Source organism: Dryobates pubescens, chromosome 35, assembly GCF_014839835.1.
Source record: "Dryobates pubescens isolate bDryPub1 chromosome 35, bDryPub1.pri, whole genome shotgun sequence".
Classification (NCBI taxonomy): Eukaryota; Metazoa; Chordata; class Aves; order Piciformes; family Picidae; genus Dryobates; species Dryobates pubescens.
In genome coordinates this window covers 554399-619978 of record NC_071646.1, presented here as the reverse complement: position 1 = coordinate 619978, position 65580 = coordinate 554399, and the positions used below count along the sequence as shown (strand labels likewise).

The following is a 65580-nucleotide window of genomic DNA, read 5'->3' as shown; positions in this document are numbered from 1 at the left end:
CCTGGAGCTGCTGCTTGGTGACCTCCTGGCACTGGGACTTGAAAGAGAAGAGGAAAGGCAGACAGGGAGGGATTGCTAACCAGGGCAGCCCTGCTCTGGTCAGCAGCTTGGTCAGAGAGGCAGAGCAGGGCTCAGCTCCCCAGCACCAAACCTGGCCCTGGCTACAGAGGATTCCTGGGAGGCAGCCTCCATGCCTGCCTTTAGCACCTGCCTGATACTGCCTCATAAACCTGCACTGCCCCTGGCAGCCTGGGGCAGGGCTGAGCTCTCTGCTGCTGAAGGACCAAGAGATCTTTTCAGTGGCCTCCTGCCTCGCAGAATGCCAGGGCCAGGAGCTTCAGGAGCAGCAGCAGGGCAGGGAGGGAACAAGAAGGGAAGGGAGGAAGGGAAGATGTCTTCAGAAAAGACTGGGACCCCCCCAAATACCTCCCCAGGTGCTGCTTTTCAGCTGGTGACCACCCTGAGCCCAGCCCCTCCCTCACCTTTGTACTGGGGAGTGAACTGCCTCATGGGCAGGGGCAGTGCCTCGTAGAAGCTGAGCTCCTGGGACACCAGGGGCTTGCAGACCGTGTGCTCGTCGTAGCGCAGCAGGCTCAGGTGCCCTCCCACCTGGTGCACAAAGGGCTCCAGCAGCACTGCAGCCCTGCCCTCGCTGGGCTCCAGGGGGCTCTGCCCCACCATGGTGCTGGCTGAAGGATGCAGCTGGGGTCCTCTCCCTGTGGGCAGCAGCGAAGGAGGCTCAGAGGTGGAGGGAGGCCATAGAGGGCTGAGCCCTCACCAACGATCTCTGCAAAACAGGGGATGGAGCAGTGTGAGAGGGGGGAGTCAGCCTCCACACAGCCACCATCTGCCTGGGTGTCCTGGCACAGCCTGGCCTCCTGCTGGCACAGCCGGGGGGGATGAGATCCTTAGGTGCCCAGGGGCTGGCAGGGAGCCCCAGCCTGAAAGGCAGAGTCCAGAACAGCCCCAAGTTAGACCTGTTGGGGAAAAGAAACAGCAGGAATGACGAGGGAGCGGTCGGGTTCGTGTGGTGACCTCATCAAGGCAGCTGGATCAGGGCATTCCAGGGGCTGGGAATGCCAGGGTATTAATACACTGCACTGATGATGGCCCTGCTGTGAGCAGCCCCAGCTGGAGGCACTGCTGACCACGGCCTTGGCCTCCCCCAGGCTAGGCCAACCCCCTGCACAGGAGGGCTCATGGCCCCGGGCAGCACCTTCTGAAGAACCTCCCCTTGGGGCACTCCCCACCAGGAGCCTTTCCTCCACTGTGCCAACCACAGCCAGAGAAACAGAGAGCTGTGTGGGCTGGAAGAGCCCTCTGAGATCATCCAACCAGCAGCCCAGCACCACCATGGCACCAAACCCTGGCCCCAGGTGCCATGGCCACAGGGTTCTGCAACACCTCCCCTGGCACAGCCTGAGGCCATTTCCTCTTGTCCTGCCGTTGGTTACTTGGAAGAAGAGGCCAATTTCAGCCTCACCCCAGCCTCCCTTCAGGGAGCTGCAGAGAGCAATGAGCTCTCCTCTCAGCCTCCTCTTCTCCAGCCCAAACCACCCCCAGCTCCCTCAGCTTCAGACCTGCTCTCCAAACCCCTCTCCAGCTTCGTTGCCCCAAGCCAGCGCTCACAGCACCACCCGGGAGCCTGCAGCACTGCCTGCCCCCTGCCCCCTGCCCCTCACCGCCCCCGGCCGGCTCCTCCTGCTGCCGTTAAGCGCCCAGCGAAGCCGCGCAGGAGTCCCTTTTGTCTCCCCCCGGAGGGGTGGGATGGAGCAGGTTGAAAGGAGAGGGGGAAAAACATCCCCACGTCTACCTCCACCCCCCCTGGAGCAGCTCCTTTCCCTTCCCCCGAGGAGGTTTTGTATCACAGGCCCCCTCCCATCCTCCCATCCTCCCTCACCACTCACTCTGGAGAGGGAATTCTGCTCTACAATTACCCTCCCGAGCTGCCGCCGGGGAACAAAGCCGGGAGGCCACTCCGCCGAGTGCCTCGCAGCAGCTCTTCACAGCTCTTCGGGAAGCTAACAAAAAGCATTTAGCATTCGGTTAAGTTGCAGCAGCTCCTGGAGAGGTTTTTCTCCCCTGGAAGCTTTCTCCCGGGTTGGGTTTTGCAGTTGTGTGTTGGGTTCCTTGGTTTCTTTTTCCTTTCCCCCACTCCTTAACAAATAAAACAAAGGAAGGAGAAAAGCAGCAAGCAAGAGGCTTCGTCATGACTCCTCTTCGGAGCAGGGAGCTCAACGTGACTCCAGCCCAGGATTTACTGCTTCAGAGGCAGTCCAAGGCTGAAGCTCTCCTGTAGCACACTCAGCTCTGGCAGCCTTGGTCCTGTGAAGTGAGCTGGGGATGAATAACCCAAACTCACCACCTGCTGTGGATTCTGGGGGTTCTCACAGCACCACAGCGTGGCAGGGGCTGGAAGGGACCTCTGCAGATCATCCAGGCCAAGCCCCCTCCTGCCAGGGCAGGGTCACCTAGAGAAGGTCACACAGGAGCACATCCAGGTGGGTTTGGAAGCTCTCCAGAGCTGGAGGCTCCAGCACCTCCCTGGGCAGCCTGCTCCAGGGCTCTGTCACCCTTCAGTTACTGAAGTTCCTCCTCCTGTTCAGATGAACTTCTGAGGTCCCAGTCTGTGCCCATCGCCCCTTGTCCTGTCCCTGGGCACCACTGAGCAAATCCTGGCCCCATGCTCCTGCCCCCCACCCCTGAAGTATTGATCAGATGCCCCTCAGGCTGCTCTTCTCCAGGCTAAAGCCCCAAGTCCCTCAGCCTTGCCTCAGTCCCCTCAGCATCTCTGGAGCCCTTTGCTGTGCCCTCTCCAGCAGTTCCCTGTCCCTCTTGAGCTGGGGAGCTCAGAACTGGACACAATGCTCCAGCTGTGGCCTCCCCAGGGCAGAGTTGGGGGGAGGAGAACCTCCCTTGAGCTGCTGGCCACACTCTCCTGAATGCACCCAGGGCTGCCATTGACCTTCTTGGCCATGAGGGCACATTGCTGTCCCATGCTCACCTTGTTGCCCCCCAGCACTCCCAGGCCCTTTCCCCCAGAGCTGTTTGTAAGCAAAACTCAGGGCAGGATTCTGAGACCATGGCAGCTGGGGACAAGGTTTAGTGCCCAGGGCGGTGCTGGGCTGCTGGTTGGACTCCATGACCTTGAAAGGCTCTTCCAACCCGAACAGTTCCATGATTCCATGATAAATCCCTTCCAAGCCAAGTGCTCTGCCTGCACAGAGCCACCTTCAGCCCATGGACCCTGGTCAGCACCTTCCCCTCTGCAGGCCCTGGCTCTGGGGCAGCCCAAAGCGCCCTGCTGCCAAGCTGAGCCCCTGGCAGCCCAGGGGCTGCTGGCTTTGCTTCATGAAAAGGCAGGACAGGACCTCGGTGCTGGTGGGAAGAGCTCTGTGTCTGCAGCTACCACAGCCAGCTCCTGCCCCAAGCACAGCCCAGCCTGGGACCCAGGCGTGGGCACAGCCCAGCTGCCCGATTTCCCTCCAGGCTGGCACCTCCCTGCCCACCCCCAGGGCTGGGCTGGGCAGCAGGAGGTGGTGCAGGGCTGGGGTCGCTGCTGGGACAGGCTGGTGATGGGACTGAGGCACAGTTTCCATCACCCCTCTGCCCAGCTTCTGCTTCCCACCCCAGCAGCCACCACCAGCCCCACACCTCCCGGCGCTGCCAGCAGCGTGGCACAGACCCCAGGGGCTCCAAAAGGCGCCAGGCCGCAGAGGTGCACACCGTCCCCTCCGGTGCCAGCCGTCCCCCCCGCTCCTGTCCCTTCCCCGTTGTGCTCCAAGCCTTCCCCACGCCCGGCCGCCCTCCCCGGCCGAGCTCCTGCCCTCACCTCCGCTGCCGGCCGTGCGCGGCCGCTCCGGGCTGAGCGGGGACCGGGGGCTGGGGCAGGGCAGCCGCCGGGGCCGAGGCTCTCTCTGCTTCCCGCTGCGGCCGGAGCGGCAGCAATGAAGGAGCGAGGGCAGCCCGAGGGCATTTGGGGCATCACCTGACTGCTGCCGTAGCTGCTGGCAAGCCGCTGCCGACAGCTGAGCCTGCAGCGGGGAGAGAGCCTGGGGCTGGGGGCGGCGGCGCCGGACCCGTCCTGGGCTTTCCAGAAAGCATCCTGGCTGCCTCCTGCGCTCCAGGACAGCAGCTCCGGCGCGGGGCTGCTCTGCTTGCTCGGAAGGGACCCTCCAAGGTCCAAGCCCCACCAGGGAGCAGGGACACCTCCACCCGGGGGGCAGGGACACCTCCACCGGGACAGGGACACCTCCACCCGGGGACAGGGACACCTCCACCGGGACAGGGACACCTCCACCCGGGACAGGGACACCTCCACCCGGGGACAGGGACACCTCCACCCGGGACAGGGACACCTCCACCGGGGGCAGGCTGCTCGCAGCCCCAGCAGGTTCGACCTGCAATGACTCCCTGGGGATGAGGCATGGGATGGGATGGGGCAGGGGGAGGTTGCCCAAGGCTGGGCAGCAGAGGAGTGGATCAGGGAGTGGTGCCCACAGCCACCCAGTCCCAATCCTGCCAACAGCCTCATGCAGGGAAAAATGACACCTTGGGAGCAGTGAGGGAATGGAAAAGTCCCATGGAGCTTCCTGCCAGGCCTGAATTGTCTCCTGCAGCGAGTCAAGGACAGTGTGTGCCCCAGCAAGTCCCTCTGGACTCCTCTCACCAAGTGCTGGCCACCCTCCCCAGCATGTGCTGCTGTGCTCTGGATGTGCTGTGCTCTGGCTGTGCTGTGCCAGCCTGTGCCAGCCCCATGCAGCCCAGGAAACAGGACTCATGAGATCTGGGAATCCCCCAGGACAGGCAGCAGTTGGTGCCAGCTCACATCCCCCTGTGCCAGGGGACCACAAGCAGTCTCCAGTGACTACCTGAGGACATTAGCAAAGCAGTGCCCATGGCTGGGGCCCTCAGGCTGCCCTGGGGAAGGTGCTGGGAGGGCTTTGCAGCAGGAGGCTGAGAAGCAAACCTCGAGGCTGGGCTGCTGCCTGCTGGCTGTGCTGGTTCTAACCAGGCTCAGGAAGAGCTCAGCTGAGCCAGGGCTGCCTGGCTCCCAGGTAGCCTTTTCAGGGACTAAAGCTGTGTCTGTGACAGAGGTGGAATAAAACCATGCCCAAGGGTTGCCTTGGCCAGCAGAACCTGCCTGGGGAGGCTCTGGACCCTGGCTGGGAGCAGAGCAGGAGATGTGGCCCCAGGGGAGCACAGGGATCACCCTGGGACACCTTTCTGAGCTCTTCTGCATGGAAGTGGCTCAGCTGCACCCTGTGAGCCCAGCCCTGCTCCCAGCTCCTCACCACCCCAGGATGTTTTCCTCTGCTGTTACTGTTTTGGATGCCTAAAGCTGTTCTGGAGCCAGGGTGAGAGGGGGGAATGTGGCCCTGCAGGAGGGCACATGGAGTGACACAGGGCAGGCCATCTCCTCTGTCAGAGAGGAGCTCAGCAGAGGCTCTGGTGTCCTCCTGCCGTGGGAGCACATCCCCAGGGAGCCTCTGCCCTGCCAGGAGCAGGGGAAGGAGGGTAAGAGGAGCTCAGAGCCAGGCAAGGTTCCCACAACCACTGAGGTCTCCTTGTTTGGCTCAGTCAGCTCAGAGACACCCAGGGGCTTTCCATCACCCTGCAGAGATCTGCTTACAGCAGTGATTTGCTACTCCAGGGACTGGGCAGAGGTCTGCTCCCCGTGCTGGAGTCTGCTGGCAGCTCTCTGAGCAGGGAGGTGAGGACAGGGCCTGCCCAACCCCTCCTGCAGCACCTACCTGGAGGCTGAAGTCAGGCTGAAGCCCCAGGGCAGGCCCTGGGCAGGGCTGGCTGCAGGCAGGGGCTGTGCTGTGGAGGTGCTTTAGGGCAGGACTCAGCCCTGCTGCTGCTTCCCAGCTCCCTTTGGTGCTTCCAGGACTGGTGGAGGGCTCTGAGCCCCATGAGCAGAGCAGAGCTGGCAGCCAGCAGCAGCTAACCTGGAGGGGCAGAGGAAAGGTAAAGGGACATGGGGGGGTGGCAGGAAGCACCATGGCAGCCTGGGTGGAAGCAAACATCCTCTGGCACAGGTAACCACTCCACAGTGAGGACATCTCCCAGCCTGAGAGACTTCAGCTGTAGCTTAGCAACCCAGGCTGGGTGAAAGCATCTGAGCAGGGCTGGGGGCTGAGGAGAGGCTCAGCCTTGCTCTCCCCTTTGTTCCCACAGCTCAGCACCAGAGGAGGCAGCCAGCTCCCCCCAGCTCCCACGGAGCCTCTGCTGCTGGAAACCTTCCCCTTTGCCACCCAGCTCCCTCTCCAAGCAGCCCCCAGTGAGTCAGCCACATCCACAGCAGCCCCAGCGGTGGTTCAGGGACTCCTGGAGCTGCAGGAGCAGGCTGGGAGGCTGAAACTCGTGGTGCCACATCTGAGTCACTGCCACTCAGGTGAGACTCAGCCAGCTGGAGATGTCCTTGCTCACTGCAGGGGCTTGGGCTGGAGGAGCTCTGGAGATCCCTTCCCACCCAACCCCCTCTGGGATCTGTGAACTGAACTCCAGGGAGCAGCTCCTGCTGACAGCCCAGCCCTGGAACTGGAAGAGCCTTAAGGTCCCTCCCCACCCAAACCTTTCTGGGGGTCCTGTGTGCCACAGGACTCCTCAGCCCCCTGCCCAGGAAGTGTTTCCTTCCCCAGCCCTCTCCCTCTGCTCAGGAGGCAGCAGCCAAGCTCCCTGCCCTCCACCACCCCCCTGCTTCAGGCCAGCTCTTCCCAGGGCAGGCTTCCTCTGCAGCCAGAGCCTGGAGGCTGCTGCCCAAGGAGCCAGGCTGTCCCAGCAGGCTGCCATGCAATCCCCAGGCCCTCTCCCGCCCTCTCCTTAGGAACCAGGAGCTCCTCCAGAGCAGGATGCACTTGGTCTGCCCAGCAGCAGCACTGGGGCCAGCACAGGACCTGTGACTCCCTCCAGAAGGAACCAAGGAGGGGAAAGATTCTTGGTAACAAATTTATTTCCTAGGTTGGTTTACAGAGCTAAAGTGAACATAGAAACAGCACCAAGCCAGAGAAGGTTATGCTACAAACCCAAGTTCAATACAAAAAGGAGGCCTGCAGGGCCTGGATCTCCACTCCTGGCCTTGGATGGCTCACAGCCAACCCAAACCCCACAGCTGCTCCAGGAGGGCTCAGGACTGCAGGCTCCAGGGCTGGCAACGCTTTGTGTGGCAGCAGAGACCCTGGGGCAGTGCCCAGGCTGCCTGTGCCCTGCTGCACAGTGGCAGAGGCTGGAGGTTGCTTTGGAGAGAGCTGCTGAGCCTCCTCTGCTCCCTTGGATCCACAATGGAAGTGTGGGGCAAGAGTCACCTCCCTGCAGGGCATTTCCCAGCTGAGGGCAGAGATGGCCCCAGGCCTTGCTCCAGGAGAGGTCTCCACTGGCACCAGCAGCAGGAGGTATCCAAGGAGCCTCTGCAGGCTCTGCAGCACAGGAGGAGACTCCACCAAAGCCAGCAGCAGGATGGAGATGTGCAGAGCTCAGCCTGGGCCTGGCACAAGGAGCCCACCCTGGGGGTGGCCTCAAGAGCCTGCAGGGCAGGGAGCAGAGCTCTGGCAGCCATCCTGAGCCAGCCCAGAGCCTGCAGAGGAAGCTCTCCCTGCAGCCAGCACCAGAGATGGACACCAGAACCTCCACTGCTCAGAGAGGCTCAGACCACTGCTGACCTCTCTGCAGGTCCTACCAGAAGTGGTTTTGGTCCTTGCTGGCTCTGTGGTGAGCTGGATGCTGGCTGGCACCAGCAGAAGAGCAGGGAGCAGCATCCCTGCCTGGCCTGAGCTGCCACACACTGTGGTGCTGTTCCCTGTGCAACAAACACTCAACTGCTGGACAGAACAAAGACACTTCAGGGAGTGCAGGCAGCCAGCACCAGGCCTGCAGCACCAGCAGAGGCTGCTGGCTGCTCCTGGCACCTGCTGTGAGGCTGCAGGAGCACTGCCCTGGCACTGCCTGCGTGGTGCAGCTGCCCAGGACAAAGTACATTCAGCCCCAGCAGCCCCTCCACAGCTGCTCCTCAGCAGCCCTTTGGCTGTAGCCCCAAGAAAGCTCTTTGAGAAGCTCCCCAGACCCTTTACCTCCACCCAGGTTCCCCCTCCCTCCCTCCCTCCCCTCTTCCCCACCAGAAACCAAGAAGCACACAGACTGCAAAACGTGTAACAGAGTCTCCCCCACTCCTCCAGCCCTCCCCTCCCCCTAGCCCAGCCCACCAAGGCACCTCAGGCTGCCCTCCCTCTGGGACCACCTTCACCTGACTTCCCCTCCCCCTCTGCTCCGTGCTCCAAGGGTGAAGCTGGCACACACATGCTGCTGCCAGGAGGCACCAAGTGCTTGCAAGCCTCTCTGCACTGAGAGAAACCAAACCCTGCCCCAATGCAGCTGAGCTGCTCCCTCCTCTTTCCATGGGAAATGCTCTCCCCTGATGGCCACTGCCACCAGTTGGCCTTTGCAGAATTGAGGTCAAATGTGGAGCTCCCAAGCTCTGGCAGAGAGCCTCAGGCCCTCAGCAGCAGCTGAGCTCAGCTTGGCTGTGCTTGGCTTTTGTTTTCCTTCCCTTTCCCCAAGGCTGCTCTGGGCTGGCCGGTGGGAGCCAGGCACCTGCTGGCAGGCTGGCTGCAGCTTCCCACCAGCCCAGGGCCACCCTGCCCCCAAGCCAACATTCAGTATTGCCCTGATAGCTTTTGTTGTGTCCGTGAAGGTTTCCAGGAAGGAGAGCAAACAGCTAAGCGCAAGCCCCGGCCCCAGGGGGTGGGGACCGTGCCCTGCTCCTCCCCACCGCCAGAGGGAGCTGCCCCCTCCCAGAGGGCCTCAGCAGCGGCTGCTCCACTCCTGCTCCTCTTCAGTGCTCCGAATCCGAGAGGTAGGAAGGCTGAGTCCATCTCCACACCAGCATGTCCTCCCCTCCCACCCTGTGCGACTCAGTCTGGATCCTGGACTCGTTGGAAGCCAGGAAGTCCACAGCTCGCTCCCAGACTCGCTTCATCTTCTTCCTGCGGCACAGCCAGGAGCAGAGAGCTGCAGCCTGCAGCAGCACAGCAGCCAGAGGCAGGCTGCAGCCGCGGAGCAACCACCCCCCAGCGAGCCCAGGCTGCCACCTCCCACCCAGCCACGGCCACCAGCGGGGCGGCAGAGCCTCCCCACGCCCCGAGCGGCGCCTGGCAGGCGCTGGGCTGCGTGCAGGGCGCAGCAGGGCAGGAGGAGAACCTCCTGCAGACAGGAGGGGAGGGAAGCTCAGCTGCTCCATGCCAACCAAACCCAGTCCTGCCAGACAGCACAGCCCTGGGGCTGCCACAGCCCTGGGACCGCAGCTGCTGCAGCTGCAGCCTGAGTGATGCCAAAATGCTTGAGACAGCGCCAGGCCAGAGAGAGTCCTGCAGCCCAGCTGCTCACCAGCTGCCTGCTCACAGCCTGCTGCCCCTGAGTGCACACTGAGCTGGGCTGAGGCTGCCAGCCCCACCCACAGGGCCCTGCCCCAGCCCCACTGACCTGCTCTGGGGGGGGATGAGGCTGTCCCGGACGTGGAAGATGCCGACGTAAGGGTAGCGCTCCAGGTTCCGCTCCCACTCCTTGTAGTGGTCCTGGACAACAGCTGCAGGGCAGAGGGACAGGAGGGTGAGAGAGCTGCCAGCTGCAGGGGGCCAGGGGGCTGCTGGCAGCACAGGCTGCTGGGCTCTACCTATGATGCTCTTCACCATCTCGTACATGGCCTGCTCCTCCTCCTCCCTCTTGCGCCAGCGGTAGCGCAGCAGCAGCAGGATGCCCCAGAGGGTGACCAGGCCTGGGGAAGCAGAACGTGGTTCAGTGGCTGCCAGACCTGCTCCTGCTGGCTGCCAGCAGTCCTCCTCCTGACACTGCCCCCCCCACAGGCAGCTTCTGCCCCCCAGGGCTGCCTGGCAATGCCCCCAGACAGCTCCTCCTGCTCAGCTGTGCCCTGCGGGGCCCCGGGGCTGGCACCGGCTGCGGTGCGGCGCAGGAGGCTGTGGGCAGGGCTGGCTGCAGGGCCTCACCATGGAGGCTTTGTGCCCCCACCACAAACCTCAGCAGACCCAGAGGGTTTCCATTCCCCAAGTCCCAGAGCTCTGTCTCTGCTGGAGGCCTCCCCCAGCATCATCACTCAGGAGTCTGTCAAGCCTCAGTGCTCTGCAGACAGCTGCTGGGTGAGCAAACAAAGCCTGGGGCTGCACAGCGCAGCAGATCTGTGCTGAAGGCTCAGCACTGCCAAAAGCCCCACTCCAGCAGCAGCTGCCTTGGGCACCCCTCCCCCTCCCCCCACCCTGCCTGGCTGCTTTAGGAACTCTTCTGGCCAGCACTCACCTCTGGCTCCCACCTGGCTCAGCAAGAGCCCTGCCTCAGCTGGGGCAGGGCAGGACTGCCCTGAGGCCTCTCCCCCTGCAGTGCTACAGCTCACTATTAAAGAGCCACAAGACTGCAGCTGGCTGCAAGAGACCTCAGAGCTGCATTTCAGTACCTGCAGGGCACCTACAGGAAGGCTGGGGAGGGACTGTTGAGAGGGGCCTGTGGGGGGAGGGCAGGGGGCAGTGGTTTGAACTGGAGGGCAGGGTCAGGTTGGGCATCAGGAGGAAGTTCTGCCCTGCGAGGCTGGGGAGACACCGGAGCAGGCTGCCCAGGGACGTGGCTGAGGCTCTGTCCCTGGAGGGGTTCAGAATCAGAGTGGATGTGGCCCTGCTCTAGCTGCTGCCTGCAGGGGGGGGACAAGATGAGCTGGGAGGGTGCAGGATGCAGCCTGTGGCCCTGGGCCTTACCCCAGAAGAAGAGGAAGAGGTTGGTGATGGCAGTGACCACGGCGCGGCGGAAGCGGCAGCCCAGCCCCATCTGAGGGTGAGCTGACTCCAGGCAGAACACTTCCTCCACCCTGCTCACCTCTTCCACAAGGTCTCTGCCTTTCAACCTGAGGGGGAGAGGCAGAGAGTCCTCAGTGAGGAGAGCAGACAGTGCAGCTGCAGTGCTTCATCAAGGCAGGGAGAACAAACAGCCTGCAGCTGCAGCAGCTCCTGGTGTGGAGCAGAGAGCAGCACAGAGCAGCCCCACAGCTCCCCCAGAGCATTCCAGCACTGGCTGCTGAGCCAGGCAGGGATCTGGCTTCAGAGCAGGCAGCAGGGCTGCAGCTCCCACTGGCAAACTGAAGCCTCCCCCTGCAGCCTCTGTGACAGCAGCTCTCAGTGTGCAGAAGATTCTGAGCTCCCAGCAGAGAGCAAGGGAAATGCTCCCTGAGTCGCTCAGCAGCAGCTGCAGGCAGGGCAGAGAGGCAGCCTCTGCCTGCCTGTGGAGGCTGAGCTGCTCTCAGCACAGAGGAGCACCAGCAAAGAGCCAGGCCCCCAGCTGGCCCTGCAGGGGGAGCAGGCAGCCCCTCCCCGGGCAGCCCCCAGGGCACCCTGCTGCAGGACCTCTGCTGCACCCCTGCTGGGCCACCCCTCCCCAGACAGCTGCCCTGCTGCTGCCCCTCACTGCCAGCAGGGACCAAGGGACCCAAGGAAGGGCCCCCAGGGTCAGGTGGATTGGGCTGGAGGGGATTTCCTTGCCTGAAGCTGCTGCCTCACTCTGTGCCTGCAGTGAATCAGCTGCCAGCCAAGGAGCTCTGCTGCCCTTCCCAGGGCTCAGCTCACAAACTGCTGACAGCCTGCATTTGGTCACTGAATTCCACTCCCTCTGTGTCTCTCCAGCTGTTGCCTACCTCCCCTGCTCTTATTCACAGCCCAGACTGCATGAAGAGGTTTAGAAGCTGCAGCAGCAGCTCTCAGTGCAGAGCTCATTTCCATCTCTGCCTCACAGCATCAGCAGCTCCAAGCAGCCTGCAGACACAGCCTGGCAGCAGCTCCCTTGGGCACGAAGGTAAAATGGGAGTGAGGGTGGGGAGAGCCTGGAGAGGCTGCCCAGGGAGGCTGTGGATGCCCTCCCTGGGGGTGTCCAAGGCCCTTCCAGCCCCTCACATTCTACCAGCCACAGGGCCATGGGCAGCACTCCAGGACCACCACTGCTGAAGCAAGCCCTGAGAGCAGGCTGCTGCCCCCTGTGTGGGACAGAGCCCTGGGCAGGATGTGCCCCAGCACAGGGGCTAGGAAGGAGCCTCCCAAGCAAGGAGCTCAGCTGCCAGGGGCTGCTGCAGGCAGCCTGCCCAGCAGGCACTGAGAAAGCCAGGCCCAGAGCATCTCCTGCAGCCTCAGGGCTGCCAGAGCCTCCAGGGCACACACAGGGGATGGCAACCACAGAGCAGGCAGCAGCAGGAGATGGGAGCTGGGCACTGGGCCTCCACTCACCTTATTCCCAGGTCCTTGTTGCTGTTCAGGATCCAGAGCAGGGCATCCTCAAACCTCTGTGGGGAGCTCCCAGTGATGTTCTGCTCAAAGAATGCAGAGGGTCAGTCCTCTGGGCACCCAAACACCAAACAGCAGCAGCTCCTGACAGCAGAGGCAGAGCTCACCCTCAGCTCTGCCCTCAGCTGATTCCTCTCACAGTGCTGCAGAGTGGAGGGAGCAGAGAGTGCTCTGGAGGCCTGGGCTCTGCCTGCAGCAGGTGATGCATGAAGCTCCCCTGCCTGTGAGGGCTAACCACTAACCACAACAGCACCTTGCTGACAGCTCAGCACCACAGCAATGGGATCCTGGACCAGGGCAGGCTGCCTCCTGACACTCTGGGGCAGAGGAAAACCCTCCCTGCTCCCAGCCCTCAATCCAGGGCAGCTTCTGGCTGCAGGAGACTGATGGCTGTGGGGAGCCATGAGGCAGACTGGCAGAGAGGTAGGAGATTATTCTCCAAGGAGCTGCTGAGAGCAGGACTGGCCAGAGGGGAAGCTAAAGCCATGGGGAGGAATCAAAAGGGAGTGAAGCTTCCTCCTCCCCAGCAGCCATCCCTCACCTTCAGTGTCTCTTTGATGGCCTCCAAGAGCCCCAGCACTCTGCTAGCCCACAGCTGCTCACAGCCTACTCACCATCAGGTGCTCCTTGGCTTCATGAACCCAAATGCATTTGCTTCTCAGCTTCTCAGGGTTGCCACACTCAAAATTACCTGGGGAAAAAGCACCACAACAGTGCAGCAGAGAGAGAGGTTTCCAAGAGGGGCCTCAGACAGCTCAGGAGTCCCCAGCCCTGGGCAGCCAAGGGGAGACTGAGGCTGCAGGCAGGGGAGATCAGAAGTGCTCATGAAGGGTGCAGCCACAGCACAGAGGGTGGCTAAGGGCAGCCACACCTCAGTGTGGGACCTTCTAGACACAGGATGAGAGGGAAGTGGCTGTCCCCCTGCAGGGCACACAGCCAGCCCTGCCCTGCTGCCCTGCAGAGGAGCTGCTGCCACCCAGCCCTGGATAAGCACTCAGAGAATCACTAAGGCTGGAAAAGCCCTCCCCAGGCTCATCCAGTCCAAGCTTCCAGAGCACTAAGCCATGTCCCCAAGTGCCACATCTGCCCTCTGCAGGTGCCCAGGTCTGAGCTGAGAGGATTCAGCAGCTCTGTGGGGCTGAAGCAGCTGAAAGCTGCAGCCCAGAGGCCTGAGATGCAGGCAATGGAGCTGCAGCTCTGCTGCTGAGGAGCAGTGCTCTGCATCCTGCTGGACAAGCTCCTGCTCACCCCCTGAGCTTCCAGCACCCTTCCAGCACAGCAGGCTGGGGGTGGGGTGGGCCAGGCCTGCTCATCCACAGCACAGACTGAAGCACCCAGCCAGGGTAGCTCCTCAGCTGGGGGAGCCTTGCCCTGGCCTGAGAGGGGAGAGGCACTCAGCTGCCTCCCTGCAGCACCACTGCTGACTCCTTGACTCACTTCAGCTTCATCTGCTAAGAACACAGCAGCTCTGCTCACTGCCTCTGAGTGCCTGGCAGACAGTTTCAAGATGCTGGGAGAGAAGAGCCATGAAGCTGAATGCTTCTGCCCCCAGGTTCCCAGCAGCTCAAGTGCCAGCAAGGAGCACTCCAGAGGAGCAGAGTGATTGAGTGCCTGAGCTGAGCACTGCTCCACAGCAACACAAACAGCTTTGGTCTGGTGCCTGACTTGCTCAGAGCTCTTCAGAGGGAACTGACTGTTCCCCAAGCCTCTCCTCCCAAATGCAGGTCAGAAATGCCCAGAGAGGGAGAGGCAGCCAGCTCCTGAGTGCCTGGTGAACAAGTGGAACTTACCAGCCTGTATGGACAGGTAGTTGTAGAGCTCATGCAGCATGCTCATGACTGTGTCCTTCTGCTTGCTCTGGCAGAACTGCAAGGCACAAAGAGGGAACAAAGCTGAGCAGCCTGGCAGGGACAGGCCAGTGCTCAGAGGAGCCAAAAGCACCCAGGGCCTGGCTCAGCCATGCAGGAGCCTGCTGCAGCTGAACACACAGGCAGCAAAGGTCTCCAGGCTCTGAGTCAGAGCCAAGCTGGGATGGCCCAGGCAGGAGGCACTGACTCCCACAGCCCAGCCTGCACCACCCCCTCTGACCAGCCAGAGAGATCCTTTGCCTCCAGAGGGGCTCAGGCTGGAAGGGAGCTCAGAGCTCATCTCCCCCAGCCTCCCCACCAGGGACAGCTCTCAGCTGGGCTCAGCTGCTCAGGGCCTCATCCAGCCTGGCCCTGAGCACCCCCAGGCAGGAGGCAGCCACAGCCTCCCTGGGCAGCCTGTGCCAGAGGCTCAGCAGCCTCCTGCTGAGGAACTTCTTCCTCAGCTCCAAACCCTTCCCCCTGGGCCTGCCTCAGACCCCCTCAGCAAAAGTCTCTCTGCAGCCTTCCCCTCAGGCACTGGAAGGCAGCACCAGAGGGGACTGAGCAGAGCTCTGACTGCAGGGTGGAATCTTCTCCCTCCTGACACAGGATGATTCCTGCTGGAGCTGAGGGAAGTGGCTGGCTCCAGCCTGGCCCTGTTGAAGCAGGGCACAGCTCTGCTGCAGCCACAGCACTTCTGGGGCAGTGGTGAGGAAACTGAGTGCCAACATGGGAAGTGCCAATGCTCACCCCCTGCACACTCTGCTCTCACCTGCCCTGCTCACCCCAGCTCAGCAAACCTGCTCTGCTCTTTGCTGCAGAGCTCATCCCACAGCGCAGCAGCAGCTTGGTGGAAGGCACCAGAGCAGTGTGAGTGCCCCAAAGCCCCAGGAGAGGGATGCTCACCTTATCTGTCTTCTCATCACAGTCCACAGGCAAGAGGTTAACTGCAAGAGAGAAGGGGAGCCTGAGTCAGCTGGCTGCAACAAGAGCTTTGCTCCTGGTCATTCTCTGCAAGGGAAGCTCCCCTCAAGCCTGCCTCTGCTCCTCTGACTCTCCCTCTGCAGGGCCCTGCTCTGCAGAGGCTGCATCCCAAGCACCCCTGCAAGCCACCCAAGTGGAATGGGTACAAAGGATGAGCCCTGCTCAGCTGGGAAGTCAGGAGTGGGGGCTGGAGGGTTTAATAGCTGCTTTCAGTGAGCTGTTCCCTGCTCCTCTGCCAGCTGCTGCTTTGCACTGCTCCCTTACAGCCCAATCCTGGCACTCCCTGCACACCATGGTCACTGGAGCCAGCAGGCTGAGAGGAGGGATTTGAACCAAGCCTCCTCAAGGCAAAGGCAGAGGATGTGTGGGGGTTGGAGCTGTGAGCTCTGCAGATTAGGGGCTCTGCTTTCAGAGCTCCCTCCCAGCCCAGCCCCTGCACACACAGCAGCTGCTGTGCAGCACCTCCAGCAGCCTAACTTCCTGAGAGTGCACAGCACTGGCAGCTGTGCTGCCTCAAAATAGCATCAAGTGATGGCTGCCCCAGAAAGCCAATCAGCCTCCCTCTGCCGTGGAGAGGGCAGGGAGCAGCTTCCCAGCCCAGGCAGAGCCCCAGGCAGAGTGTGCCCAGCTCCCAGGCCCCTTCTCCCTCTGGCAGGCAGGGAGCAGGGCAGGCTCTGTCCATGCCCCATGGGAGCTCTGCCACAGCACCAAGCACTGCACCTCCCAGGTGGCCAGGACAAAGGCCTGGGGGGGCTGAGCTGCAGAGGGGCCAAGGCTGAAGACACACAAGGGGCAGCTGCAGAGACAGGATGTGAGAGCAGGGACAGCCCTGGGCCCGGCAGGAATCTCTCTCTCCATAAGCCCAGGGCCGTGGAGAGCCCCAGGCCAAACTCACTGCACAGAGCAATAAGCACTGACTTGGTGCCAGGACTAACAAGGCCTGCCAGGGGCAAGGGGGGTGGAGAGGACAGCAGCAGCCAGGGTGCCAAATGGGCTGGCAATGGGAGCAGAGCAGGGAAGCAAGGGGAGGAGCAAGGGCTCAGCCCGAGCCTGGGCACCTACAGCTCTCCTCTCTCCTCTCCAGCCAGCCGGAGCCAAGCATCTTCACCACGAGGATGCCCAGGAAGATCAGCAGCAGCACAACGGTGGCGAGGAAGAGGAACTGGGAGAGGAAGTACTCAAAGCCCTTGGCCTTGCCTCCTGCCGGCTGCCTGGGCGCTGTCCGCAGCAAGTGGGGGCGGGCGGTCACCCCCTGCCCAGCCCCGTCCCACCAGCCGCCCGAGGCCTGCCCCGGCTCCCTCCCGGCCCTCCAGGGCAGCCGCCGGATCAGCCCCGCTCCCCAGCCGCCGGGGGCCGGGCTCCTGCCTGCCTCCTTCCGGACGCCGGCAGCCAACTCCTCCTTCCCTCTGCCGAAGCGGTGACTCAACCCCGCGGGTGCCGCCGAGGAGCCCCAGGGGGAGCCGGGGCTCACCTCCCCCTCCCTCCTCCACCAGCTGTTGGAGAGCCCCTTCCTCTCGCCGGCCGCCTCCCACTGCGCTCGGGAGCTCTGCCCCCCGCTTCCACCTCCGGACGTGCCCCAATGGCTCCTGGCCTTCGGGCCGCCGCTCTCCTCACTGCCGAGGGGCTTGGCGCCGAGCCCCCCGCTCCTGCCTGCAGAGGAGCCCCAGGCGGAGCTGGAGCTCAGCCCCCCAGCCCCATCCAGGGATGTCCCTGCCGCAGCCACGCCGCCAGACTGGCTCCACTGGGGTGCGTTGTTCGAGCCCCAAAACCTGTCCAGGGCCGGCCTGAAGCCGGAGCTGAGCCCCCCGCTGCTCTCTGCTGCCGTGCCCCAGGGCGCTGAGCCCCGAGCCCCCTGCGAGGCCGGCTCCAGCTCGGCGCCGAGCTCCGAGCTGCGCTCTGCGGGCAGATGCCACTGGGGCGTGCTGCCTGCCCCCCGAAACCCATCCAGGGACGCCCCCAGCCCAGCGCCGAGCCCCCTGCTTCTCTGTGCAGGCGCGTCCCACTGGGACGTGGGGTCCAGCCCGAGCCCCCCGCTTCTCTGGACGGATGTATCCCACTGGGAAGGGGAGCTCAGCCCCCCGAGCCCGCTCACGGAGGACCCCAGACCATCCCTGACACCTCCACCTCTCTCTACCGACGTCCCCCACTGCGCCGAGCCACTCAGCCCCCCAAAACTGTCTCGGGACAGGCCCCCCTCAGCCCTGGAGCCGAGTCCTGCGCTCCGGCCCGGGGGGGACCCTCGGGAGCCCCCCCAGGACAGCCCGTCACCCTCTCCAGACGTCCCCCAGCGGGACGCGGGCAGCTGCCCCCCTTCCTCCTCTTCCTCCTCATCCTCCTCCTCCTCCTCACTGTCGCGGGTGGCTCCGACGTGGCCGAGGCTGAAGCCGGAGCGCTGCCGGGAGGGCGAGGCCTGCTGCGGCCTGGCAGGGCTGCGGCCCGGGCTCGGCGGCGCGCCGCGGCCTCTGCGCTTCGCCGCCGCTACCTCGGCCCGCAGGCAGCCCAGCTTCTTGACGTAGACCTTGCGGGTGGTGGCGGTGATGGGCCCCGGCTGGTAACCGAGCTCCAACAGCTCCTTCCGGAGCTCCGCGTCTGTCAGCTCCGCCATGGCCGCGGCACTGACACCAGGCCCCACCGGAAGTGCTCGCAGAGTAGGGAAGCGCGGCCGCCATCTTGGGAGGGGCCCGCCGCACCCTTTCGGGAGGCCATCTTGGGAAGGGAAAGCGGCGCTTATGAGGCCTCTGCCGCCCGGTGGTAAGGGAGGCGGGGCATGGGCGCCATATTGAGAAGGTCGAGGGACGGACCCGCTTGGCGGCTACGGCTCCCGCGTGGTGCCGCCATGTTGGGGAGGTCAGGGGCGCTCTGCCAGGGGGATGGCGTGTGGGAGCTGCTGCGTTTCCCAGCAGAGGGGAAAGAGGGGAGAAAAGGAGGGAGCAAAAGGCAGCCTCAACATCTGGGGCTGCCCAGTGTCAGCACCCCATCATGCTGGGGAGCCCTGCCCAGGAGCAAGCAGGGCAGTTGAGCACCGCTCCCCTCCCTCTGGCCAGGCCACGCTGATGCTCTGACACTGCTGGGGACACTTAGGAGGAGAAGGCAGAGTCCTGCCCAGCCACCTGCCAGCCTCCACACACGGTTCCCTCATTGCCCTGGTGGCTGCCAAGCTCCAGCCCTCTAACCTGCAGCATCGAGGGGGCTGGGGCTGCGCCCCCGCCGCGGGCAGGAGCAGGCTCTGGGGCCTGGGGGTGCTGCCAGGGCAAGAAGCTTCCTCACACACTGCAGCCTGAGAAACCAAACCCAGGCCTCGACCTGAACACTTACCTTGGCGAGGCAGTGATGTACAGGAGCTGCTTCTCCCTGCCTCTGCCTATGGAGAAAGTAATGAAAGTGTCTGAAGTGCTGTGGTGTAATAGCAGCATTTAATTAAAGCTGATGAGAAAGCAGCGAGGGACACGGGGGAAGGCAGCGAGGGGCACGGGGGAAGGCAGCGAGGGGCACGGGGGAAGGCAGCGAGGGGCACGGGGGAAGGCAGTGAGAGATTCAAGGGAAGGCAGCGAGGGACACGGGGGAAGGCAGCGAGGGGCACGGGGGAAGGCAGTGAGAGATTCAAGGGAAGGCAGCGAGGGACACAGGGGAAGGCAGTGAGAGATTCAAGGGAAGGCAGCGAGGGGCGCAGGGGGAGGCAGTGAGAGATTCAAGGGAAGGCAGCGAGGGATGCATGGAGGCTGCCAGAGCATCGCTGCTGCAGTGATCCAGGGTGCAGGGAGCAGTGCTGCAAACTGTGGTCCTGCAGGAGTGGCACCTCCAGCGTGCTGAGGCTGGAAGGGGCTGTGGGAGAGCTCAGCCTGCACCCTCCCCACTCACTCCCTGATGCTGAACTAAGCCTCCATAAAGCCTTCTGTGAGGACAGGCTGAGAGACTTGGGGCTTGTTCAGTCTGGAGAAGAGAAGGCTCCAAGGAGACCTTCTTGTGGCCTTCCAGTATCTGAAGGGGGCTACAAGAAAGCTGGGGAGGGACTGTTTAGGGTGTCAGGGAGTGATAGGACTGGGGGGGGATGGAGCAAAACTAGAAGTGGGGAGATTGAATGTTAGGAAGAAGCTGTTCCCTATGAGGGTGGTGAGAGACTGGCACAGGTCACCCAGGGAGGTGGTGGAAGCCTCATCCCTGGAGACCATTTTGCTTCTTAACAAGACATGGAGCCCTGACAGGGAGAGTCATGCCTGGAAGGATGGTTGGGGTCCATTCATCTTCTCCTTCCAGCTTCTTTCCCACTCTTCAGGCTCCTGAGAGTGGAAGAAATTAACTTTCCAAAGCAGAAGGCACCCTGTGCTTTGGTGCACCTTTGAACATCAGAGCTGTGGCTGCAGGACAGGGCAGAGGCTTCCTGTGGCTGCTGTCCCAGGGTCACAAGCAGCAGTGCCTCTCTGAGCCCCTCTCTGGCTGGGGTCCCTGGCAGGAGCCATTGGCAGAAGCGAGGGCTGGGGTAGGGCTGCTGCAGCTTGCCTGGGCCAGGTGCTGGAGGCAGAGGGAGGCAGCCCTGCAAAGTCACCCTGCTGGATCTCCTTATGGAAATCTCTGCAGCATCAGCCCCATCACCATGGTGGGAAACAGTCCAGGAAGCAAGTCCAAGAGGCTCATCTTCACTTACTTCCTTGCTGTCACTGGGAGCTTTCCTTCCTAGGTGGCAGAGGAGAGCTGTCAGCCTGGGAAGCCTCTCGGGGGCAAGAGCTGTGCAGGGGGAACCTGCTGGGGGCACAGCCCTGCCCTCGCTTAGGAGCAGTTTGCCCTCGAGGGGAAGTTGCTGGTTTGCTGTGGCAGGGCAACATGGAACCTGGGGTGAAGGTTTGGGTCCTCCAGAAGTGCCCAGGCAAGGCCCCCCCAGGCAGAGCTGTGGCTCTGGTGTGAGCGCGGCGCAGCTCCTTCCACCCCGGATCGCCCACGGACAGACAGCGCTGCAGCCTGCTTGGCACTGGCTGAGCTCCTGCAGCCCAGCTGCTGCAGCCCAGCTGCTGCCTTCACTGTCAGCCCCTTGGAATGTGTTATTTCCTCTCCTCCCCCTGCTCAGACTCATTTCTGGTGATTTCATAGCCCCACCTGCCTCAGCAGCCATCCCCCCAGCCCCAGGCCACGCCGAGCCGGGACCGAGCCTTGGGACCCGGGGCAGAGCTGGGGTCCACCCGCTGCTGGGGGTTGCATTAAGCACTGGGAGATTTCTTCCCTCCTGAGGGCTGCTGGCAGCAGGGAGAGACCTGGGGAGTGTCCTTCCAGCACAAACAGCTCCTGAGCAGAGCCACAGCCAGCACAGAATTTGTGTTAGGCTGGGGAGGATAAAATTGGATTGAAGTTGGATGCATTCACACACAGAGCACTGAGCTCATCCCTCCTCACTTTACATATGTTGGATTTCCTGCTGCCAGTGGAGAGAGGCAGCTCTAAAATAAGCCCAGGGATGTGAGCTGGAGAGCAGCAATATGTTCAAGTGGGATTACAAACCTCCCCTCTGGGCTGGCTGCAGAGGCAGGAGCAGGGCCTGGGGCTCTGCCTCGCTCCACAGGAGCTCCTCACCGAGGGCTTGTGCAGGGGTGAGCTGGGCAGGCCAGAGGGGGTGAGGAGCACAGCAGAGGAAGTGCAGAGCAGAGCTGCTGCTCGCTCCCTGCCCCCCACCCCCAGCTCCCCCACCCCACCCTCATCCAACACCGGTGTCACCAGCTCAGCCAGGAGAGCCAGGAAACCTTTGCCTCCCTTTCCCTCGTTGCCAAAAGGGAGGCTTCAGCCTCATCAGCCTGTGAGGATTAATCACAGAGGCTCCACAGCCTGCCCTGCCCAGCCCAGGAGGGCAGCAGTGCTCTGGAGCCCTGCAGCCTCCCTCCCTGCCTCCCCACGCTCGCTGCTTGCCATCTGGCTGAGAGGCTGCAGGGGAGCAGGCACAATCCTGCAGTTAATTACACTGCACAGTTTATTATCTCACCTCAGATTCTTGTTGTTAATCTCTTTTACAGATTCCCTTTGCATCAGTGGAGCCCTCTCAGCTGTGGCTCTCTCTTCTGCAGGGATCAGTCAGCTACAAAGAGAAGAGAGGACAGGAGAAGTGTCCTGGAATGTGTCGCCGGCTCTTGCCGAGGCTTTGTAGCTGCTTCCCTCCTCCTCAGCTCCCCAGCTGGAAGGCAAAGTGAAGGCAGCTCAGTCAAAGCAGAAGAGCAGCCCCCGAGAGCTACTGGGGACCCTCTGGCTTTGAGATATTTCTTCCCTGATAAGGCAAAGATCCAGAGATAAGAACTTGTGAGCCCCACTCCCCCACCCCAGGCCGCAGGAGCTGCCCCTGGTGCCATCCCCATCGCCAGGAGCACAGCCCCGGGCTGCAGTGCTCAGCCCTCAGCACCCTGAGGAGCAGCTCCTTCTGGCTGGGGTTGTGCAAGCAGGGAGGTGTTCAGGCCTGAGCTGCCTTCCAGGTGTCCCTTGTGTTAGCAACTGGGAAACTGCACCCTGAAGACTCTGGGGGGAAGGAGGAGTGGGGAAGTGGGAAGCAGAGGCAAGGAGAGCTGCTGGGAAGTGTTGCAGTGCTGAGTGCCAGTGCCAGCTGGAGGGCACAGCCAGCCCCCAGAGAAAGACAACAGCTGCCCAGCAGAGTGGACAGGAGAGCAAGTGTGGTGTCTGAGGACTGAGTAAGGGAGCAGAGAGGACACAGAAGCCCTTCTGAGGGCTATAAATATCCTTGTGATGAGGAGCTGGTGAGAGGAGGGAGAGGCAGAACTCCCAAGGCAGAGCTCAGCCTCCTGACAGTGCTGTCTGGGGTGTCCTGGCACAGCTCTGCTGGCAGGCTCTCCAGGACACCTTGGTCTCTGTCCAGCTGCCTTGGGGTGAGCCACATCCCAGCTCAGACAGGAGCAGCTCACTGTGGGGGAAGCCAGAGGAGTCCCTCCCCAGCTCTCCTGGAGCCCCTTCAGGTACTGCAAGGCTGCTCTGAGGTCTCCCTGGAGCCTTCTCCTCCCAGGCTGAGCAGCCCCAGCTCTCTCTCCTCACAGCAGAGCTGCTGCAGCCTGGTCTCTGTGGCCTCCTTTGGGCCTGCTCCAGCAGGACCCTGTGCTGTTAGGGGGAGTGCTCAGGAGGGGCAGCTCCTGGAAGGCTGATTGCAGCTCTGCACTTCTGGAGGACCCTCAGTCAGCAGCAGAGGTGCAGCTGCCAGGGTTGTGGTGCATCAACAAGCGACCTGGGGGGGTCCCAAACATCATCCTCGGGGAGGGTGAAGGCTGCCTGTGGGTGGGGAGGGGCTGGAGGTGAGAGCTGTCTGCAGTGGCCATGGCTGGGGGGTGCAGGGGGAGCTCACTGCAGCTGCAGGCTGGGAGCCTGCCTGCCTACCACCTTTCAGCAGGATTGGTTTCACATCAAAAGCAGAAACGTTCTCCTGTCGGCACATCCCAGAGGTGACAACCATCTGGAGGGTGCTTAATTATTTGTCACAACAAAAAGAGCCATCAGCCTGGGCAGGGGAGGCTGCAGGCAGGGAAGAGAAATGAGCCCCAGCAGCTGCAGCTGAGAGCCACAGAGCTCTCCTGGCCCTGTCTGAAGGAATCCAAACTCTCCCCTTCTAGTCTCATGCCTCAAAAGTTGTCTCTGCCCTCTCCCAAAGGCACTTTGTGTGTGAGGGGCAGACAGAATCCCACAGTGCCTCAGGTTGGAAGGGAGCTCAGAGCTCAGCTGCTCCAACCTCCCCACCAGGGACAGCTCTCAGCTGGGCTCAGCTGCTCAGGGCCTCATCCAGCCTGGCCCTGAGCACCCCCAGGCAGGAGGCAGCCACAGCCTCCCTGGGCAGCCTGTGCCAGAGGCTCAGCAGCCTCCTGCTGAGGAAATTCTTCCTCAGCTCCACTCTGCCCCTGCTCTGCCTCAGCTCCAAACCCTTCCCCCTGGGCCTGGCTCAGACCCCCTCAGGAGAAGTCTCTCTGCAGCCTTCCTGCAGGATCCCTCCAGGTCCTGGCAGCAGCTCTGAGGTGCCCCTGGAGCCTTCTCCTCTGCAGGCTGCACAGCCCCAGCTCCCTCAGCCTGTGCTCAGAGCTGCTCCAGCCCTGGGAGCATCTCTGTGGCCTCCTCTGGACTGGCTCCAGCAGCTCTGAGTCCTCAGCTCCTGGTATCCAGTTTGCACAGCAGGGCCTGGCCATGGTGGGCACTGGCAGAGCTCAGGGGATGAGGGAGGAACAAAAACCTCTCCTGGCTGCTGCAGGGCTCCAGCCCCTGCAGTCCCTGGGGCTTTCCTGGAGGTCACTCTGGGTGACCAAGGAGCCAGGGTCTGCAGCCTGCTCAGACAGCAGAGGCACAGCAAGAGCAGAGTGGCCACCACCACCCTGTCTGAAACCCTTGTGAGAGGCTGAGCAGCACAGGAGAGGAGAGCAGGGTGCAGGGGGAGGGCTGTGTGACAAGAATTCCCTCTGGCTCCTGCTCAGCTGCAATCTCATTTCTCCCCCAGCTCACCAGAGGTTTATTTACTCTCCCAGTTGCTCCTGAGCTGAGAATAGAAGTGTCTTGCCTGACAATTCTCCTCTCAAACCTCTTCCTGTAAACAGATTTGTTCTTGAGCAGGATCTCCAGAGACTCCAGGCTCAGCCCTTCAGCTCCCTGTGCTCCTGGAGCCTGAGCCCTGCAGCTCAGGACCCACACAGCCCCCAGGCAGGACACTGCCAGCAAGGGAGGCAGAGAGCTGCTGGAGGGGAGAAGAGCCTGAGGCAGCTGCTCTGCTACCTTTGGGGTCCACACTCCTCACCCCTGGAAGCCTTCCTTGGAGCTGAGGGAACAAAGCCTCCCAGGGTCCAGGAGAGCTGGGAAGGGCTTTTGCCAGCCTGGCTCCAGGAGAGCCTGGACTAAAGGCCTTGAGGCAGTCACCTCCTGGGGTGGCTGAGCAGCAGCTCCCCCTCAGAGCAGGGCTCATGCAAAGAGCAGCTCTGCTCTTTAAACACTCAAACATCCTCTGCAGACCAATGTCGTGAAGCCTGGTCCCACAGCTTAGCTGCTCTGCCTGATTGGAGCCTGAGCCTAATTAGCTTCAGAAACCTCTTGCTCTGGGTGTGATTGAGGAGACATTGTTAGGGCAAACCTGAGCCCTGCATTGGGTTGCCCACAAATATCAGCTGGGATGGAACCAGAGGCTAGGGGGGGTCAGAAACATTCCCTCTGCAGAGCCCTTGCCAGTCACATCCCTCCCCTCTGCCTGCCCAGGGGAGGGCTGCTGGCAGGGGGAGGAAGGTGGCTGTGGCCCTTCTCCTCTCCTCCTCCTCAGAGTCAAGGTAGTAAATCCCCTGGCAGCACCCAGGCTGCCCAGGGAGGCTGAGAGCTGTCCCTGCCTGGGAGTGTTCCAGGCCAGGCTGGATGAGCAGCTGAGCCCAGCTGAGAGCTGTCCCTGCCCGTGGTGGGGAGGTTGGAGTTGAGCTCTGAGCTCCCTCCCAGCCTGAGCCCTGCTGGGGTTCAGTGCCCACCTGTCTGGGTGCTGATGGAAAGGACATCAACCAGCAGACTGCTTCCTCCCCTCCCCTCTGCAAAGCCTCCTGCCCCTGCTCCCACCTGAAGTGGCTCTGCAGGGCTGCTGGCTGGCAGTGCAGGCTGCAGCTGATGGAGCAGCAGATGGCCTTGGAAGTGACAAATTAATTACCAAGGAAGGTCACTTTTCCCAGCACTGAACTTTCCCATGCCTCATCCCCTCTTACCTCCAAAGATGTGGCTGGCTGGCAGGTTTCCCATCCATCTGTGGTGAGGCTCTCTGCGTTGGAAAGGACAATCTGCAATCAGCAGGGAGCTGAGCATGAGTCATGCCTGGGGGAGCTGGGTGCTGGTGGTCACCTCAGAGGTTGTCCCCCTTGCCCTTGGCACTGCTGAGAGCTGGGCTCAGTTTTGGGGCCCTCACTCCCAGAAGGACACTGAGAGGCTGGAGCAGGTCCAGAGAAGGGCAACAGAGCTGGGGAAGGGTCTGGAGAGCAGGGCTGGGGAGGGGCAGCTGAGGGAGCTGGGGAGGGAGAAGAGGAGGCTGAGGGAGACCTCCTTGCTCTAGAGAGAGCAACCAAACCACTTCTGTGGTTCTGTGCCTCACAGCAGCCACCAGGCCTGGAAGGGAAGTGCCCCCCAGCCCCAGCTGCCCTCCCCCCTGCTCCCAGGAGGATCCCTCTCACCCCTCTCCCCTGAGGGCAGCGTTGTTGGGGCTCAGATGGGCCAAGAGCCTCAGAGCAGCAGCTGCAGGCACACAGAGGAGTCCAGGGGGGCGAGGAGGTCACTTTAGGTTCCCTGCTTCGGGAGCAGGAGCAGAAAGCTTTCTCCTCTCCGAGCCCAGGCTCCCTCCAGCTGCTGGCTCTGCATGGCTGTGGCTGGGCTCCAGCAGGGGCTGTGCAGGCTGCTGAGGAACGAAGCACCAGCGGCAAATCTGAGTGCAGCTTCCCCAGCACTGCTGCTGGATAAATATTTGAAGACTCACAGGCTCCCAACACGTGTTCCTGAGCTGCATAAACATTGCAAGGGCACAGCCTTGCCCCCTGCTGCCTCCCCTCCCTTGCCTGGGGTCCTTCTCCCAGCTCCTGGCTGCAGAGCAGGGCTGGGTGAGGATCCACAGCAGGGATTTAGCCTCCTGCTGGCTGCCCAAAACGCTTCCCCCCCCCGGGCCTGGCAGCAAGAGTCCTCTTCCAGCGGGGTGGGGAGTTTGCCTTGCTCCTGCCCCTCTGCTCCTGCAGCCAGCCCAGGGAGCAGAGGTTCTGCCTGCCCAGGGAGCTGCTGGGGAGCAGCAGGCTGGCCCCGGGCAGGGAGGGGAAGGTTTGGAGCCTCCCAGCACTCACTGTCCAGGGGCAGCAACCTCAGCTTCACTGCAGGTGCAGTGCCCTGCAGGTCTTCAGCACCAACCTCCCCAGGAGAGCCCAGGCACAGCAGCACCTCTGCAGCAGCCTCATCTGCAGCTGCATCCTCAGCATCTCACTGAGCTCCTGCAGGCCTGCAGCACACCTGCAAGAGCCTCCCACAGGCAGTGCCTGGACTCCATGGTCTCCAAGGCATTTCCCAACCCAAACTATTCTGTGGTTGGGAGGAAGCCTCCAAGGGCATCTTGCCCAGCCCCCTGCACTCAGCAGGGACCCCTCCAGCTGCAGCAGGCTGCCCAGGGCCACATCCAGCCTGGTCCTGAATGTCTCCAGGGATGGGGCCTCAGCCTGGGCAGCCTGTGCCAGTGTCTCCCCAGCCTCATCCCCTCCTGTGTGAGGGCTGACAAATGAGTGCTGCACTCACCAAAGCCTCCCAGCAGCCAGGTTTGAGGTCACCTGAAGTGAACACCTGGGGACACCTGGAAATTCTCCCTGCTGCCTCTGTCTCCCCAGGGAAGCACAACAGAAGGGGGAAAACTCCTTCCTGGAGGTGGTCTGGATGGCTGCAGCCTGTGTCCCATCCCCTGTCTGCCAGCAGGGTCAGAAACACCAAAGCAAAGCAAGTTGAAAATCCCTTCTAATACAAACTCCTGTGCTGGTGAAGCCTCTCAAGCCAGGAGGGAGGGAAGGAGGGAGAGAGAAGTGTTCCCTTGCTGTGTTTTTCTTCATTTTTGGTCACTCCTCTGCCATCCTCCCCCCAGGCTGGAACAAGTGAGGAGAGAAAGGAGAGGAGGTGAGAACAGAGGCTGGGCTGCAGCTCATCTGCTCCCAGCTTGGTTTGCAAATCCAAGCCCTTGGGTTGTCACTGGGAGGCTCTGGAATATTTTTAGGAATGGCAGAGAAATGCAGCCTGAGGAGCAGGGAGAGGCTGGGGCTGGCTCATCCCTGGCAGATGGAGCTCTTCCTTCACATCCCACTGCTCTGCCTCCTGGCATGCTGCAGCCCCAGGCCTTGGCTGCTGGCGACCCAGGGGTCGTGAGGTGCCACAGGACATCCTGCCTGGGACATCCCAGTGCTGGGCTGGGGCCTGGGGACAGAGAACTGAGGGAATCACAGAACTGGACAAGCCTCCAAGAGCAGCAGGTCCAACCCTTCACCACCAGAACCACCAAACCACGTCCTGAAGTGCCCTGGCCAGAGGGTTGTTGAGCCCCCCCAGGGGTGGTGGCTCCAGCACCTCCCTACCTCACTTAGCAGTTCAGGAGAGGAGCTCCCTGCCCCCCTGCTGGGGGCTGCCCTTTACAGCCTGAAGGAGCCTGGATGCAGCCTTCACAGCCACAGGCACCCCCAGACCTTACCTCCTCCTCCTCCCCCGTGCTCAGAGGTCAGGGTGAGCCCAGGGAGGCAAAGCTCTGAGGCCACTCAGAGCAGCAGGAGGCTGTGGTGCTCACTGCTGGGGGGCAGGAGCCAGCCCCAGGGGCAGTGCTGGGGCTGGCAGGGGCAGCCCCATGGCAGGGGAAGGCTGTGGCTGCCTTGCTGAGGGGAGAGCAGTTTGCAGCTGTGGTGCCTGGAGGTTATCTGTCCCAGCAGAGGGGCAGCAGGAAGAAAGCTTTGCTGAGCTGGATGCTGCCAGCTCCCAGGAGAGGTCCTGGTCCTGGATCCTGCTGGATGCCCAGCACTTATCAGTGCTTTCAGGTGCAGAGGAGCCCTCCCCCTGCAGGAGCCCTCTGCAGCTGATAGCAGTTTATCTGCAGCAGGGGACAAGAGCTCGATGCTGCTTTATCTCCTCTCAGGCTTTCAAGGCACCAATTCATCCTGCAAGGCAGCAAGGAAACAGAGGCTGATGCCTGCAGGGGGGAAAGAGCAGGGTGGGAGCCAAGCTGCTCCCCCCTGGGTGTTGCTCATGGGAGAAGCCCAGCGGTGAGTGGAGCAGCACCAGGTGCCCCCTGGCTTGTCCTGCTCCAGCCAAGGGAAACCCAACAGCAGAGAGCTCTGCAGAGATGCTTGGAGCCATCCAGGCAGGGCTGCTCCCAGCCCAGGCCTCAGAGCTGATAAAATGCCCTTTTAATCCAGGGCTGTTGTGCTGAGGTGATGAATAGCAGCCTGGTGAGAGCTCCTCAGCCACAGAGGCTTTAGAGAGCTAAACAGGAAAGATTGAGAATTAAGGACAATAAATATTAATGAAAGGAGGGGGGAATCAATCCTTCCCCAGGCAGCCCTGCCTGGGCCCTGCTCCCTGCTGTGGGGCTGCTGCTGCCCTGCTGCAGGGCTGCGCAGAGCTGCAGCTGCTGCCGGGGGGCAGGCAGCACGCAGGGGGTGCAGAGAGCGGCAGCAGCGGAGCAGGAGCTGCCCCGGGGGTCGCTGTGCCGGTGTGGGACTCGGGGTGTGGGACTCGGGGTGTGGGACTCGGGGTGTGGGACTCGGGGTGTGCCAGCAGTGAGTGGCAGCTCCCTGCTGGTCCCAGGGGCTGCAGGTCAAGCCCTGAGCGGCAGAGCCCGGGGCCAGCAGTTATGTAAAGGGCTGGGGAGGGGCCCAGGGTGGGCTGGGTGGAAGAAGGGAATCCAATTACAGGATGAAGGGCAAAGGGAGGGAAGGAACACATCTGGCCTGGAGCAAATCCCTGGAAGACTTCAAAGCAGGGAGAGCAAGAGGAGAACAGCAAAGGAGTTGTGGTGCAGGACACTCAACCACCCAGAGGAACTGGAGCCTGAAAACAGGGCAGGGGCTGGGGACCTCTGGCTGCCTGAGAGCATGGCCAGGGCAAAGCACCACCAGGCTGTGGCTCCTGGGGCATCAGGCTGAGTGGTGATGGCTCCCACAGGGACACTGGATAGGGACCTTCAGGGCTAAGATGTTGAGGGGACCTGGAGCAGCTCTGTGAGGAGCAAAGGCTGAGAGAAGAGCCTGGAGCAGAGCAGCCCCAGAGGGGAGCTGAGCAGTGCTCAGCAAGAGCTAACAGGAAGGCTCAACTGCAGGTGAGCTTTACAACCCCACACCACGAGGGCTGGATCACTGCTAGCAGCCTGACCCTCCCCCTGCTCTCTCTCAGCCTCCCCTTCTCCAGACCAACCAGCCCCAGCTCCCTCAGCTGCTGCTCACCAGCCCTGCTCTCCAGACCCTTCCCCACCTTGGTCTCCTGCCTCTGACTGCAAGCCAAGGCCCTGCCCTGAGCTGAGCTTGGAGAGAAGAGCTGGACCCAGCCCCCTGCCTGCCAGCCCTGCCTGCACACTGCAGCCTAGCAGCTGCCTGCCTCAGAGCAGAGCGAAGCTCAGCAAGGGCTTGGCTGCAGCTTGCAAGACAGGAACCTCCCAGAGGAGCAGGCAGCATCTTCCCCTTGGCCTGGGCCATCACCTTCCTCACCTCAGCTGCTGAAGGAGAGAGGGCAGTGAGGGCTGTGGGGGCTGCCTGCCTGCGCTGCCTGGCCCCTGGTGCTGAGCGGTGCTGAGCCTGTCTTGCAGAGCTGCCCACTGCTGCAGCCTCGGTGTATCACTCAGAGCAGGGTGTTGACAGCACCACACGGCGTGGAGCAGCTCACAGCTGAGCCAGGATTGCTCAGCTCCTCGGCAGGGAAGTGCCAAAAGCCTTCTCCAAGGGAGCCCTGCGGCGCTCAGGGAGATGCTCCCTGCAGCAGCCTGGGAGGCAGCAGGGACCTGCTTGCAAATACCATGCACAGAGGAGGAGGTTGGCAGTGGGGAAGCTCTCCCCACTCCCCAGCTGCCTTCTGGCTGTGCTGCATCCACCCCTGCAAGGCTCTGCTGGGGGGAGAGCCTGGAGCAGGAGCTGGGGGGGGACCCTGCGTGGAGAGCAGGAGCTGGAGCTCCTCCTGCCCAGAGCCTGTGTGTGCAGCAGGCAGGGCAGGAGACAGCCTGCCCGGGGGGGTGGTGGAGTCCCCATCCCTGGTGGCATCCAAGGAACCTCTGGCACGGCACCTGGGGCCGTGGCTCAGTGGCCATGGTGGTGCTGGGTCCTGGCTGCACTGGGTGAGCTTGGAGGCCTCTTCCAGCCAAAGAGTTCTGTGGCTCTGTGCCTCACAGCAGCCACCAGGCCGGGAAGTGCCCCCCAGCCCCAGCTGCCCTCCCCACTGCTCCCTCTCACCCCCCTCCCGTGAGGGCAGATCTGTTGGGGCTCAGCTGGGTGAAGAGCCTGGCACAGGCTCTGCTCAGAGCAGCAGCTGCAGCCACACAGCAGCCTTGAGGGGGGTGAGGAGGTCGGTTTAGGCTCCCTGCTTTGGAAGCAGGAGCAGAAAGCTCTTTCCCGGGGGGCAGCAGCAGGGCCATGGCACAGAGAGCCTCCCCCACCCCCCGGGCGCTGCCCCGGCCGGGAGAAGCCAGCAGAGGGCAGGGCCGGCGGCCGCCAGCCCCGGCCCAGCTAATCCCTGCCTGGGGAGCGCCCCGCGGAGCCAGCTGCAAACGCATCAGCGCCCTGCTTGCGGCTGCCGCGCTCCTAAAGCTCCCTGATCCAGGCTAATGGACTGAGCCGCAGGTTTGTGCACACATCCTGCTTTGGCCGGGCGGCTGCAGCGCCGCGCCCCGCACCGCCTGTCAGCTCCACTCAGCTTCACCTGCAGCAGGGCAGGAATCCAATTAGAGGCTAAAGGGTTTGCTTCCCCTCCATCTGCTCCCTGCAGCGCTCCAGCTTTAGCTCCCTCTAACCCCTTTCCTGCCCAGGGGGCTCACAGGCCTGGCCTAAGCAGCTCAGCGCCGTGGCCCTGCCTGGCTGCTATCTGATATGGGGAGCTGAGGTCTTCCCAGGGCAGGGGGGCCAGGAGACACCACAGGGTCTGCACCTTCCTCCTCCTGCCCATCATGGAGCAGTGAGCCCCTCCAGCAGGGAGGGCAGGGGTAGGGTCCTGCAGCCAGACAGCTGCTGGGCAGCAGCTCCAGGGAGAAGGACCTGGGGGAGCTGGTGGTGCCCAGGGACAGGGCAGGAGGCAATGGGCACAAAGTGGAGCCCAGGAGGTTCCATCTGAGCAGTAAGAGAAACTTCTTTGGTGTGAGGCTGCTGGAGGCCTGGAGCAGGCTGCCCAGAGAGGCTGTGGAGTCTGCTTGCCCAGAGACTTTCAACCCCCCCTGGATGTGTTCCTGTGTGCCCTGCTGTGGGTGACCCTGCTCTGGGTGACCCTGCTGTGGGTGACCCTGCTGTGGCGGGGGCTGGACTCCATCTCTGGAGACCTCTTCCACCCTCCACCATTCTGTGATTCTTGCCAAATTCAGGGCAGCAGAGCCAGCCCAGAGCCAGCCCAGAGCCAGCCCAGAGCCAGCCCAGAGCCAGTCCAGAGCCAGCCCAGCACCATTCTGCATTCAGTGCTGGCGGTCATGGCTGTGGCCCAAGGTCCTGTGCACCACCAGCACCTGGGCACAGATATTTGCTTCATGACTGATTCCTTCTGCTCTTGCATTCCTCTGCACCCTGCCCTGCACACCCCCTGGCAGGTGGCTCCTGTGCCTCTGCCCAAGCAGCAGGAGGCACACAGAGGGCTGGGCACAGGCACCACAAAGGGCTCCCAGCTGCCACCACGCCGGGAGAGCCAGTGGCTGGCTCTGCCTGTGGCTGCAGCCCCGGGAACCAAACCATATCAGCTGAGTGCAAGGAGCTCTTGCTCTGTAATTATCAGCCCTTGCTTTACACCAGACATGAAAGCCCAGAGCAGCTCAGGGCTGTGCCACGCAGTGTGCTGACAAACAATGCAGCAGAGGCAATCTCAGAGAGCTCAGCAAGGCAGAGAGAAACCCAAACCCTCTGAGAGGGAGGGAAAGCTTCCCCTGTCTGAAGCACAAAAGGAGCAAACCGAGCCTGGCCCCTCAGGGGTGCTGCTGCTGTGCACAGGAGGCAGTGGGCAGCTGGCTGAACTGGAAGCATCACTTCCCCCTGTGCCAGCCAGGGGGGAGCCAGGCTGCATGCAGCACACGTCCTGAGGAGCCAGCCCTGCTCCCTGGGGTCGTTTCCCTGTGCCCAGTTTATGCCAGGCCCTGGGGCACTGCTGCAGCTGTCACCAGCCTGCAGCCAGCTCCAAATCCACAGCCTCCAGCTCCTGACCCAAGCATTGTCCTCAGCTTGCAGGAGAAAGCCAGGGCTGTGAGGGCAGCTGGAGGGGGGCAGCCCCTGCTAGCAGAACAGCTCAGGCTTACCAGCTCCAGAGTCAGCTCCCCAAAGGTCTTGGTCCAGACCTTCTGCAGCTCCATATCCAGCTCCCAAAAAGGAGAAGGTCTTGGTCCAGACCTAGCTGAAGGTCAGAAGAAAGGCCTCTTGGTCCTGTTGCTGGCAGTCCTCTGTCTGAGAGGTTTCTGGGTCCCACACATGAAGCCAAGTCTGTGCTGCAAGAGTGGACAGGGAGCACTGATTAAAGGTAAAAGATCTCCGTGCCAGAAATCCTTCTGCCCCAGCAGAGCAGAGCAGGACATCATCTCACCCCTTCTCCCCAAAGCTCTGCCTCATTTTACAGCTCTTTACTCTTTGGCAGAGGTCAGGACATCACAGGGAGGTGGCAGAAAGCCTCACACAGGTGGGAGGTGAAAATTGCTTCCTGGAAGATGAGAATTAACTTTCTCAGAGGCCAGAAGTGCTCAGGAGCAAAGCCTTGGAGGAGCACCAGGGCTCTGAGGGGCTGCTGCCACCGGCAGCAAGGTCCAAGCCTTTGAAGGGGGAAGTCTTTACCTGAAGGGAGTTGCTTCCTACCATGGGAGCTGGGAGGGACATGCTGGGATTCAGCTCACCCTGCAGAAGTGTGGCCAGCTTTGGCAGGTCCAGGAGCCTGACTGTGGCCACAAGAGGAATGGAGTCCCCCAGCAAAAGCTTGGTGAGAAGCAAGGGCACAAGACTCGTCCAGGAGAAGGCCTTCTCCTCAAGGAAGACCTAGACTGGGAATTTCATGGCTGGGGGTTTCAGGGGCCATGCAGTGAGACACTTCTGGAAGGTGTGGAGATCCCATGGGATGCTTGTCCCAGGGCACCTGGGGCTGGTGTGACCTACTTACTGTCCCCGTGCCCCAGTTCTGCTGGCCCTGGCTCCCAGCACACAGGGCAGCAGGGCAGCGATTAGGGCTCCATTCATCCCACCCACGCCCCGCAGCCTTCCTGTCCCTCTGGCTCTGAGACTCCAACCTTGCAGGAGGCCTCCCGCAGCCAGCAGGGCAGCCTTGGCTTTGCCAACGGCTTGGTGGAGGGCAGCAGTGGGCAAGAGGCTCACAGCTTAGGGCATTAACAGATCAGGGCCATTAACGCCGGCACATGGCAGAGATTAATGGAAGCGCTGCGCTAAGGCGCCTTAGGCAGGGCCCCTGGGGAAGGAGCAGCCCACAAGTGGGGAAAGAGCTTGGATGGGATGGAGCCTTGGAGCTCCAAGCTGGCTTTGACCCTGCTGAGAAAGGCTTCAGAGTCTCCTGCCTGTGGCCATGGGGATCTCACACCCAGACTGGGAGCAGCTTCCTGCTGCCCTGCCTGCCCTCCCAGCACGGCTCCAAGCTGCTCTCGGTCTCTGCATCATCTCTGAAGGGAATTCAGGACATCAACGTTGCTGAGGCTTTGCCCTCCCTCCCTGGGGCACCCAGGTGCTGCTTCTCCAGCCAGCAGTGGCACTTGGCCAGGCTGGTTGTAGAGCTGTGGCTGAAGACCCTCCCTAAACCTCACCGAGCCTTGCAAGGCTGCAGCCCACATTGGTGCTGCCCTTGCAGGGGTGGGGAGGAGGCTTGGGTGGGAAGTGCTGACCAGCAGCTTGCCCAGGAGACAGGGAGTCACAGGGCTGGTTGTGCCCCATCCATCCCTCCATCACCCATCCATCCCCCATCCATCATCCCTCCCTCCATCCATCCAGGATGGGTTATTCCTCCTGGAAGGACAGCTGAGCCACACACATCCTTCAGCCCAGAGAGGAGGCCAGGCAGGAGAGAATTCAGTCCCCTGCACAAGCAGGGTGCATGACTCCAGAGAGCAGCCCCCAGCACATTGTGTTCCCCAAGCTGCAGCCTTTGGGGTGGGAGCTGTCCCCTTCCTGCCTTTCCCCAGCTCCAAGCCCAAAGGTGGCCCTTGGCCAGGCCAGCAGAGCCTGGTTTTGCTCCGGTGGGGAGCTGCAGATCTCAGCCCAGCCTTCCCTCAGCAGCCTCCCCAGGGTCAGTGGGGCAGAGCTGGGACCCCCTCCGTGGAGTCATAGAACCAGGGAACTGTTTGGGTTGGAAAAGCCTTCTGAGGCCATCAAGTCCAAGCATCAGCCTAAGGCCATCCCAGAACGCCCCCAAAGGCTGTGACGCGCTGCAGAGCCAAGCCCTGGCCCAGTTCCCCGTCCGTCACCCGGCCCAGCCGCTCCCCACCGCCCCCCTCCATCCACCCCTCTCCCAAAGGGCTCCCCCACCCCTCCCCTCCCCACCCCTTCCTCCCCCAACTCCTTAACCAATATTAAACACTTAATGGCAATTAATTCTCTTTAATGCAGGTTTTGGGGCCAACTGGCTGCTTAGAGGATGCTTAAACCATCAGCCCCTCTCAATCCCGTTGCCCTTGTCACACAAAGTTAGCCAAGCCCTAATCCAGCCTCCCCCCGGAGGGTATAAAAGGTGCCCGGGGCGCGGGCCGGGGCTGCGCTCCGTGCCCGCTCTGCGCCAGCTCCCTGCCGGGCGCTCGCCTGCCTCGGGGGGTGGGAGGCTTCCTCGGGCTCGGCTTCGGCTCCCTGCCCAGCGTCCTTCCCTGCCAGGAGCGGGCGGGGGGAGGCTGCGCCAGCATGAACGGGACGGAAGGGATCAACTTCTATGTGCCAATGTCCAACAAGACCGGGGTGGTGCGGAGCCCCTTCGAGTACCCCCAGTACTACCTGGCTGAGCCCTGGAAGTACCGCCTGGTCTGCTGCTACATCTTCTTCCTCATCTCCACGGGGCTGCCCATCAACCTCCTCACCCTGCTGGTCACCTTCAAGCACAAGAAGCTGCGGCAGCCTCTCAACTACATCCTGGTGAACCTGGCCGTGGCCGACCTGTTCATGGCCTGCTTCGGCTTCACCGTCACCTTCTACACCGCCTGGAACGGCTACTTCGTCTTCGGCCCCGTTGGCTGCGCCGTGGAGGGCTTCTTCGCCACGCTGGGAGGTAAGGCCGGGGAGCTGGGGGCCTGGCAGCAGCCGGTGCCGGAGCAGCTTCCGGAGGGCTTCGGCAGCCGGCTCTGCCCCTTCGCCGCGCTCCCGGCCGGCTGCGGCGCCTGCAGCGTCCCCCCGGCGCTGGGGCTGGCAGCTGGTGGCAGGGGGCAGAGCTCGCCAGGCAAGGTGCTGCTGCCCTGCAGCTCAGGGGCGGGGGTGAGAGCGTCGTGCGGGATCTTGGTGCCGAGGGTGCCCGCCTGGGCAGGCAGCTGGGCGCAGAGGAAGCCCAGGAAGAGATCCTCACTTGCAGGACCAGCCCCGGGGTGGATGGCCACGACGGTCACTGTGTGCCCAAGGGGCCTCCTGAGGAGGCTGTGTGGCTGTCAGAGGCCTGCTGGAGGTGACCACATCACATCCCTGAGGCAAGGGCAAGCATCTTTGCCAAGAAAACCTCAGAGGCACTGTGAAGGGCTGCAGGCATGGAAGAGTCCAAGGCAAGGAGAGAGAGGTCAGAGCTTATCTGGGGGCAAAAGGGAGATGAGGAAGGTCTTAACCAGCAGAGAAGAGCAGCAGCATGGAGGGGAAGGAGGATTCAGGGCTGCACCGAGCCAGGGAAACCAGGCCCAGGCTCCTGCCCCAGCTGCTGCCCAGGTGAGGGCTCTGGGAGCCTGCTCCCTGCTCAGGGACAGGAGAGCTGCTCAGGCAGTGCCCTGCAGCAAGGCCCTCCCCGAGAGAGGGAAACTGCATCCTGCACCCCACACAGCACCTCGGGGTGCATCTGCCAGCTGCTGCTCCTCGAGCAGAGTCACAGCCACTGCAAGAGCCTCACAGGGCTGGGGCTGGCTGCCCTCGAGTGGGGCTGCTCCCCACGCTGCAGGGGGCTGCTCCCCACGCTGCTGCTGGGCTGACAGCAGCGCAGAGCAGTGCTGGATGCTCTGCCAGGCTGATGGTCCTGACCCAAGCCAAAGCCAGGCTTGGTCCTGGGCTCGCAGCATCCCATGGGTCTGCAGCACTCCTGATGAAGCCCTGTGGGCTTCCAGGCTTCATTTTTCACCCTTCCAATGCTTTGCAGCTAGGCAGGCCCCAGGAGGCTGCTGTTGAGAGGGAGGCAGGTTTGATATGCAGCCATTGCTGTGCCAGCAGCAGGTCTGCAGTGAATGCCAGCACAGGGAGTAGTTATCAGCAGCTTATCACAGCTGGGGGCAGTGGCAGGCTCATGGCACCGACTAAACACTCCCAATCCCCTGAAGTTTAATTATCCCCCACAAATCCATCTGCAGGCAGGGCCACCCACACAGCCCCCCCCAGCAGCCTCCCCCTGCGCCGGGGAAGGCTCACAGAATACACATCCAGAGGCATCAACAGGTTTGGGCACAGCTGGCAGCTCTGCTGGCACCGCTGTTTGCTCCCACCCAGGTGGAATTCACTCCCCTGATTTCTTCTCTCTTAACCCTTCCCCCTCGATGGTCTCCAGCCCCAGCCCCTGCTGCAGCACGGACAGCTCCCAGCCCCTGCTGCAGCACGGACAGCTCCCAGCCCCTGCTGCAGCACGGACAGCTCCCAGCCCCAGCCCCTGCTGCAGCACGGACAGCTCCCAGCCCCAGCCCCTGCTGCAGCACAGGCAGCTCTCAGCCCCTGCTGCAGCACGGACAGCTCCCAGCCCCAGCTCCTGCTGCAGCACAGGCAGCTCTCAGCCCCAGCTCCTGCTGCAGCACAGGCAGCTCCCAGCCCCTGCTGCAGCACGGACAGCTCCCAGCCCCAGCTCCTGCTGCAGCACAGGCAGCTCTCAGCCCCTGCTGCAGCACGGACAGCTCCCAGCCCCAGCTCCTGCTGCAGCACAGGCAGCTCCCAGCCCCTCTGCACCTCCCGGAGTGGTGTCACAGGACAGGGGGGGCTGGAAGGGACCTCTGCACCTTGCTGAGTGGGATCACAGAAGAGAGGTTGGAAGGAACCCCTGGAGATCATCCAGGGCCCCCCTGCCGCTGGCTGCCAAGATCAGCTTGCACAGGAGCACCTCTGGGGGGGTTACCCCTTGCTGATCCCCAGCTCCTCCCTCCCCTCCGCTCTCCACGCAGCCACCAGCCCACGAGGGGAGGACCAAGCCCAGAGGAGCTCTCAGCACTCCCCCCACCCTCCCCCTCTCTCTCCCCCAGGCCAGGTTGCCCTGTGGTCCCTGGTGGTGCTGGCCATCGAGCGCTACATCGTGGTCTGCAAGCCCATGGGCAACTTCCGCTTCTCGGCCTCGCACGCCATGATGGGCATCGCCTTCACCTGGGTCATGGCCTTCTCCTGCGCCGCACCGCCGCTCTTCGGCTGGTCCAGGTGAGCGCCGCTGCGGGCAGCGGGGGAGGTGCTGGCGTCCAGCTGAGCGAGCAAAGGCTTGCCCCCGCCCCCGGAGCAGCCTTGCCTGCTGGCCTGGCCCCCCCGGCGCTCTCTCTGGGCTCTCCACAGCACAGTGTCCAAGCTGCAGCTCCTCTGCAGAGCACCAGGGCGGCACGGGGCAGGGGGCTGCTGGAGTCGGGGATGCAGAGGAGGAACCAAGCAGGAGCTCACCCCCAAAACACAATCTGCCGCTGCTGGAGCACCCCATAGTCCCCAGGCTGAGCCCTCCTGCTGCCCCCAGGGAGGCTCCTGGCAAGCCTCTGCTCTTTGTCCCTGGCAGGTACATGCCCGAGGGGATGCAGTGCTCCTGTGGCCCTGACTACTACACTCACAACCCAGACTACCACAACGAGTCCTACGTCCTCTACATGTTCGTCATCCACTTCGTCATCCCTGTCGTGGTCATCTTCTTCTCCTACGGTCGCCTCATCTGCAAAGTCCGAGAGGTAACCTCGGGCAGGGGCCCGGGGGGCTGCTGGGGGCAGGGTGGGCAGCGCAGGCAGGGCGAGGCAGGGGTCCTGGGGCAGAAAGCTGTGGGGTGATCCCTGCCGCCCTCCCTGCCCGCAGGCAGCTGCCCAGCAGCAGGAGTCGGCCACGACCCAGAAGGCTGAGAAGGAGGTGACACGGATGGTGATCCTGATGGTGCTGGGCTTCATGCTGGCCTGGACCCCCTATGCTGTGGTGGCTTTCTGGATCTTCACCAACAAGGGAGCAGACTTCAGTGCCACGCTGATGGCCGTGCCTGCCTTCTTCTCCAAGAGCTCCTCCCTCTACAACCCAATCATCTACGTCCTCATGAACAAGCAGGTGAGCTGCCCCCGGCCGCAGGCTCGGCCCCTGCCTGGGCTCGGCCCCAGCACCTCGCCCTTCCCCAGGGGTGGCTGAGGCTCAGCCTGGGGGAGCAGCAAGCTCAGGGACTGCTGGGGGCTCCTGGTCCCGCAGCATCTCCCTGCTGCCCCCCGCTGCCATCCCCCTCCCTTTCTCTCCTCTCCTCAGTTCCGTAACTGCATGATCACCACAATCTGCTGCGGCAAGAACCCCTTTGGGGATGAAGATGTCTCCTCCACCGTGTCCCAGAGCAAGACTGAGGTCTCCTCTGTCTCCTCCAGCCAAGTATCACCTGCATAGGCCATGGACAGTTTGAACTGGGGTGACCCCAGCGAGCCTGGGGCTGGAGAGCAGCCCCCAGGCACCCACAGTCTCGTTCCATGCCATCACTCCCTCCTGCACCAGCACCTCCCTGCACAAGCACTCAGCTGCCATGTGCTGTGGTGGCCTCCCCTCTGTGTGACACTCAAAGGTCCCTTCCAGCCCAATCCACTCCATCTGCAGACCCCCAGCCACTGGGACACCCCTGCACCCTCTGCTGCAAGCACCCTGAGCCCCTCCCTACCGACACAGCCCCTCCCAGGGGCCCAGGGCCCTTCCCTCAGCTTTTGGGGACCGTCCCCAAAGCACCAACAACTTCTTTGGCTTTGTTCACAGTATTAAAGCAGCAGCAGGAGCCAGGGGAAACCCCAACCTGCACTGCTCTCCTCCTTGCCCCCTGCTAGAATCCCTCTTCCCCGGGGCTCAAGGGAGCGTCGCAGGAGCAGTCAGCCCTCGCTTCCCAAATTAGGAACATCCAAGCAGCACTGCAGAGACCCCAGAAGCAGGAATCCATGGCTGGAGCCCTCCTGGCTGGCCCTGGCCAGCAGCCAAGGCTGGGGCTGGCTGGAGCTGGCTGCTGGCACAGCTGCTGGGAATCCATCCCCTGTAGCCCTGCGAGATCAGTGTGAGAGATGGAGCTGCGAGCAGGCTTCGCCTGGAGCCTGCCTCTCTCCAGCCCCAGGACAGCACTGGAGATGTATTTTTGGTCTCTTGGATCCTGTAAATATTTGCTCTCACACTTTGAAGTCTCTATCTTTCTCAGCTCTTTCTTTTCTCCCCCTCCTGGCTCCAAGGCAGAGACGGTTCCTATCCCCTCTGCTGGGGCCAGATGCTCACTGCCAACCCGGGAGGGTAGGACAGGGCCCCAAGAGCTCTCCTGTACATATTTTATACACAAGGATCCTGGTGGCAGCAGCAGGACCTGGACAGGCAGGAAGTAGGGCTTGAAAAATGCAAAATAAACAGCAGCAGCACAGAGGAAAAATAACAACAGAGTGCTGAGAGCTCCTCCTTCCCCCTGGGCTGTGTCAACAGCAGAACTGGCTGGGTTGGGAAAGGCCTCCAAGAGCATCCAGTCCAACATCAACCCAGCACCACCATGGCCCCCAAGCCATGGCCCCCAAGCCATGGCCACACATGGCTTGAACACCTCCAGGCATGGGGACTCCACCAACTACCTGAGCAGCCTGTTCCAAATGCTGCCAGGCTGGCAGGGGCACAGGACCCTGGCAGGGGCACAGGACCCTGGCAGGGGCACAGCCTGCCACCAGCCATTGTTTTTTCATCCTTTTAGTATTTTAGCATCCCCCAAGCAGCCTTAAATGAAGCTGCAGCAGAGAGCTCTTTGCAGAGCTGAAGCTGCCCTCCCTGTGGAGCCCTTTCCAGGCTCTGTCGTTAAGGAGCCAGCAGAGTCAGGGGGAAATTGTTTCCTGTGTCAGGGAATCTGTTATGGAAGCAACTGGAACCTCCCCCCAGCCCACCCCAGCCAGGCTCTGACCCTCCTCAGCCATCACACCCATGCCCCTCTCAGCCATTGCACTTCCCTGTTAGCTCCAAAGGCACCAAAGCTGCTGATCTTGGAACTGGGCAATCCTCGAGGTCCTTTCCGACCCAAAGCATTCCCTGAATCCAGGACATCCCTGCCCAGATCCCAGCTGCAGCTCTGCTTCCTCCAAGGCCATAGAGGCAGAGGAGCAGTGCAGCAGCCAAGCCTCCTGCACCCGGAGCCGAATCCTCACCCAGGCAGCCTTCCAGCAGCAGAATTCCTCTCACCAAAGCAGTTGGGGCTTTTGTGGCCCCCAGCTTGCTCCAGCCCCTGCCTCCCAGAGGTGTGAAGCCACAGCCCTGCTGCAGCTGCTGCCAGGCCAGGCTGCCCTCCTCCTTCCAGGGCAGGGCTCTTAAAGATGTTCTGCATCGATCCAGCACTTGTTTATATGCCAACAACAGCAGAAGATGCTTAGTTCAGTTATTAAATTGAGAGAGCTGACAAAAGCAATCAGGAGATAGATCACTTAACAGGAGATTAAGAGGGAAGCAGCAGGAGCCTGGATTCCTGACCCTGTGTTCCAGCCTCTTTCCTACACAGCTCTCTGTGGACTTCCACTGCTCAGATGGACACAGAGCAAACCTCCCCCAGCTGTGTGCCCTGCAGCAGGCACTGACTGCAGCAGCTCAGCTCCAGGATTCCAAAGGCTTCTCTGTGGGCTGCTTCAAAGGGGAAATTCCTCTCCTGGGACACCTCCTGGCAGAGGGAAACTCCAGCCCTGGGTACAGGGAAGAGGCTTGGCCCCACCATCCTCAGCAAGAGTTTGGGCATCAGCTGCTCACCTTGCTGGGTGTGAGGAAGATGAGGCAGCCTCTTCCTCAGCTCAGCCTGCAGTGTTGATAGAATCAGGACCATTTGGGTTGAGAAAAGATCTTTAAGCTCATTGAGTGCGACCCTCAACACATCCACACTGAGCCCTGTCCCCAGGTGCCATGGCCACAGGTTCCTGGAGCACCTCCAGGGATGTGGCCTCCAGCACCTCTGGGCAGCCTGTTGCAGCGTTCAGAGCAGAGAGCTGCACACAGAGCAGGCACTGCCAGTCCCCCAGCACCACTGGCCTGATGCTGCTCAGCAGCCCCTGGCTGCTACCACCTAAACTCACAAGCAATTGAGGAAGGCAGCCAGGCTTAGCCAGGAAATGGAGACAGCTGGAAATTGGGGCCCAAAGGGCATTTCAGTGTCTAACTCTCATCCCTGCTGCAGCTGGGACTGCTCCTCCTTACCCCAGCGCTGCCTTCCTCTGCTCCGGGAACCTTGCAGTAATTGGCTCAATTCATTTCAAATCAGTTATCGTTTGTGCAAGCAGCAGCCAGGGGGAAAGCAGCTTCCAGTTAATAACAGCCCTGACTCGGAGGCGTCGGCGGGGCCGAGCAGGGGCAGCCCAGCAAGGGGCCGGCCGCTGCTCCGCGCCCGGCAGGGGCTGCGCCGGTCCTGCCCTGCGGCTGCGGGGCGCGGGCGGGGATCCTGCCCCCGGTCGCTGCGGCGAGGCTGCAGGGCTGGAGGCAGGGTCGTGGCACGATTCCAGGCCATCGGCACTCGTCCTGCCCCGGGGCTGGGCCATCGCTTCCCGGCGCCTCTCCCGGGACACATCCATCACGTCCGAGCGCAGCCGCGGCCGCCGGGGTGCCGGCGGCTCCGGCTCTGCCCATTTGTCTCTGCCAAAGGAGAGCATCTCCTGTCCAGCCACAGCAGCGGCGCTGGAAACGAGATTAAGATTAGAAAAGCTCCCCCCTTCCCTCCGTGCCACCCCCTGGCAGCGCTGGGGGGGGCAGATCCCACCCCAGCCCCTCTCAGGGGGGCACAGACCCCACGCCACGGAGAGAAGCTGCCCCTCAGGGGAAAAGCTCCTGGGGGAGACCAAGGTTGCCCAAGGGGACATGCTGGGGCCACACCGCACAGCTCCAGCAGCTCCTCTCCCATGAGGCTGAGCCCCAGGCCGTGCTGGCACCCCCGGGGGGTGGAGGAGCACCCAGCTCTGCCCCACAGCCCAGCAAGGTCGTCCCCAGCCCGGGCACAGGCTCCCGGGAGCCGGCGGCGCTGCCTGTGTCACGTTAGCAGCAATAAAAAGATTCAAACTGCAATCCCTTACTTTTATGAACAAATGGCCCTGGATGGATGATTCAGGCAGCATTCAATTTCCAGCAAGAGAGTGTCAGCAAAACCCCAGCCTGCTGCATGTAGGTGGATAACTGCAAATAAAAGTGGGGAATTATTAGCACTTAATACTTGCAGGTTTTTCACTCCCTGGTGCTCTCCTCTGCCAGACACCAAACACTTCAGATAAGCTCACAGGCTCTGGGGGGGAGGGAGGGCTTGCCTGGGGGGAGGTGGATCTGGACACCCAGGCCATCCCCATCTCACTGCCAGGGTTCTCTCCTCCAGCCTGTCCCCCCCAAGCCCCCTTCTCCCACCTTCTTCATCCCTGCCCTCCCACTCACAGCTCACAGCCACCGACGTGGGAGCCCCAGGTCCCCCCAGGCCTGTGCTGACAATCCCCCAGCCCCAGGAGGGGTCCAGAGCAGCTTCCCCCTAAGCCTGAGGCTGTTTCTGGCCCTGAGTGGCCGTGCAGGGCCAGGCAGCAGCCTCCTCCAGACTCTTTCTCCTTCCTCAAGCCTGTCTGTATTTTTCTTGTTCATCAGACTGACAAATGGGCAGAAAACAGACTTCTGGCTATTTCCTGCACCGGCTGCCCACTCCTCCTCTCCCCTTGGTGATGACTGAGAGCTGAAGAAGCAGGAATAGCATATAAATTTCCTCCCTCCTTTAATAAATACCTCTATTACCTTCTGCTTTCTCCCAGCTCTCTCCAGCTGCCTGCTGCAGGCTCCTTTTCCCTCACTCGGTGGCTTGCTGCCCACCAGCCCCAAGTGCTGGACCCAAAAGCCTCTTTTTTTGTAGGGAATAAACAGCAGGCCCCAGCCAGGCTGGCTGCAAAGGGCTGGGGCAGCACTGGAGCCCTCCCCTCCCCTTTGGGGTCTGGCTGCAGCTTTGCACCATCCCAAAGGGAGCCAAATGAATTAACTCCTTCGGGAAGGTGGAGCTGGGACTTGCCTGAGTGCGTGGCAGCAGCTCACATCCCCTCCCTGGGTGCCTTGTCCTGGTGCTGAGGAAGAGGAGGAGGCCTCCTGCAGTGCTGCAGGTGCAGCTGGGCTGGTCCCAGACACCACTCAACAGCTCTGAGATGTAGTGCAGCAAGGGAAGGAGCACAAACAGCACTGAGATGGTGCAGGGGGAGCAGGAGGGTTTGGTGCTGGAGGAAAAGCCATTGCAGAGTGATTTGCTCTGTGGTCAGCAGCAGAAGTGTTCCCCTGAGGCAGCTTCTTTCTGCTCAGGAGCAGAAGTGATGCAGGTGGCTTCAGCTGGAAAAACACCGAGGCAGAGGGAGCCAGGGCTGGAGGAACACTCTCTGCCTCCCCTGGAGAAGGCTTCCAGCATGGGAAGGGAGTGAGACACAATGGGAAAGGCATTTTTGGGGTAGGGGATCGAAATGGAGACCCCAAACCTGCCCTGGAACAGCCACATCCAGCTCAGGGCCCCTGGAGAGCTCACACTGTCAGGGCTGGGGTGGCAGGGGCCAGGCAGCCTCCTTCTGCTCACTTCAGCTCACTGCAGAAGTGAAGCCAAGCCAGGGGGCTGGCAGCCTGGCCCCTTGCTGGGTTTCTCTTCTCTGTACCTTCTCTGAGTCCAGATCCTTTCCTGCAGCTGTCAGGGACACCCAGGAGTGTAGAAAGTGCCACCAGACCACCTTGGAAGCCAAGGAACCTCCCCAGATGGTTTGAGCATGGCAGGGGATGGCAGAGGCTGCCCAGGGAAGCTGTGGCTGCCTCCTCCCTGGAGGTGCTCAGGGCCAGGCTCTGGATGAGGCTCTGAGCAGCCTGGGCCGGTGGGAGCTGTCCCTGCCTGTGGCAGGGGGTTGGAGCTGGATGAGCTTTGAGCTCCCTTCCAACCCAACCATTCTGTGACTCCATGAACCCATCAGATTTTTAGACCCCCAGCACCACCTTGAGCCCCTCAGGGGGTCAGGATACCCAACCTCTGCATGGGGCACATCCCCTGGGCTGTGCCAGTGGAGCTGCTGCAGTCCCACCATGCCACCTCCCACCCAAGCCACCCAGCACCCTGTCCCCATTCCCCAGGGCACAACACCCAGGCGCTGCCCTCGCCCCTGGGTTGCTCCTGGTGCTTGGCAGAGCCTGGGGAAAAAAAATCCCTCCTCAGAAAGGAGCATTAGGGGGTGGCAGCCACCCAGCTTCCCCTGCAGCCATCACTTGGTGTTCCTCAGCTGTTTCCTGGAGTCTGTTTAACTTCCCCATTTAACAAGCTGCTGAACAAGTAACAGCAGCAAGTGGCAGCTCCTGGCTCCCACCCTGCCAGTGGCACTGCAGGGCCAGGTCGCCACCAGCACGAGCAGAGGGAAATTTCTCAGGTGTCTCTGTGATTTATGGCTCTGGTTAATTCTCCAGGAGGGCTCTGAGCTGCCCTGAGTGCACCAAGCCTTGGAGGGATAAATAATTTACCAGGTGGTTAAATATTCTTTAAGGTCTGGAGCACAGCAGCAGGAGCAGAGATTCCAGGGATAGCAGAGAGCCACAAATTGAGCACAAGAAAGAAGGGGGAGGATGGACCCAGCTGGGCACTGCCATCAGCTCAGTGCTGAGGAAGCAGAAAGATGCAGCAGCAGAGCTGGTGGCACAGGAGGGAGGGGATCAGGACGTCAGGAGGGAGAGGAGAAGCCAAAATGTTCTCCCCACAAACCTCCCAGCACCGTTTCAGAGGTCTGGACTGGAAGGGACCTCAGAGATCATCTGGTTCCGACCCTCCCCTGCCATGGGGGGCACCTCCCACTAGAACAAGTGTGGAGGGGACTCAGGGTCCCACCCAGCCTGGCCTTGAACACTTCCAGGGAGGGGACAGGCTCAGGGCAGGATGTTTTGGGAGCCGAGAGCAGCAGGGCAGCCCCCAGGCTCGCTGGCAGCCCAGGGCGGGTGGCAGCGGCCCAGGGCACACAGAACCCCCCCATGGCAGCAGGGCTGGCTGCCGGGGAGCCCGGCAGAGGTAGATGGCAGCAGAGCCTATGTCTTGCTCAGCCAGGATCTCCCGGCCCCTGCTCCGGCACCATCCAGCCACGGGGGCCACGGCTCCCCACGGGGGCCACGGCTCCCCGCAGCCCACGCGGTCCTGCCCCTCGCCCACCGGCTCCCCCCACGGCTCCTTTCCCCCCGGGTTTCCCTCTCTGAGCAGTCTCAGGACGGATCTCGCTCGCTGCCTGCTTAGGACGTGCCAAGCCACTTAGCCAGGCAGGTGCCTTCGGAGCCCCTCCGTGCCAGCTGCTTGGCTCCCTGCCTGCCTCTCCTCCGCGCCCTCAGCCCTGGGGCGGGGGAATGAGGCATCCCTGGGTACCCCCAGCAGCAGCCAAGCTGCCACCTTGAATTCCAGCTCACAGGGGACGGTGCTGGTCCTTTGGGGACCACACAGCATACCTCTGCAGGCAGCCTGCTCTGCTCCCCTCCTCCCGGGCAGCTGAGCAGCTCCACTCCCTCACCGTGTCTCCAAACCCCTTCCCAGCCCTCTCCAGAGCTTGCTGTGGCTCAGCACCACTGAGCAATGCTTTAGGGAACAGGTTCCCCCCCAAACCCATCCCCAGAGGAGCCCCGCGGGGCTCCTGCCCCCCGGGTCCCACACCGCTGGGGATGAGGAGCAGGTCCACGCCTGCTGGAGGCTGGGAAGGGGAACCCACGCTCGGGCCCCATCCCAGAGGCTTTATCATAGCTGCCCCTGATAAATGGGTGATGAATAATTCACTGTTGGCTTTTGCTTTATGAAGTATTCATTGCCTCTGAGCTGCCCAGGGTAATTAAGTGCCCTGCGAGCCCTGTGTAACACAACCCGGCCGCGATCCATCTTCAGCACTTCATTAGCAGCTCTCCACACCACTGCCAGCGATTAAAGGGGAAGAGATACACAAAGAAAACCTTCCCCTGCCCGGGGCACCCCTGGCCCCCACGCCGCCAAGGGAGGGCACTGCCAGGGCGGGGGTGCCAGGCTCGGGCCGGCACAGAGCGAGCACCACGGCGCTGGGGGCAGAGCCGCAGTGCCCCGGCGCCAGCAGGGGCTTGTGGCTGGCTCAAGGCCAGCGCTGGGCAGCCCCGGTCCTGGCACACCGAGGCCTGGGCTCCTGGCAGTCTTGGGGCATTAGCACCCCGAAAATGGAGCTGGGAAGGGGTCTCCAGCAGAGCTCTCCTCTTGCAGGCCAAGGAATTCCCTCTCCTTACAGAAATAATGGGAAATTTTACCCCTTCTGCCCTCCCAGCTGCAGCTGCCCCCCACTGAGTCACCCTCTGTGTCCTCCCAACCCATCCATGGTCCTGGCACAGCAGCCTGGCACCGCCACTCCATTCCACCCCACACCCAACACAGGCTGATGCCTGCTGCAGAGCTGGAGCCATGCACTGAGCTCTGCCCCACTCAGGACCAAGTCCCTGAGGTAGCTGCCACCAGCAGGCTCCTGGAGGTGAGCCCAGGCGGGGTGGCACAGCCCAGGCGGGGTGGCACAGCCAGGAGCAGGGCTGGGCACCGTGGGAGATGTGTACAAACGTCCAGCAGCCTCCACTGCTGAGTCAGCTCTTTGCCTTCAATAATTTACAGCCCTGAGCAGCACGATGAGGGCAGGGCCGTGGGGGGGCAGGGCCGTGGGGCTGGGTGAGCAATGGCTCTGCCAGCAGCCATGCACTGAGCACTCAGCTTGCACCAATCCAGCCCCCAGCTGCAGAAGGAGCCTTGGCTCAGCACAAGGGGCAGTGCCAAGGCCCCACAGCAGGGCTCTGCCAGGGCCCAAAGCAGCATCGTCCTCTGTGGGGAAGAGGAGGCTGAGGAGAGACCTCACAGCTCCCTGAGAGGAGGCTGGAGCCAGGTGGGGGTTGGGCTCTGCTCCCCACTCTCAGGTGACAGAAGGAGAGGCAATGGCCTCAAAGGTGCCAGGGGAGGCTGAGGATGGAGAGGAGGAAAAACGTCCAGAGTGGTCAGGGACTGGCAGAGGCTGCCCAGGGGGGTGGTGGAGTTCCCATCCCTGGAGGTGTTCACTGTGGCCGTGGCACCTGGGGCCGTGGCTGGGGGGCACGGTGGGGCTGGCTCAAGGGTCTCAGAGACCTTTTCCAACCAAAGCAGTTCTGGGATTCCATGAACTTACCACCCCCAAGGCTCAGCTTCAGCTGCTCCTCTCCCTGGGAGAAAGCTTCCCCCGGCTCCGACCAGCGCTCCGGCGAGAGCAAAGCCCTGGCTGTGCCTCAGCTGCTGCCGGCCCCCAAATGCCCCCAGCTGGGGCTCAGCCCCTCCCTCACCCTGCTGCCTCCCCCCCTGCCGGGGCAGCTCGTCCCTTGTGATTGGAGGCAGCCACGCTGGAGAGCCACGGGGGACAGCCCCCCGGACAGCCCCCCGCTCCTGGCTGGCTTTCGGGGTCAGGATTCTCCCTTCCCCAGCGCTTGGCCACCCTCCTCCTGCTCCTGCCGGGCTGCAGCAGGGGGGCTGCCGGGGCCGGCTCTGCTCCCCCGCGGGCGCTGCAGATGGCCTGGCATATGGGCAGCCTCCCCTCCTGCTCACACCTTGTGAGCAGATTCTGTCAGGTTTAAAGAGGAAAAGCTTAATTAAGCAGTTGTGTCTGCACAATTATGGCCTTAATTATCTCTCTGCTTCCCTTCTTTGTTGTTCTGTGTTTGCAAGAAGTTTGGTAACAAGCAGGGGCTCCCCGAGGCAGCAGCTTTGCCTTCTCCTTGTCCTCCCTCCCTGCTCCCTCGCCCTAGGGAGGTGCTCCTGGGCTGAGAGAGCCTGGGCTGGGCAGAGCCTCCCACGGGATGGCTCTCGTTGTGCCCAGCTCCTCTTTCACCACACCAGAAGCAGGTTTGCAGAAGTGCTGTGTGTGCAGAGTGTGCCTCGGGCTGGTGAGAGGAGCCAGGAGGTCTCCCCTCAGCCTCCTCTTCCCCAGCCTGAGCACCCCCAGCTCCCCCAGCTGCTCCCCACCAGCCCTCATCTCCAGATGCTTCACCAGCTTCACTGCTGGACAAGCTCCAGCCCCTCAACGACCTTCTTGGAGTGAGGAGGCCACAGCTGCACCCAGGGTTGGAGCTGCTCAGCCTTGGTGTTCCCAGCCCCTGCTGCAGCTCTCACTTTGCAGCCCCCTCCCCTCCCCCCCGCCCCATCTCTGTTGCTCTCTCCGGGCTCGTTCCCAGCGTTTGACATCGTTCAGCTGCAGGAAGATTTATCCTCCCTGCCTGGGCTGCTGGAAGGCTGCAGGAGGAGGATTGCTGCTGTATTTTAAGCCACCTGGATGGGAGGCAGAGCTGAGGATGTGATGGCAGCTTAAATATACTGCTGATTGCTGGGCCCAGGTCTGACTCCAAAGCAAATGTGAGCTTGGGAATCAAGGGTGAGGGAGGTCAATACAAGCTGTGTGGTGCTGGTGCTGCCAGGCACTCAGAGCAGGCACCTGGGGGCTGACCCACCCAGGGAGGGCAGGGCTGGGGTTGGCTTTAACAAAACCCCCACAAAGGTGGCAAAATTTCCAGCACTTACAACCAACCAACCCAAGCCCAGCTCCAAACCTGCCTGGGGATGTTTCTGACTCTTGAGGGCTCCTCACATGCAATAGATTCACCACAACTGCAGCCACCTGCTTCTGCTGCCTCCTGCCCCTCGGCTCTGCAGCTGGATCCAAGCCCTGCCTGGGAGTGCAGGGGTGGGGAGGGGACACAGGGGTGTCAGAGAACCATGGAGTGGGCTGGGCTGGAAGGGACCTCAAAGATCACCCAGTTCCAACCCTCTGGCATGGGCAGGGACAGCTCACACCAGCCCAGCAGGAGCAGGATGGAGGCCAGATCCTGCCAGCACTGGTGAGCAGAGCCTGGGGACCTGGGTGAGCAGCGCCTTGATGTTGGCAAAGAGAAGATTAGGAGACAAGAGCATCACAGCCTGTAATTAAACACCCCGGGAGGAGGTCTGTGATGCTGGAGAAGGCTTTCATCCAGCACTCAGAGCACCTTCCCCGGGGGTGCAGAGGAGGCATCAGTGCCTGGAGGCTTTCACTCTGCCTGTGGGGTGCACTGGGAAGAGGCTCTGCAGGGGTCCAGCAGCAGCACTGTTGGGACCAACACAGCAGCGAGGTGGGAGAGGAGCTGGATGTGAGCAGGCAGCTGAGCTCCCAGCCAGAGCCAGCCCTGGGCTGAGCCCCTGCAGCATGGGCAGCAGAGAGGGACTCTGCTCCTCTGCTGTGCTCTGCTGAGACCCCCCCAGCAGTGCTGGGGCAGCTCTGGAGTCCTCAGCACAAGGTCCTGGAACTGTTAGAGCAGAGGAAGCCACAAAGGTGATCCAAGGGCTGGTACCCTCTGCTGTGAGGACAGGCTGAGAGCTGTTCAGCCTGGAGAAGAGAAGGCTCCAGGGTGGCCTTCCAGTGCTTCAAGAGGCAATCAGAAAGCTGGGGACAGACTTTTGAGCAGGGCCTGCTTTGACAGGACAAGGTGGGGGTGACTTGAACTGAAAGGAGGAGATTCAGAGTGGAAAGAAGGGATAAATTGTTGATGCTGAGGGTGGTGAGAGCCTGGCCCAGGCTGCTGAACTGCCCAGACCACTCTGCACTCTGTGGCCAAGCAGGCAGCAGCAGCAGCTGGGGGCAGCAGCAGCAGCAGCAGGAGCTGGGGGGCAGCAGCAGGAGCTGGGGGGCAGCAGCAGCAGCAGCAGCAGCCTCAGTGTTTCAGTGCTGCCCAGCACTGCAGTCCCAGGCACTATCAATAACACTTGTGAGGAGTTGTTCTTGAGCAGATCTGATTTTTATCTTGACAGCTTCTCCTTAAATCATTTCTGTCCCCACCAGGCCTGCAAGCAGAGGAGTTTCTGTGCTGTTTCTCTTGCCCAACAGCCACCAGTTCGTGATGCTGCTTGTCCCTGCCCCCCTGCCCCACAGCCTCCTCTTGCTCTGGGTTTGGCTGGCGGCAGCAAAATGGAATTGAGTGCCAGGAGGGGTGTAGCTGCGTGGGGTGTGGGGGCATGGGGCATGCAAAGCCCCTTTGGGTCTTTGCTCCTCTTCAGTTCCAATCCAAGTGAATAAAAGATGCAGAAAAGTCTCTGCTTTGCTCTGCAGAGAAGTGCCCCCAGCCCCCCTGCTGCTGCCAGGAGCTCTCAGCTGCTGCCTCACATCTTCTCCCTGCCCCCTCCCAGCTGCTCCAAACCTTCAGCGTTGATTTTCGAGGCTCCAGCCCCCAGGATGGGACCCCTGGAGTTCCAACCAGCCCTGGGGATGGCTGGGTCTGGGCAGCTGCTTCATCACTTAATGCAAAGGCAGCATCCTGGCTCTTAAATCAGCCCCCAAGGGGTGCACCCCACAGGGATGCCCCCATGAGAGCAGAGACCCCATGGTCCTGGGGTGCTTGCTGAGGCTTCTTCCTGGGGCAGCAGCTGTTTGGAAGCATCTTGGTGTTTGCAGCTGGAGCCAGAGGGGCTGGGAGCAAAGGGCAGCCACTGCTGGAGCAATCAGCACCTCAGCATGGGGATGGGGAGCAGCAGGGACGGGGAGCAGCAGGGATGGGGAGCAGCAGGGATGGGGAGCAGCAGGGACGGGGAGCAGAGCCCAGCTGAGACTCCCTGAGGATGGGAGTTGGAGCTTACAGCCAGCATGGCCCAGCAGAGCCTCCATGCAGGGCTCAAAGGGCATCTTGGCTCCACCACCTCCTGGCAGGGGCATGAACTGCCCCAGACCTGCCCTCCTTGCCTGAGCAGCTCCACTCTCTCCTCTCCTGCAGCTCCTGAGCCTTTCCCCCGCGGCTCAGGCTCTCGGGGAGCTGCCAGGGCGAGCAGCAGGAGCTGGCACAGCACAGCGGTGTCCTGTGCTCAGCGGGGAAGGAGGGAGAGGACGGCAAGGATCAGCAGCCGAGCTCACAGCCACGGCAGCATCCCTGGCTGTCCCCAGCGGTGCCCTCGGTGACAGATGGACAGAGGCAGGCAGAATCCCTGGGGCAGGGCAGGCAGCGCCAGGCGGCAGTGGGGGGCGCTGCTGCTGTCACATCCATCACTCCCCTGGGAATCAAGACCTTTGGGGGGGGAGAACAGAGAAAGGAGAAGATTCTCTGAGACAACTTCAAAACCCACTTTCAGACGGCCCAGTGCTGCTCCTCCCGCGGGGCTGAGCTCACCTCTGTGCTCAGCCGGCATGAGGAGCCCGGGGGTGGGCACAGGCAGCTGCTGGAGCACGGCTCGGGCTGCAGGGGCTGCAGGCACAGCACCAGAGGTGTGGGGGGCCTGGGGAGGAGCTCTGCCCCCCGGCTCCGGAGCGGCCAGCAGAGGAGGGGCTGCTGTGCACATGAAAGAGGAGCGGCTCCTTTGGTAGGAAGCTTTTCCTTCCCCAGCTGTGGGCAGCAGGCACCTCCCCGCTGTCAGCAGAGCTGCTGGTGCCTGGCAGTGGGTAATTAAACCTTTTATTTGGTGCTTGGAGGCACGGAGCCATCAAGGGCTCTTATCAAAGGAGAAACCCAGCGGGCTGGCTTTGTGCAGAGGGGGGGGAAGAGAAGCCAGAGCTGCCTGCGCCGCTGTAGAGAAAGTTTTGGCTTCCTTCCCCTCTCCTGATGCTTTAAATCCACCTTGTGAACAACTAAGCCACGTTGAGACCTTGCTCTGCAGCCTGCAGCTGGGCAGAGGCCAACTCCTCCTGCTGCAGCTGGCACCAGGCTGTGGGGTCAGCCCCAGCCTGTGGCTGAGCAGCTCCATCCCTGGCAGTGCTCCTCCGGCCCTGGCTCAGGCTCTGGGTTCAAAGGACAAAAGGATGGGATGGCAATGGGTTCCTCCACCTGCACCCCCAGAATCCCAGCCTGGTGGGGTCAGAAGGGACCTCTGGGGATCACCCACTCCAGCCCCCTGCTCCAGCAGGGCACCCACAGCAGCTTGCCCAGGAGCACAGTGCCCAGGGGGGGTTGGAAGCTCCCCAGAGACTGCACAACCTCTCTGGGCAGCCTGCTCCAGGCCTCCAGCACCAGAGAAGTTTCTCCTCCCATTCAGTTGGAACCTCCTGGGCTCCAGTTTGTGCCCACTGCCCCTTGCCCTGTCCCTGGGCACCACTGAGCAGAGCCTGGCCCCAGCCTCTTGCCCCCCACAGCTCCTTCAGCTCTTGCTGAGCATTGCTCAGCTGCCCTCTGGGGCTGCTCCTCTCCAGGCTCTCAGCCCCAGGGCTCTCAGCCTCTGCTCCTCCCAGAGCTGCTCCAGGGCCCTCAGCAGCTTCCCAGCCTCCCCTGGACTCTCTCCAGCACTTCTCTGTCTCTCTTGAACTTGCTTGAATCAGTTCTGCTGTGGCATCTGGAGCCACTCAGACACTATCTGCTCTGTGCAAGGGACAACAGCAGCCAGCCAGGCTGGGCAGGGGGGTCTGGGGGTGGGAGGGACAAACAGCACCCCAGGAGTGCTGGCAGAATCCTGCTGCAGCCCTGCAACACACACACACACAGCTGAGGCCAGACACAGCTCAGTGCAGGTCTGGAGGTCTCCTGTCCTCCCCACAGGCTGAAGAGGGCAGGTCAGGAGCAGGAGAGGACCAGGGCAGAGCTCCAAGGTGGAGTGAAGGTTCCAGCTCTGAGGCAGCAGCAGGGATCCTCAATGCCATTAATCATCTTTAGAGCTACGTGGAGCTGGGGAGAGAATGAATCCTTCTTCATAACCCAGCTCCCAGGAGATTGTTACTGAGCATCATAAATTATAATCCCTTTTTATTTTTGCTTTATGGTCTGTCCCTCACCAATTCTGGTGATCTACATCCTGCCCCCCTCCCCCCAGTGCTTCAGGAGCAATCCCAGCCTGTCTCTGCTCCTCCCATCACTCCCCAGCCCCTTCCCTTCCAGCAGCTCCTTCCCTCCTTGTCCACCCGTGGGGATGGGGCTGGAGAGCTGTGAGCATCCCCAGCCTGGTGAGGAGCAGACAGCCAACAGCTCTGGGCTGCTGCAGAGCCTTGGGCAAGAGCTCACAGGCCACAGCTCCATCCCACCCCTCTCACAGCAGCTCAAGCCCCCATGCAGCAGGAGGAGACCACTGCCAGCTCCTGGCAGCCCTGCACCAGCCCAGCAGCTGCCTCAGGACCTTCCCTAGCTGCTGACACAGCCTCAGACAGCCCTTGCCCCAGCACACCTTGTTTGACAGCACAGCTCCAGATGTTCTCAGGGCTTGCTGAGCTTGGTCCTGTTCCAGGGCAGCCTTCTCTGTGCCATGCACACATCTGGAGTCCTCTTTGGCTTCCTGCAGCAGCAGCAGCTCGGGGGAGGCCGGGGAGGGGATTCCAGCTCCCTTTGCATCTGAAGTTCCAAGGGGAGCAGCAGCACCACAGGGGAATTGAGGTAAAGCTGAGCAGCTCCTGCCTGAGCCAGGTCCTGCCTGAGCCCAAACCCCCCAGAGAAAGGCTGGAGGAGGTGCAGCCCATCCAGAGCAGCCTGGCACACCTCCCTGCTGGCTGGTTGCCATGGCACTGGTGCCCAGTAGGCCCTGCTGAGCCCACTGCTCAGCATCACCACATCCATGGCACAGGGATCTGACAGCCACCTCTTGCTGCCAGCCTCAGCAGCACCCTCCCAGCCCCACCCCCAGACAGGATCAGCCCAGCTGAAAGGTGCTCAGGGGGTTCTGACCCTCTGCTCTGGTGAGACCTCACCTGCAGTGCTGTGTCCAGCTCTGGAGTTCCCAACACAAGAAGGACCTGGACCTGATGGAGAGGGTCCAGGGGAGGCCAGGAAGATGATCCAAAGGCTGAGGCACCTCTGCTGGCAGGACAGGCTGGCAGAGCTGGGGCTCTTCAGCCTGGAGAAGAGAAGGCTGCAGGGAGACCTCAGAGCAGCCTCCCAGCAGCTGCCCTGCAGCAAGCACAGCCTGGCCCTGCACCCCGGGGCAAAGAGCGAGGAGGCAGCAGGCAGAGGAAGGAGAGGTGAGTGTTCATCCCTGGGAGCTATGGAGATTTGTGGGGCTGAGGCTGGCTAAGCACATTACAGGCTGCACACTAAGCCGTGGCTGCTGCAGGTTTATTCAGGGCTCAGCGTTAGGCTCCCTATCAGCAGAGAGGCTTTAGGCTTGTTGGGGATTTACAGGCAACAAGAGAAGACAACAGCCAGCTCCTGGGGAGCAGCCTGGCAGGGCTGGCACCTGGGACGGGGCTGGCACCTGGGTTGGGGCTGGCACCTGGGTTGGGGCTGGCACCTGGGTTGGGGCTGGGGTCTCACAGAATCCCAGCAGGGTGAGCTCAGAAGGGACCTCTGGAGATCACCCAGTGCGAGCCCCCTGCCAGCACAGCTTCACCTGCAGCACACTGCCTGGCACAGGCTGCCCAGGGAGCCTGTGGCTGTCCCCTCCCTGGAGGTGTTCAGGGCCAGGCTGGAGGAGGCCCTGAGCAGCCTGGGCTGGTGGGAGCTGTCCCTGCCCGTGGCAGGGGATTGGAACTGGATGAGCTTTGAGGTCCCTCCCCACCCAACCATTCTGTGGTTCTATGAACCTGCGGCCTGAGCAGCCAGCAGTGGGAAGCTTCTCCTGCACAGCCCCACGGGGAGGTATCCTCCGTGCCCTAAAACCAGCAGGTGGCCTGGGCAGGGCAGGGCAGGACAGGACCAGCTCACTGTGTGCCCATGGGCAGCTGAGAGCAGCAGGATGGGAGCCGTGCCTGGCTCCTTGCCCACAGCTGGGGCTGCACTGGGAGGGGAGCCGGGGGGAGCCGGTTAACAGGCAGGAAAATGATCGCTGACAGCTCGCCCAGGGGCTTGTTCCGTCCCTCTTTATTGGCCGCTGAGCGATTGCTTGTAGGTAGTTAAAAGGCAGCGGCTGTGTTACTGCAGGGGCTGCTCGGGGGAGCGGGAGGGCAATTAACGAGGAGCTGCTGCCGGGGAGCGCTCCCGGGGGCCCCGCTGCGAGCTGCGGAGCGAAGCCGGGGCCGGGCGGGCGCGGAGAGAGCTCAGCAGGAGGGGATGCAGGAGCCTGGCAACCAGCCGGTGCCAGCCGGTGCCCCTCTGCTCTGCGGAGAGCTCACCTGCAGGGCTGTGTCCAGCTCTGGAGTCCTCGGCACAGGAAGGACCTGGAGCTGAGGGAGAGGGTCCGGGGAGGGCATGGAGAGGATCCTCTCCTGCTGCACTCACGTGGAAGGGGTTGCATGGCCCAGGGCAGGGATGCCATCAGTGCTGGCTCAGCTGGAGGACCACCACCAGCAGCCTGGTTGGGAACCAGGGGGTCCATCCCTCAGCCCCATCCCCTGTCTAGAGCTGCTGGTGCCCCTCACTGCTCCCAGAGCATTACTCACTCTCAGCCTTGGCCTGGCTCCAGCTGGCTCCTTCGACTGATCAGGGAGAAGGTCCTGGGCTGACAGCTCACAGCGAGTGCCAGGAGCAGCCCCTGGTGCCCTGGGCACAGCAGCTGCTCGCTCTGATTAAAGCAGAGAAACCCAACAATTGCTGCCCTGTGCCTGCCAGCTCTGCTGCCCAGAGCCACAGCTGCTGCAGGCACAGCCTGGGGGTGCTGGCCAGGGACCTGCTTCCTCCCTGGCATCCCACAGTGGAACAGGGACGTGGAGAGGACTGCAGAGCAAAGCTGCCACGCCAGAGCTGCCCACAGTGTGGGGCTGACAAATTCAGCAAGCTCTGCAATGCAGCAGGGGGCTGTGCATGAGGGGGGTGGGTCCTTGCCACAGGAAGGGCACTGAGGGGTTGGGGTGGGCCCAGAGAGGGGCAACAAAGCTGGGGAAGGGTCTGGAGAGCAGGGCTGGGGAGGAGCAGCTGAGGGAGCTGGGGGGGTTCAGGCTGCAGAAGAGGAGGCTGAGGGAGACCTTTTGGCTCTCTGCAGCTCCCTGAGAGGAGGCTGGAGCCAGGTGGGGCTTGGTCTGTTCTCCCCAGGAACAAGTGATAGGACAAGAGGAAATGGCCTCAAGCTGCTCCAGGGGAGGTTTAAGTTGGACACAAGGAACAATTTCTTCCCCAAAAGGGTTGTCAAGGCCTGGCCAGGGCTGCCCAGGGCAGTGGTGGAGTCCCCATGCCTGGAGGGGTTTCAGAGCCCTGGAGCTGAGGGCCCTGGTTTGGTGGTGGCCTGGAAAGCTCAGCTGTGGCCACAGCCACTCCTCCAGCTCCTGGCTCCTGCCTGCCCCAGGTCCCTGTGGAGCTCCTGTGCTGCCTTCTCACCCTCCAAGCCTGCCCTGCTCATTACTATCCACTGGCTGCATTACTTATTACGAGCAGATGCTGGGGTTTAAGGAGTGTTAAGAGGATCTCCTTGGTTGATCAATTTGGGTTTAACTGCCTTCTGTATCTGTTACAAAGAGGCCCTGGACTTCAGCTACCACTCTGAATTATCTCCCATCCATCACAGAGCTGCTTGGGTGCTGCAGAACCATGAGTGAGCCACAGAGCTGGGCTTGCTCATTCCCTCCTGCCCAGCCCTGCTCTCCAGACCCTTCCCCAGCTCTGTTGCTCTTCTCTGGACATGTTCCAGCCTCTCAGTGCCCCTCTGGGAGTGAGGGGCCCACAACTGAGCCCAGGAGTCGAGGTGCAGCCTCAGATCCCTTCCCCTGCTGGCCACACAACCATCAGCAAAGGCTCTGCCACAGCCATTGCAACCCCCCCGGGGGACCCCAAGGCATCTCCACACCAGGTCACCACCCCCTGGGAAGCACCAAAGGAGCCTGTCAGGAGGGAGGGACTCAAGCAGCATCTGAGCCTTCAGCTCTCACCATTTCCAAGACACATTGGGGAAGAACCTGGCAGGGGAGGTGCTGGAGGAGGAGGAAGAGAAATGCTGCTGGGATGGAGGAGGGGCAGGAGGGAGATGGGAGACGAAAAAGAGAGGAGTGGGAAGCTGCACATGGAGCAGAGCAATTAAAGCCACCCTGGGCTCACCCAATTAAACTGACTGGAGAGAGGAGGAGTCCCAGAGGAGCATTTCCTGGCAAATTGCTCATTTGTCTCTCAGCCTCCAAGGCTGGAACAGTTCTGTGTCAGTCAAGCTGTGGAGCTGAGCCCTGGGGACAGCAGAGGTGTTGGCAATGCACAGCAGAAGGCTTCTCCTAGAAAGCCAAGTGCCAGAAAGCCTGATCCAGAGCTGCTGCCAGGCAGTGAGAAGGGCCAGGACCAGGAGGGCTGGGGGTGGATGGAGGACCCTAACCCTCCTGGGGACACTTTCTGCCTTCTCACTCCCCTTGGGACCTTGCTCCTCACCCATGCTGCTGCTCCCAGGTGTCCCCTCTGGCTCAGGTCTGGCTCCCCTCATCTCAGCAAGACCTGGGCTCGGTGCAGCTCGTGCCAGGACTGGGTTCTCCTAGATGAAAGAGCAAACTTGCTTGGGAGGTGCAGAGGGGAGCTGGGCAGGTGCTGCAGAAGAACAGGATTTGAGCTGTGGCCTCCCCAGTGCCCAGAGCAAGTCACCCTGGAGCCCATCTCACCCAGGCACATCCTGGTGCTCACAGCCCCTTAGCAACCTGCTCCACTTACCTGCTCCTTCCCAAGGGGAGGGAGAGAGCAGGATGCTTGCTTCACCGACTCAGGATCACACTGCAGCCACAGGAGCAGAGTCACACACCAGGACCCTGTGCAAAAAGCAGAGACAGGAAATACTGAGAGCCAAACAGAGAGAAATCCTCCTCCCCACTGCCCAGGCTTGGAAGGCATCAGCCACTGCCCCCCACCAGCACAGCTCCTGCCAGCTGCTGGGCTGCTGATCCCTTCCTGCACAGGAAAAAGCAATGGTCCTGGGATGAGGGGAAGTAAAGAGGGAAATGAGAGGGAAAAGAGCAAAGAAGGGAGGGGGGGAAGGGAAGGCAAAGGAGCTGTGAGGTCTCCATCTGCTGCAGGAGCAGCCCCCATGCAGGTGCTGCTGTTCAAGCCCCAGCACTCCAACTGCTGCTCCACTTTCATTACTCTTCACAGAAGATTTCACCCATTCAGTAATTTATCTTCCTCCAAAGTGGCTCTATCCCAGAGAGGAGAGGAAGGAAAGGAGCTGCCCTCCCCCTCCACCCCTGCCCTCAGGCACTGCAGGGTGAGAGAGGAGAGGAGTCCAGGCTCCCTCCCCATTTGGAACTGGATGGTCTTTAAGGTCCCTTCCAACCCATCCCACGAATTATCAACCAACAGCTCTGCTGCTGCCCTCCTCTGCAGGTGTTAGAGGAGAGCCTGGGGCTGACACTGCTGCAAGCACCCTGGAGCTCTGAGTCCTGCAGGAGGAGTTGGCTTTCCCCAAGCCCTCTGCAAAGCTCCCCAGGGCTCTGGGAGAGGAGGGAGCTGTGCCTGGAGTGCTGCCTCTCAGCCACCTGCTTGTCGTGAGGCAGGGAGGGAGAGGACCCCAAAGAGATGAACTGACACAAAACTCCAGAGAGGAGCAGCGTTGGCAGGGAAGGCAGAGCAGGACTGATCTTGTGCCTGGCTCGCTCTGAGAATTGCCTCTGCACTGCCCCTTTGTGCGCGTTAATTGAGCTCCCGGCCCCGCCCGCGCCTGGTTAAGTCCTCAATCAATCCCTCTCGGGTGACTGCCGGATCAATAGGTGGTAATTTAATAAAGGACATTTCCAGTCGGCTTCTGAGAGCCACTGATGGGCTTTGATTCATTGCTGTTTTGTGAAGAAGAAAGGGGGCAGGGGGAGAGGAGGGGCAGGGGTCACAGCCCGAGCCGGAGCCTTCCCCTGCCGCCTGCAGACAAAGCTTGTGGTGAACTTCTCAACTCTCCTCCTCATCCTTCATCCTCCCTGCGAGGTGGCCTGCAGCCAGCCCCACAGCACTGCTGCTGCTGGAGCTCCCACTGCCTGCCAGCAGCTCCCAGGAAGCAACTTTCAGGGACTGTGCCCTCGGGCAGCCCCCAGGAGCCGCAGCAGTGAGCTGGGGAGCACCCAGGAGCCCCTTTCACAGAGCACAGAAGGGGCTGGGCTGGAAGGGACCTGAAAGATCATCCAGTTCCAACCCCCCTGCCACGGGCAGGGACGCCTCCTGCTAGCCCAGGTTGCTCAAGGCCTCATCCAGCCTGGCCCTGAACACTTCCAAGGGTCCACAACCTCCCTGGGCAACCTTCCTGTGTCTCAGTACCCCCACAGTAAAGAACTTCTTCCTAACATCCAACCTGAGCCCCCCCTGCTCCAGCCCTTGCCCTCTCACCACAGGCCCTCACAAAAAGCTTTCCTGTAGCTCCTGATGCTCCAATCCTGTTTCCACTACAAGAATCAGCCCCCAGCATCTTCAGAGCAAGGCAAACCTCCAACCAGGGCACCAAAGTCCTGGTGCTGGCACATCCATCTCTGTGGCTGTTCCCAGCTGAAGAAGCTGCCAGGTCCAAGGCAACTGAAGGGCTGAGGCTTGAGGAAGGGAGATGGAGAGGAGAGATGAGGAAGAAATTCTTTCCAGTGAGGGTGGTGAGACTCTGGAACAGGCTGTGGCTGCCTCCTCCCTGGGGGTGTTCCAGGCCAGGCTGGAGGAGGCCTTGAGCAGCCTGTGCTGGTGGGAGGTGTCCCTGCCCAGGGCAGAGGTTGGAGCTGGATGAGCTTTGAGGTCACTTCCAGCCCAATCTGTTCGCTGAGCCTCTGCCTCAGGCTGGCTGTGCCTTGCAGGAGGTTTGGCCATGCTGGATGTTTAATCACTGTAAAACCAGAGGCAGAGCTGCTCTGCCCAAATCTCCTTGGGAGTCATGAAGTGTATAGATTAAAGCTTCAGAGGCAGGGTTTAACATCTCCCTGCCTCCTCCAGCCCCTCTGCTCTTGTGCTGCTTGGTTCCAGCCCAGAGCTGGTCCCAGCGCTGGAGTGCCTGGCTGGCTTTGGATGCCTGTAAGCCTCCTGCTCCATTTAATGCCACTCTTGCTTCCCCTGCACGGTTCAGTGAGGAGAGAAATTCCCCAGCTCCACAGTGTGCCCTCCCAGCAGCCAGGGGCCAGGCTGCCCCCTCCCCAGCCCCCCTCTGCAGCCTGTCCCTGTTTAATTTCCTCTAATCGCTTTCTTCACAGCCGTCCTCTCTAAAGCCTTTATCTTCCTCCAGGCTGCAATTCCCTCCCTTGCTGCTTCTCCATTTCCTTTCTGTAATGCCTTGCCCACAGCTATCTGCATCACAGGGCTGTAACCAGCACCGGGCTGGGAGGAAGGATTAAGTCCCTGTCCCTGTGCTGGGCTGCAGAGCAGAACAAGTGCAGAGCAGCCCTGGTCATGCATCCCAGGACTCTGATTCACAGGATCACAGAAGCCCTCTGAGATCACCCAGTCCAGCATCAGCCCAGCACCACCACAGCCACCAAACCATGGCCCCAGGTGCCATGGCCCCAGGTTTCTGGGACACCCCCAGGGATGGGAACTCCACCACCTCCCTGGGCAGCCTGTGCCAGTCCCTGGCCACTCCTGCAGCAAGGAAATGTTTCCTCATCTCCAACCTGACCCTCCCCTGGCACAACTTCAGGCCCCAACAAGGGGCAAGGGGCGCAAACTGGAACCCAGGAGGTTCCATCTGAACAGGAGGAGAAATGTCTTTGGTGTGAGGCTGCTGGAGGCCTGGAGCAGGCTGCCCGGAGAGGCTGTGGAGTCTCCTCCTTTGCACTGAAGCTTCTCCAAACCCTTCCGTGCGATTCGGCTGCAAACCTTCCTCCCTTCGCTCCTCGCCGGGCCCTGCGCAGGGAGCTGTCCCAGCACCGGATGCTGAGCTGGATGCAGCGCTGGATGCAGCAAGGTCCTGCGGAGCTGTTCCTCGGGAGGGGTTCTGCTCCGGAGCAGCAGCTGCTCCCGGCGGGAGAGAAGCTGGAGGAGCCCAAAGCCGGAGCTAAAAGCCATGAATTAAAGCTGGGTCCGGCGCTCGGGGGGGCAGGGGAGCGCTCGGTCACTTAGCAATCTCCTCTGCTCCCGCGGAGGGGAAGAGGCGAATAACAAGAAGTGTTTATCATCACTTGTTGTTTCTCGAGTGACATTTTGAAGGGCTGAACCTCGCCCCTGCTGGGAGCGTGGGAGCAGAGCTCAGCCCCACACAGAGCTCCTCCTGAAGACACGAACCCGCTCCGGACAGGCGGCTGGCAGCTGGCTCCGTGTCGAGCGGGCAGAGAGCTTTGCAGAGCTCCTCAAGGGATGTGAGGTGCTTTGGCAGAGACAGGAGCTCGACCCAGCCTCCTGGCTTGGCTTTCCAGGCAGGGAGGGAATGGGACCCACACATTCCACGGGCAGGAGTGGATCCTCCTTCAGCCGGTGCCGAAGGCAGCCTCTGGTGGCAACTCCACATTCCAGCCCCTCTGAGACACCTTAGGAAGTGCCCAGTTCACAGCATGCTTGGGCTGGAAGGGACCTCAAAGCTCACCCAGCTCCAACCCCCTGCCACGGGCAGGGACACCTCCCACCAGCCCAGGCTGCAAAAGGCCTCATCCAGCCTGGCCCTGAACACCTCCAGGGAGAGAACATCCTCAGCCTCCCTGGGCAGCCTGTGCCAGGCTCTGCCCAGCCTCACTGTCAGGAGCTTCTCTCTCATCTCCAGTCTCAATCTGCCCTCTTCAAGCAGCTTTCCTCCAGTCTGCTCAAGCCAACCTCCCAGCACTTGGGCTGAGGGTGCTGAGGGTGCTGCTGGTGGAACACCACCTGCCTCCCACTGCCCAGATTCCCGTTCCCAGGGCTGTCAGGAGCACAGGAAATGAAACTGAAGGGCAATGGATGGGAGGTGTCAGCAGCTTTTCTGCTCCACTGCAGCCGCTACAAATCACAGCCAGATTCTTCATCTCCAGGCTGTAATAGATGGGAAGGGACCCAAGCCAAGCCCCTGACATCTGAGCCTCTCTCCCCATCCTGCTGGCACAGAACAACTTCCCACAGCCCCATCCAAGCTCATTGCTGGGGAAGGAAGCTGCACACCCAGCCTCCTGCTCCCAGAGTTTGTGCTCCAGGAATCTCTCCAGCCCAGGACGCTCCTCATGGTGCTGAGACTTTGCACCATGAGACTCAGCCAGAGGGAGCTGAGCACAGGGAATGACAGAATGGTTTGGCTTGGAAAAGATCCTCCAGTCCAACATCAGCCCAGCACCACCACAGCCACCAAACCATGGCCCCCAGTGCCATGGCCACACAGCTCTGGAACAGCTCCAGGGATGGGGACTCCACCACCTCCCTGGGCAGCCTCTGCCGGGCCCTGAACACCCTTTCAGTACAGAAAATGTTCCTCATCCCCAACTCAAACCTCTCCTGCTTGAATTTATTTCCTCTCATTCTATCACTTGATACCAGGGAGAGGAGACCAAGCCCCACCTGGCTCCAGCCTCCTCTCAGGGAGCTGTAGAGAGCCAAAAGGTCTCCCTCAGCCTCCTCCAGGCTGCACACCCCCAGCTCCCTCAGCTGCTCCTCCCCACCCCTCTTCTCCAGACCCTTCCCCAGCTGTGTTGCCCTTCCCTGGACCCACCCCAGCCCCTCAGTGTCCTTCTTGGAAGACAGCTGCAGAAGAGAAACCCTGACAGAAATCTGAGCACTGCCACAGGACCTCTGGGCAGCTGTGGTGGGCAAAGGCAGCTCTCTTGAAAGAGACTCTCCACGAGCCCTGGGCTGCCTCCTGCAGCTGCAGCAGAGGGCATTCAGCTTCCCCACTGCCCAGCAAATGGCTGGGGACAGTTTTGGATTTTTGGAGCTCTGGGTCTGGATGGCCTTGGACAGATCCATCCCTGCAGGCTCCATCAGGACCCCACGACCCAGATCCGACTCTGCCTGGCTAATCATGGCATGCTTCAGCTGCTGGGGGATTAATAGAGCTGCTGGCAGCAAGATGAAAAGGAAGAAATTGCCCAGCAAGACAGGAGCTGATAAGGCTGAGCTTGTGATAAGCAGAGGGGCTGGGATCAGGGAAGGGTCCTGCAGGGAGCTGGGCTGCAGAGCAGGGGCAGGCTGCAGCTCCTGGGTGAGCCACTGCCAGGGCTGCCAGCAGCAGGAGGCTGTCTGAAACCACAGCCTCAGCGTGGGGGCTGTGCCAGGCTCCAGTCCCCAGCTCTGTGACAAGGCTGTCCCCTGCCCCCCGGAGAGCAGCAGCCTCAGCACCCCATGGTGTGGCTGTGGTGGCTTAGGGGAAGGAGATGAGGAGGGGTGGGGGTGGGCTGGCACTGGGCACCCGTGCCCACCACTGCTCTGCATCCTGCCTGGTGAGCAGAGCTGCTGTGCACCCTGCAGTGTGCCCCCAAAGGCTTCCTGCTGAGGTACCTGCAGCACTGACCTGGAGACCTGCACCTGCCAGGGATGGCTTCTGGCCTCTGCCAGGGCGCGGTGGCAAAGCTGTGCCCACAGCAGGGCTTTGGAAGCTCTAGGATGTGCCAACCTTTCCTTGCCCTGCTGCCCACAGGGAGACACTGCTGCCTCATGGCCATGGGTCCTGCCCCGCTGGGCTACCACACTGCGCCCCCGGGAGGCCGCCAGCAGCATGGCAGCCCTGGCAGTGCCATCACAGCTTCCCTCCTCCTCCTCCGCTCCCTGACCCATTTCCCAGAGCCTGCTCCTGCTGGGTGCTCTGCTGGTGACTTGCACCATATGCTGCAGCTCCCAGCACCCACCAGGCCCTGCCAGCTCGGGGGGAGCAGGCAGTGAGGTGCTGGGGGCTGGGTGAGCCTCAGCAGCAGGGGGGCAGAGCTGCCACGTGCCTGCCAGCACCCTGCCCGGGCTCCTGCCTGCTGGCATGCCTGAGCCAAGGGGGTGCCAGCAGAGAAACTGGCTCTTGCCGAGGGGACAGGGACCTGAGCCTGCCCCCCCTGACCTCACCAGGCTGTTCTTGGTGCCCAGCACCTTCCTGCCTCAGTGGGAGCAGCCCAGCCTCTTCCAGCAGCACCAGCAGCACAGGCAGGTGGAATGCCAGGGAGGCTGCAGTGCCCAGGCCAGCAAGGCAGAGCTTGGGGTGCTGGCCTCCAGCTATGGGAGATGGTAGCTGAAGGGAGCAGCTGGCCCTGGGCTCTGGGGGCACAGCACTGGCTGCAAGGCAGGCTGGGGGCTTTCGGTCCCACTCAGGGTTCATTTCTGCTGTGCTGAAGGAATCAGCACAAGCATCACACTGCCAGGTTGGGAGGACCTTCCCCAGGCATCAGCCAAATTCCAGGTCAAGGAGCAGCCAGGCAGGCCCAGGAGAGAGTGAACAAAAAACTTGCCCCCAAAATCACAGAGCCCAACCCCCAGCAGCCAGGATCGAACCAACAGCCAAGGCTGCACCCGCTCCCGGGCCAGCACCTTCCACACAGGCTCACTGCAAGGCCACCTTCCCCCTCCCCACAGCCACAGAGATCCTTTCAGCATGAGAAAGAGAGGAGATTCTTTCCCATGGAGATGTGGAGAGCCAGCAATTGATAAATGAAAGCAAATGTTGCTAGCACCAGGCCTGCCCAGAGCACTGCAGCTGACTCCTGGAGTGAGCACTGCGCACTCAGTGCTTTGCCTCCACTCTCTGCCCTGATATGGAATCAGTTATCCCGAGAGAGACTTCCAGGAGGGCTGCAGGGCTGCACCAAGAACTTCTCAGCAGCTGGCCCAAGCCTGCCTGCTGCAGAGCCTTGACTGCACTGCAAACCACTCTGTGCCCAGGCCCCCATCAGGGCTGGGTGACCAGAGGCTGTCCCCTGGGGCTGGGGGACCTTGGCCACATTGGAATCTCAGAAGCATAGAGCTGCTGAGGTGGGAAGGGACCCTTGAGATCAGCAGGCAGAAACAGCTCCCCCAGGGCTGCCCACCCAGCACTGCTGCTGAGCCCCTGCCCCTGCACCACGTCCCGCAGCACCACGTCCCCCAGCACCACCTCTGCATGGCTTTTAAACCCCTCCAGGGATGGGGACTCCACCACCTCCCTGGGCAGCCTGGGACAGTGCCTGAGAGCCCTTGCTGGAAAGAGATTGTTCCTAATACCCAACCTGAAGCTCCCTTGGCACAGCCTGAGGCTGTTTCCCTTCATCCTGCCTCTTGTTTCACAGGAGAAGAGACCAACCCCACCCACCCCCAGCCTCCTTTGAGGGAGTTGTAGTTCACAGATTCCCAGAATGGTTGGGTTGGAAGGGACCTTGAAAATGGCCCAGTGCCAGCCCCTGCCACGGGCAGGGACAGCTCCACCAGCCCAGGCTGCTCAGGGCCTCATCCAGCCTGGCCCTGTGCCAGTGGAATCTCTTCCAGGGAGCTGACTTTGTGCACTTGGGGTCCAAGGGTCTGCTGCTGGCCCCGGGAGAGGCTCTGCAGGAGGGAGAGGGCTTGGGGCTAGCAGAAGCTGCTGCAGCAGAGCAGCCACAGAATGCTTTCAGAAGCTGCCTCTGCAGCCCCCTCTCCCTCTGCCAGCACTGCCATGAGCACTGAGGCTGCTTTACAGCTCAGAGCATCTGATCTGCAGCCTCTGTGAACACAAACAACAATTTCCCAGCCCACGCTGCCTGCCCAGCTCTGCCTGGCTGCCAGAGGGGCCGGGGGCGCCGGGGAGGGCTGGGCGGCAGCAGCGAGCTGGCAGCCAGAGGGATGCTCTGTCCTTCCACATCCCACTGCAGGCCCCAGCCCCAGGGCTGC

The 65580-nt window shown here is 61.9% G+C and overlaps 3 protein-coding genes across 3 annotated transcripts in view; 1 reads left to right on the top strand and 2 right to left on the bottom strand.

Annotated features, from left to right (window-relative positions):
• IP6K3 (inositol hexakisphosphate kinase 3) overlaps window positions 1-926 on the bottom strand; it is a 7365-nt gene extending 6439 nt beyond the window's left edge. The window contains exon 1 of the mRNA XM_009906191.2: window positions 483-926. Coding sequence (XP_009904493.1) covers window positions 483-681 — 199 coding nt within the window. The 5' untranslated portion in view covers window positions 682-926. The remainder of the gene's footprint in view (window positions 1-482) is intronic.
• A 7273-nt stretch (window positions 927-8199) lies between these two features.
• LEMD2 (LEM domain nuclear envelope protein 2) lies at window positions 8200-17778 on the bottom strand. Its single transcript, XM_054176430.1, has 10 exons — window positions 17078-17778; window positions 16217-16990; window positions 15077-15117; window positions 14114-14189; window positions 12938-13014; window positions 12267-12346; window positions 10755-10900; window positions 9668-9769; window positions 9478-9580; window positions 8200-8981 (listed from the first exon to the last, which is right to left on the bottom strand). The coding sequence occupies exons 1-10, from the start codon at window positions 17757-17759 to the stop codon at window positions 8831-8833; spliced, it is 2232 nt and encodes a 743-aa protein (XP_054032405.1). The 5' UTR covers window positions 17760-17778; the 3' UTR covers window positions 8200-8830.
• A 16863-nt stretch (window positions 17779-34641) lies between these two features.
• On the top strand, window positions 34642-38830 carry LOC104305380 (green-sensitive opsin). The gene is made up of 5 exons (XM_054176463.1): window positions 34642-35038; window positions 37179-37347; window positions 37688-37853; window positions 37975-38214; window positions 38404-38830. The coding sequence occupies exons 1-5, from the start codon at window positions 34678-34680 to the stop codon at window positions 38533-38535; spliced, it is 1068 nt and encodes a 355-aa protein (XP_054032438.1). The 5' UTR covers window positions 34642-34677; the 3' UTR covers window positions 38536-38830.
• The last annotated feature ends 26750 nt before the right edge of the window (window positions 38831-65580 follow it).

Excerpts from the sequence above, each read along its gene's own strand:
- LEMD2 (XM_054176430.1), bottom strand. The coding sequence starts at position 17,759 with ATGGCGGAGCTGACAGACGCGGAGCTCCGGAAGGAGCTGTTGGAGCTC. Across the intron at positions 15,118-16,216 it reads GGAGAGGAGAGAGGAGAGCT|TTAACCTCTTGCCTGTGGAC; the intron begins GTAGGTGCCCAG and ends TCTCTCTTGCAG. Across the intron at positions 8,982-9,477 it reads CTCATCCCCCCCCAGAGCAG|GAAGAAGATGAAGCGAGTCT; the intron begins GTCAGTGGGGCT and ends GCTGTGCCGCAG.
- LOC104305380 (XM_054176463.1), top strand. The coding sequence starts at position 34,678 with ATGAACGGGACGGAAGGGATCAACTTCTATGTGCCAATGTCCAACAAG. Across the intron at positions 35,039-37,178 it reads CTTCTTCGCCACGCTGGGAG|GCCAGGTTGCCCTGTGGTCC; the intron begins GTAAGGCCGGGG and ends TCTCTCCCCCAG. Across the intron at positions 37,348-37,687 it reads CCGCTCTTCGGCTGGTCCAG|GTACATGCCCGAGGGGATGC; the intron begins GTGAGCGCCGCT and ends TGTCCCTGGCAG.